The sequence below is a fragment of the Lotus japonicus genome, chromosome 4 (assembly GCF_012489685.1).
Source record: "Lotus japonicus ecotype B-129 chromosome 4, LjGifu_v1.2".
NCBI classification, from domain to species: domain Eukaryota; kingdom Viridiplantae; phylum Streptophyta; class Magnoliopsida; order Fabales; family Fabaceae; genus Lotus; species Lotus japonicus.
This window is the reverse complement of record NC_080044.1, coordinates 70,791,575-70,851,620: the sequence shown is the minus strand read 5'-3', so window position 1 is coordinate 70,851,620 and position 60,046 is coordinate 70,791,575. Positions and strand designations below refer to the sequence as shown.

At 37.3% G+C, this 60,046-nt stretch overlaps 5 protein-coding genes across 9 annotated transcripts; 1 reads left to right on the top strand and 4 right to left on the bottom strand.

Moving 5' to 3' along the window:
• Window positions 1-7,313: 7,313 nt before the first annotated feature.
• Window positions 7,314-8,531, bottom strand: LOC130713280 (uncharacterized). The gene has a single exon (XM_057563058.1). The coding sequence runs from the start codon at window positions 8,529-8,531 to the stop codon at window positions 7,314-7,316; it is 1,218 nt and encodes a 405-aa protein (XP_057419041.1).
• Window positions 8,532-20,568: 12,037 nt separating this feature from the next.
• Window positions 20,569-23,375, bottom strand: LOC130713279 (protein FAR1-RELATED SEQUENCE 5-like). Its single transcript, XM_057563057.1, has 3 exons — window positions 23,295-23,375; window positions 20,681-23,207; window positions 20,569-20,576 (listed from the first exon to the last, which is right to left on the bottom strand). Exons 1-3 carry the CDS (start codon window positions 23,373-23,375, stop codon window positions 20,569-20,571), a joined length of 2,616 nt encoding a protein of 871 aa, XP_057419040.1.
• Window positions 23,376-34,876: 11,501 nt separating this feature from the next.
• Window positions 34,877-39,060, top strand: LOC130710855 (uncharacterized). Of its 2 annotated transcripts, XM_057560236.1 has the most exons (5): window positions 34,879-35,072; window positions 35,344-35,853; window positions 36,531-36,962; window positions 37,144-37,456; window positions 38,372-39,060. In XM_057560236.1, the coding sequence occupies exons 2-5, from the start codon at window positions 35,377-35,379 to the stop codon at window positions 38,503-38,505; spliced, it is 1,356 nt and encodes a 451-aa protein (XP_057416219.1). In that variant the 5' UTR covers window positions 34,879-35,072; window positions 35,344-35,376; the 3' UTR covers window positions 38,506-39,060. The 2 variants fall into 2 exon arrangements, with proteins under 2 accessions (XP_057416220.1, XP_057416219.1); XM_057560237.1 differs by lacking the exon at window positions 38,372-39,060 and adding an exon at window positions 37,769-38,031 and having other exon boundaries at window positions 34,877-35,853.
• A 7,370-nt stretch (window positions 39,061-46,430) lies between these two features.
• Window positions 46,431-50,537, bottom strand: LOC130710854 (cyclin-dependent kinase G-2). Of its 4 annotated transcripts, none has more exons than XR_009010489.1 (7): window positions 48,451-50,535; window positions 47,847-47,982; window positions 47,625-47,713; window positions 47,328-47,439; window positions 47,136-47,242; window positions 46,774-46,944; window positions 46,431-46,702 (listed from the first exon to the last, which is right to left on the bottom strand). XR_009010489.1 is itself a non-coding variant. In XM_057560234.1 (7 exons), the coding sequence occupies exons 2-7, from the start codon at window positions 50,151-50,153 to the stop codon at window positions 46,845-46,847; spliced, it is 2,247 nt and encodes a 748-aa protein (XP_057416217.1). In that variant the 5' UTR covers window positions 50,154-50,201; window positions 50,326-50,534; the 3' UTR covers window positions 46,431-46,844. The 4 variants fall into 4 exon arrangements, 3 of the variants coding, with proteins under 3 accessions (XP_057416217.1, XP_057416216.1, XP_057416218.1); XM_057560234.1 differs by having other exon boundaries at window positions 46,431-46,944; window positions 48,451-50,201; window positions 50,326-50,534; XM_057560233.1 differs by having other exon boundaries at window positions 46,431-46,944; window positions 48,451-50,534.
• Window positions 50,538-54,769: 4,232 nt separating this feature from the next.
• LOC130715186 (remorin 1.4) lies at window positions 54,770-58,280 on the bottom strand. The gene is made up of 4 exons (XM_057565259.1): window positions 57,940-58,280; window positions 56,586-57,458; window positions 56,175-56,256; window positions 54,770-55,090 (listed from the first exon to the last, which is right to left on the bottom strand). Exons 2-4 carry the CDS (start codon window positions 57,332-57,334, stop codon window positions 54,875-54,877), a joined length of 1,047 nt encoding a protein of 348 aa, XP_057421242.1. The 5' UTR covers window positions 57,335-57,458; window positions 57,940-58,280; the 3' UTR covers window positions 54,770-54,874.
• Window positions 58,281-60,046: the final 1,766 nt, after the last annotated feature.

The following is a 60,046-nucleotide window of genomic DNA, read 5'->3' as shown; positions in this document are numbered from 1 at the left end:
GAGGGAGTAGACTTTTATCACGAATGCGTTTTTGCAAAATACGTACCTAAATTAAACAAATTGCAATTTTGGTCCAAAACAGGTAAAAGATGTTTTTAAGTTTCAGTTTTTAATTTTCAGATATAAGTTTTCTACACGTTCGAAAACATGTCATTCAAACTGTTTTCTTTTCTGAAAACTGTTTTTAAGAATTGTTCTGAAAACTATTTTTAAATAGGGAGCCAAAAATTCGATTCTTTTTTTGTTTAGGGATTCATTTTATACGAAACACATTTGTCGGGGACCAAAAATGCTTTTTACCCTTTTTCAATTTTTATACTCTATATAATCTTATCTCTCTTTTATTTAAAAAATCCTACTCACATTCACTCAGATGATTTTGGTGTATAAAATTGAATTGAACACCTTAACCCACTAAACTCGAATCCGAGTAATGATATATACACCCTCATTTTTAAAACACTTCATTTCCACCTCTTTTTGTTTCTATCTCTCTCCTCTTATCATCTATCACATCTCATACTTTCTCTTTCTTACTTTTTCTTTCTTCCTATCTCTCTCCTCATTCCACCTCTTACACCTTAAAAAGAGGTGTGTATGTAAATTATTCAATCCCCACTAAAGTAAATAATTAAGTTCAACAATTGGGTATCGAAATTTGTGCTTATTTGTGCTTACTTTTCAAAGTCTTTCCTTTCCCTTTCTTTTTCCTTTATTTTTTTTTTCGATAAGCAAAAATGATATAAATGGGAGTACAATGGGTACTCGAACCAAATACAAAGATAGAAGTTAGCAAAGTTGCCAACTACCACTACTAGAAAAAGACAGAGCCACGTAGGAGCTTTCTATCCACTAGCAGAAACTTGTCTGTGGCCATTACATAAAAAAGGACCCAACTTTGCTATTCCTTCAAAGCCATTCCTTTCCCTTTCTTTCTCCTTTAAATCAAACTGACCCTGTATTGGAGGAGGTTTACCACCAACTTTGCTAGCGAAGATCTCAATATGTAAGCATTTTCCATAGCATTTTAATGTATAATGAACATGGTGACATTTGCTGTTGAGCTGTTATCACACTAATGCCTTTGTTGTAGGTCAACCCCCGGATCTGATCCCGAATCTTCACGGGAGGACGTAGCTGTACTTTACACAGCACTAATGTCTGCAATTTCAGATTTGAAAAACGACCAATGGAATCGGTTGGAATTTCTACGAGTAAAAGTGGGTTCTCTCTCCAAAGATTTGGCCCACATGTCGGAACGTATCAAGGTTAATCCTGCCTATTTTTGTCTCTCTGATTTTCCACCCACCACAATCCAAACTAACTATATTTTATTCAGGAAACTGTTGATGGAGTAGAAAAACTCTCAACAAGGGTCGTTAATTTAGAATCGAAGATTGTAGCAACGTGCAAGAATTTTGATGGTTTGATGTCTGTTGTGTCCAGACAGAGATGTGCTCCGAAATCAGGCACCCCTTCGTCCACTACGACTCCAGGGACAACCGCAGCTCCGTCTGCGAAGCCAAATGGACCTCCGGCAAAAGTATTTCAAGCAGCTATAATTAATAAGCGAGTTAGAGGCAACTACGGATATTCTCACCTTAAACCGAATAGTTGCACTGAAATGCCTAACGGCGTTGACACTTTGAGGCCAACTCCATCTTCAGACGGCGATGTGGACAGTACTTCGGAAACTAGCCCCACGCCAAAAAAGATGTGCATCGAGCGGAGCAACACCGACGGTGTAAATATTGGTGCGGAAAATATTAAAACAACACTCACAGACCAGCCCACTGCTTTGCCGAATAAAATGAAAACCTGTGCGCGGCAAAGTGTGAAAGCTGCAACCGTCTCCCACCCGGACTCTGAAGTTACTCGTACGCAAACAACCAGTCCACGTAAAGTTCCACTAAATCATGGTGGGGTCCAAACAAGGGCTGACAAAAGAAAAAAAAACTCATGGAAAACGAAGAGGCCCTAATTCGTGGCCGGATAGATGTGTATGTTATGCCAAATGTAAGTGTAGCATCATAATCTCATTTATCCCTCATTTCGAGCACAACCTTGTGCAAATGTGTGATGTTCAGGTTTCGTTTTCAGTCAATCAAGTCTAAATTTAGACCAACATTTGACATGGGTGTTATGATGGCGGACTCGGCTTGTGTTGCTTACCTTTTTCATAGCGACCTATCAGATAGGTAAGTTATTATAACACAATAGATTGATGAGCTTCTATAATTTACATCACGTAAATTATCTCCACAGGTTAACATAACATTGTTTACAGCGAAGATTTGCTGAGGATGGGAGAACTTGTTGCCAATAGAAAAGACTTTGAATGCTTCGTCCCATTCAACAAGATTACTGCGGATGTAGGTCTCGCGTGAAATGTTTGTCTTTTACTGAAATAGTCATCCGAACATGAAGTGGTTATTTGCCTGTTACAGATTATTGAATGGAGCGCCATGAAGGCAACACGAATGCAACAACTAGCGTCTGAAAAAACCATTTGGTCCCTGCCACCTTCTTTTACGGTTCAGTATCTCATATTAGCTTTCATTTAGTATTTCATCGGCATCAAGGTTTAATTAACATTCGACCAATGTTTTTCAAACAGATTGATATAAATGAAAAGATGACTATTTTGAATCTGAAGGCCAAATACAAATCTTGGATGCCTGCTTCCCCCGCCATCAAATATGTAAGATTTAACACAAATATAACCTGAATATATTATTTGTGAAACGATGATTCTTAGAATTGATTCGTTATGTAGATATACGTTCCGATACCGGATGTGTCAACAAATCACTGGTACTTAATGGTTGTATCAATTACTGACCGAGTCATTCATCATTTGGATTCCAATATTCAAGAACACAAGATAGAGGCGCAGAGGGAAACAATGACAATCTTGGTAGAAGCAACATTAAAACAATTGGTAAAATTATCAAAATATTGAATGGGCAGTGATTAACGTCTGTATTTAAATTATTGTAGTGTAATGTAATTCGCCAACTTCTTACCCCGCCCGATTATCCCTCGGATTTTCTAGACAATGTATTTGACCAGGAGAAGTGGGAAATTACTGATGCTGCAGAGATTCCCGTTACTCGAAACAGGTTTCATTTTTTTTTCGCAGGTCTTGAAATGTTTTGTTTACCTGTTCCATTATATAAATTTCGACTGAATTCATTTTTTTATTTTCCAGGAACGACTCCGCCCTTCGCGTGTTGGATTGGATGGGTATGGAACATAAGTTTACTGTCAATATCCCTCCAAAGGTTAGTAACTATAGATGAAGCTTACCGTTATTAAATTTGTAATAGTTCACTTATGGTGGTGACTAATTTTCAATATTGTATACCTAGATAAATGAACGGGCAGTTAGGATGCGACTCGCAACTGAAATGTTCAGAGGTAAGCACAACGAGCTTTGGACTGCACAATTGATGAATGATACAAAAATATTCTTTGCTCAACTACACAAGGTCTAACAAAGTTGTCTTCGTATACGATGATCCGTATGTTACGTGGATCTGTGGCAAATGTGGTCATTTTGATTTTTCGTATACTTAAATTACTCTGACATGCTTAATGTAATGAATGGGGACCGTTTGTGCGCTATGGTATTAATAGAAGTCCTATACGGATTCCTTACCTTATTTTATATCTAAATCTCTGTTGTGCTTCAAATTATGGGGACCCAATTTATATCCAAATTTTTTTCCTATAAAAAATCTTATGTGCATATCGGAAAAAAATTTGACTTGGATTTTAGAATCAACTATGGCAGCTGAGATGTCTACATCTTGATAATTGAACCTTTTTTGTAAGAAAAACCGGGACAAATTACACAAACGAATAAAACTTATATTTCTTAGAAAAAAATAAGTTCCCACAAAATAAATTATACAAATTATATAAACGAATAAAACTAATACTCGCTCCGTTCCAATTTGATTGTTGTTTTAGCTTTTCCTAGAAATTCCAAAATGATTGTTGTTTTATATATTCAATGCATTTTTTCCCATTTTCTTCCCTCTATACCCTTGTTGAATAATTAATTCAAAGTTTCTCAATAAACCAACCTACCACCTAAATTAACTATCCCCACTATCTCTATTAATTACTCTCCCTATTTACGAAAATGTAAGCCATTATTCTGGTCAAGTTTCTCTCTTGTAGTAGTAACTCAAATTTTGAATTCACATTCTCTCTCTTATATTTTCAATGGAGAAAATGTGAAATTAGTAGTGAGTGTGGAAAATGAGGAAGAAATGATTGACATTAATGAAAATAAATAGGGGTATTTTTGTGAAAATATTAATCTAATAATTAGCTCTTAAACTGTATGCAAATGCTAAAACAACAATCAAATTGGAACGGAGGGAGTATTTCTTACGCCCTCCGGTCCTATTTATAAGCAATAAAAAAAATTTCACAGAGTTTAATAAATATAGTAAAACTAGATAAAATGCATTAAATTTGTCTTGAATCAAAATAAACTTCCAAAATTACCCTTTGTTATTCGTGTTGGAAAGTGGGAAAGAGAGGGAATCATTAATGAGACACATTCTACAAGTTAGAATTAATAAGGGCATCATTGGAAAAAAAATAATTAATATAGCTCAAACTTTCATTTGGTTCTTATAAAAAGAACCAAGGTTTTTCTTCTCTTTCATGCTTATAAATAGAGGACCGGAGGGAGTAGTATAAAATAAGGTCGCATTAAATAAACTTTTTTTTTGGTACACGATAAAATAAAATATGTTTAATTTAAATAATTTTTTTCTTTTTATTAGAACAATCATCTTAATTCCTATGGAATGTGATCACGCAATTGTTGCTTGTAATTTTCCAATATATTTCTGCATTGGAAGTATATATCTTTGCATTAGAGATTGTTATTTGACTCAATTTTAAAATTTTGTTTCTTTCTTAAAAAAATGACCAAACTAAATTGATAAATGGTTTCTAAAAAAACAACAGAGGAGTACAAAGTACAAACTGTCGATTAGAAGTTATTTTTGATAAGAACGTTACAAAAAATAAAAACTATTAATCACACTTGCGGTGCCCATTATAAACCCACACCCCGTTCATTGATCACGCACGGGGCCCGATGTGTCCTTATCTATTTGCCCATTTACCTTTCTTTTCTGATCACATTTTGAGTTTCTAGAATGAGATGTGACAATAGGTAAGTAATGTGTAGTCAGATCAACTCTATCACACCTATTTTATGTCTTTCAAACGTCGAGATCTTCAATATCTAATAAGATTATGCGAATATTGTATGTACACAAATTGCTTATCTAAAGCCTTTACGCACTTCGGAAAGCGGTGTTGCACATGGGTCGACAAGACCTTTACGGCACCCATCACACTTATGGATCACGTCCTTATTTACCTTTATGTCACCTTGAAATGGAAATTTTCTATATTTTTAAAATAGGGTACGTATGTTGCATACTTGCATATGATATTTTTGTAAGGTTTTGTCTAAACCACTCTAGGTAAATATTGGATAAAATTACAATAGTTTAAGTCATTGAAAAATAAAATGGAAATTTAGGTTTATAACACGTGTTTAAATATTATTGGATCACCTAAAACTAGAATTCCCTATCTTGTTTGAATTACGTACCTAAATTCCAATGCCTAAGACAACATATATTTTTTTTTTTGTAAATCAGGAAGATATATTGCAAAAGTCAAGAATCGATTCATGGACTTCTCCGTTCACGTCATTATGTCCTCAGCTCTTACCACTTTAGGTATAATTTGGGGACAACCTAGCTAAGAGATCATATTAATATCAATGTAATTTTTTTCCTCTTCTTTAATTTTAGTTTTGTACGAATAAGTTAAAGTTTTTGGCCAAAGTTTTGTTAGTGTGTTCAAGTTGCTCTCTCAATTTTAACCCACGTGTGATAAACACCAACGATTTCCCAAGATTGATCAGCACATGTTGGTGATTGAACCCAGAAAATGTAGAAGTATTATTGATGAAGAACCCTAATCCCAAATTGGGAATTAGGGGAAAGATACATGAGGGAGATGCCAAACACCCTCTCTAACCCTTAAATAAGCAACTTATTGAGTTTGATAAAGTCATTGACAATTTACAATTCAGGTATTGAGTTTGGTTTCGTGGAAAATTCAAAGATTTTGGATGCTCCTTCTATGAATGGCAAATTCATCCTTCTTTATATCTGTCTTTGTTATAATTCCTTGGATACATTCTTGGCTGTTTGTTGATCACAGGGAGCTCTCGATTGATCTTTATATTGCTTCTGGACCTTGCACATACATTACTTTTGAGACCTGGTTTAGGACTGCTTTGTAGATACTTTGATAGTTCTTACTAGGATTAGGATTGCTTAGTAACTGTTTTTCTTTCCTGTTTCCCGTTTTTGTGTTCCTCTTGTTTCTCCTGGTTTGAAGTATACATAGTACTTCCCTTAATAATATTGTTTGGCTGATAAAAAAAAATCTAATGATGTTCTACATTTCGTCATTACATTACATCAAAAGACTTCATAATAGACTTAGCCTACATAACGTAAAGAAAAGACCCAACACTTACATAACTTACCTATTTTGTTTGAATCCTTTTGGAATCAAACTTTCAACTTAGGAAGATGAAAAAACAACTTTTTTCATCTTAAATCAACACCCGTAGGTTTCAAGTTATTTATTTCAACAAGTAAATATAAAATGTAGAAGTATAAAGTATTATTCATGAAGAACCCTAATCCAAAATTGGGAATTAGGGGAAAGATACATGAGAGAGATGCCAAACACCCTCTCTAATGATGTTCTGCATTTCGTCATTACATTACATCAAAAGACTTCATAATAGACTTAGCCTACATAACGTAAGGAAAAGACTCAACACTTACATTTACATAACATATCTATTTTGTTTGAATCCTTTAGGAATCAAACTTTCAACTTACGAATTCAAAAAACAACTTTTTTCATCTTAAATCGACACCCGTAGGTTTTGTTAGGTTTGTTAGGTTTACTGGTAGTCATATTTGTACTCATAAATCGTATTTGTCGTGGTACCTTGGCATCAAATGGTACAATAAACATCATTCGGCAATACTAACAAGAAGATAAACATGAGTTCAAAATTGAAGCAAACATTTGGTACATCAATCCTCTTCCTCAAACAAACGTAAAAGATAAACAAGGGCTGAGATGTTTTCATGGATAGGATTTAACGCATTAAAGAGAGGAATAAAAACAAAAACAAGCAATAATAATGCAACAATGTCAAAATATATTCATATGTTATAAGGTTATCTTCTAATCAAGTTGTTTGCAAGAAACTCTTTAAAGGAAGACGAATGACCACGATGGACAATCCGAAATGTACTGGAGTACGGAACCAAGATCACATTTGTCCTGGATTCATTTATCCCAACTTGACAAAATTTCCACGGATAAGGGCCGTTTATGTTGTAAGCATAAATTTTATCTCTGGTGGCAAAGATTAAGCAGTCTCCATTGACAACAGTGTAGTGATTTCTTATGGGTTCCACGTACATAGAGAAGAGAGAAAAACTTTCACCAGACAGCCCTAGTTCATCCTTGGTAATATGAAGAATTTGAACCCAAGTAGCAATTACAGAAGTCGAGTCTGCACAAGTCCACACAGAGAACGAAGAGTTGATAAACCTTACGAGACATAGACACTCTCTCGAAGTCCATCTAGATCCCCATGTGTAAACCCCAAACTTCCCGTCGAAGGGTTCCTGGAGAACCTCAATTGGAAGGTCCAACAGGACAGATGTATGATCATGGAGTGAGTAGGCCACTACGTATGGCAAATAGAAGCGATCGGATCCGAAGAAGTTGTATTCATAATTATCAGACATAAAATATAGCCAATTATTAACAATTGCTGGTTGACCAAGAATGACATTACGGTCGCCCAAACCCATGTTTGGGTTAATTACTTGCCAGTAGTCCCCTACAGGGTTGTACTCCTTTAAGACATAATAGTGTTTGAAAATCGAAGGGCCTCGGATCATTGAAAGCAAGCGGTAGTCATTGGCAGTCGGAGTCGAAGATGGGATGATAATTATATTGAGAGTACCTTCAACATAGTAATTAGGGCACGGTGAGGTGAGGGGAGTCCACGAACTGGTTACAGGATTACAGATGAAATAACTGAATGGGTTTTTCCGCCTACAACGAACCACAACTAATCCATTCCACGATGAAATGATCTGGCCAGACTGTTCAATGAAATCCAAAAAGTCCTTTGGAACGCCATCAGAAGGCCCGTTGTGTAATAAATGAAGTAGGTGGATCCCTGAATCATATATTATGTGAGAGCCCGGAGACGTGAAGATATGCTGATCCCCAAGTGACAGCATATGACTTGCTTGTTCTGCACAAAATTTGGGGTTCGTGGTGTAGTCGAATAGTTTCCCTACACACTTAAACCTACATACAATGAAGGCCGGTAAAAGCTTGAACATGTTGGCCAGTTCATCAACCCAGGAGGTCATGCCTGGACTGAGCGGAACACAAAAGCAATACGATTTCAACAGGAGACGAAAATAAGAGGGATGAAGAACTATAGAAACGAGAGCAGAGTAGCAAAATTTTGATTGTCACAGGAATGTTTCAATAGGTGGTATGAACCAAAAACGAATAGCAAACGAACTAGATATAAACGCATGGGATAAATGTGCTAGTGTGATATGATCCGCAACATGCAACATTTATCATAAGGAAATATTACTCTTATCATAAAATACTTTGTACCTTTTTTTATTACAAGAATAAAGTTTGGCCGACTAAGCATAGTAGTGGTGGAAAGGGGTGGAAGAAAAGATAGATAGGAAGAAAATAGGGAAAAAACTAAAATCTGATAAATGATTTTACTATTAAAGAATAGATAAATAAATAGAAAATAAGGATGAAAAAAGTGTGATGTGTTGGTGTATCATAAATCTTAATACAAGAAAGTAATGTTTTGACTCGTGCCTTGTTTGCTCGTAGCTTCTTGTTTTACCTGTGTGTCTGTTGTCCCCTTTTTGCCCTAAATCTTGTTATTCTCTTTGTATTATGGTGGCACACCTTGTGGCTTTCAATAATATAATTGCTTATCAAATTAAAAATACAAGTATTGGCTTACAAAAAATGCCAGAACTGTTTAGTTGGACGTGAACGACCATTTTCTCCAAACGTATGTGTAATTTAGTTGGCAGGATTGCACGAGCTGAGTGTTATAACGCATGTTGTTGTTCACACATACTAGTGTTATGGACTTTTATATTAAATTCAATTATGGTTACTTGAGAGCAGGATTGCTTGAGTGTGTTATAATGCATGTTGTTGTTCACTCATACTAGTGTTATTTACTCTCATATTAAATTCAATTAAGGTTACTTGAGCATGAGTGTACGATAATGTGATCATATGTGAAGACTTTGAACATTACTATGACCTTAGGAAACGTGTATTTATAATAGATTTCAGTAACCACAATTACCTTTATTAAATTGGATAGTCAACATTTCATCTTTGACTATTCATGATACTAATGGTAATTATTTACTCTAATGTTTAGGGTTTAGGGATATATTACTTATATGACACATCTCATGTTGTTGAATTATAAGTTTTTATATGTCATTCAAATACAAACATTGTTCATTCCCAAAACCGGATACCAATACATTCGATAGTTTACTGTGGTATATTAAAGAATAACTAGGTTATGAGATTTTTCACTTACAATAAGAGGCTAACTTTACAGTCATTTGTTTTCAAACTTAGCCAAATGGGTTAAGATTAATTATGCATGTGATTAGACAAAAAATAATCTTGACCCTAAAATTTATTACACATTAGTTTATCCTTCCTATGATTTTAACCCAAATCGTAAACTCAACCTACTTATTTTATCTTTTCATCCTTTTATTATTACCGGAACACTGTAGCCCTGCCGCAAAGGAATAGTAGCTGTGCCGTTGAAATACCGTTACCATGGCTACGATCTAAAGCGTTAAAATTTAAATTATTATATTTACTAACTGCACCACCAAAAAAGTCAGTTCAAAAGTGAAACACTGCAGATGAAACTACAATAATGCAAACGTGCATCATGACCACACGTGCAGCGCTTGCTGTTGTGTATTTCGAAGGGTGCCGGGAAAGGTTATGTATGTCTTAGTAAGCGCGTGACCATATAGATGTAACTCGCTCACAGTGCCTGACGCAAGTTGACCTCGATAACTGCGTCTGACGTACCGCAAGAATTTAATTACCGTGAAGAACAATACGTGACTACGTGTGATACGATTAGCTCGCCCCCGTCGGCTGAAGTAAATCTGAATTGGATTAGCTTGAAAAGGATAAAGTTGATTTTGACCCATGAAGGAGATGGGTGCCGTGAAGTGTAAAGCTGTTTTGTTGACATAAAGGAGATTGGTTGAAAGCTTCGTCTGACATAAAGCAAAAGATCATGATTAGTTACGGCTACCTATGTCACTTGATCATCAACTAGCCTCGGGTTTCATTCTATTCAAGCTATATAAAAAAAAAATCAGATGTTAAAATATAATTATTTTTCAACCAATCAGATGTTAACTTTTAGTGGTCTAATTTTAGAGCACCTTTTTTAACCTGCTATAATTGGTAAATACATTTTTTTTGAATAAATTTAATATATGACAAATTTTTAAACATATTTTTTTTTTAAAGAATGTGTTGACCTACTATACCCGGTTAAAGTATGAGGTATAAAATTACACTACCTAAAAATGGTGAATATTAGAAAAAAAAGTTTTGTATGGAGGATATGTTTCCCACGTTATACTGAAAGTGCATGAGTTTTTCAATTAATGTCATAATTTAAGTTAAACACAATTATTATAAATGAGTTATATGAAGAAAAAAAATATAAGTCATTGGTCAGCTATTTGAATACAATATGAAATGAGGCATATATGAGAAATAATGAGAAAAAAATGTTTAGAATGTATTAAAAACAATAAATAGGGAACCAAAAAAAACTAGATGTGCTTTGAAACGGATGTAGCAGGTGTTTACCTTGTCAAAGAATAATTATTCTTTCACACCTCATTTTTTAGGTGGAAAGAGGTGGAGGAGGAGAGAGATAGGAAGAAAAGAAAAAGTATGAGAGAGAAAGTATAAGATGTGATAGATCATAAGAGGAGAGAGATAGAAATACAAATAAAAATAGGTGAAAATGAATTGGAGAAAAAATGAGGTGTGTACATATCATTGTTGCCTTGTCAAAACATAAACTTGTTTCAAGTAGTCGCATAGATATGGCACAGGAAAGTAATGTTAACCCATTAGGAGTCCCTTTTCCGATCCGGTTTTATAGCTATTGGATAAATCAAATCTTATGAGGTGACAAATTGGTAGAGCTGCAAGTCAATCACGTTCATGTCATTGGCTCCTTCTGTTCATGCAGTGGGTAAATTATTACTCACTCTGTTTAAAGAGTTGATTAATTAACAAATATTTGATTGAAATACCAGGCAATTCCTCTAGTACAAGCAAAAAGTTCTTGGGTCAAATACAGGAGTGACATGTACCAGTAGAAAAATTACATTTGAATTATTTATTAATAATATTGTAGACTTGTTGAAATTCTGAATCAACCCTTTAAGTTTATTGTAATCATAAACTAACCCCATGTACCTTCTTTCACCTTCTTTACATTTTTCCTGTAGTTTAGGGTTCTTTCGCTTCTTCCAAATTCACCTCAGCTTCTGGGTTCGTTCTGTTCTTCGGTTTTCGAATCTGTATCAATCGTGGATTGGGGCTCCATATATAGAAAGGTTCAGCGTCTGGGTTCGTTATGTTCTTCGTCTCTGATTTTCGAATTGATCACTATACATGCTGAATCTGCATCAACCGTGGATTGGGCTCCGCTCCATAGGAAGGTTCTAGCTAGGGTTCGGATTGTTGTTTCCTTTGTGTATGCCGTGAAGCTTCATTCTTCAATCTGAGCTTCGTTTGTTTTCTCTGGTGTTTGTGGGTTGTTGGGGTTGTCCTATGTTGTGTCAATTTCCTTTCATTGTAAGTTGTTTTTTCTGTCTTCTTGTGATTGTGACTGTTCTCTTGTATTGTATTTGGGATTTGAGTACCACTTATTTGGGCTGCTGGTTACTTGTATAGGGAGGGGAGGCAAAGTTCTTGAGTTTACACCACGCGGTTTCACAAAGGATTCTCTTTTTCACTGATGAGGAGATTTTTTGAAGTTTGCTGCTTCAGATTGCTGACGAGGATTCTAATATGTTATCAGAAAACCCAGTTCAGGATCTTTGGAATTGGACAAGTAACACAAGGAAGAACATAGCTTCACTACTTGCACACAGGGAAGAATGAACACAAGCCACAAATTTGATGGAAGTTCAAGGCAAGAACAATGAATCTCACTAATTATTAAAAAGGGCAAGAACAATGAACACAGGGAAGAACGAACACAACCACCCTATTCTCAATACATTAAAAAGTTATATTAATAGTGGTAAAACATAGTTTCACATACATAATTATAAAAAAGGTGAGGGTATATTTATATTTAGTAAGCTACAATTTAGCTGGGCTCATATCCTGAATAGTATAAAAAAGATCTAGTCAGCACTTATTATATTAAGTGTTCGAATATTACTGGTCCACCTCACTCCTGTAGCCTACACTCACATGAATTTATGGGCACCCAAGCATGCACCGAAATACCAACTCTCACTACCTTCTTTGTATAAGAAGTTTATACAAAGAAGAAAAGAAGTTTTTTTATTGGTTAAGTAGATAGTGAGAGTTGGATAGACTTTGTTAATAAGAGTGATAAATACAACTTTAAATTATTATTAAGGACCGAGGAAATATGATATTAAATAATAATATATAATCATGAAACAGAGAAAATAATCATTGTTTTTACAAACCAAGTTACTTTTTGAAATATAGTATTATCTACTTATAGTATGAAACTGAGTATTTTGGTATTATGACATTAGGCAGAGAATTGGAAGTCACCAAGAACGATAACAAGAGCAAAGTGTCCTTTATGGAAGGCAAAAGAAGCTCCTCCTCCATCATAGACAACGAGGATATCACAATGTAAGCACATTCACTACCATTTATTACTTTCACATGAGAAAAATGGGTTTGTGTATATGAAATGTTAGTATGTTGTCTGTGGTGGGGGACGGGTAAGACAAATTGCTTTGATGCAGGTCAGTACCTCAATCTGAGCCCGAATCTTCTGGCGGGGATGTAGCTCTGATTTACTCGGCACTAATGTCTGCATTTTCGGACTTCAAAAGGGACCAATGGAATCGGTTGGAATTCCTAAGGTTAAAAGTGTCGTCTCTATCTAACGATGTGGTCCACATGTCTGGGCGCATAAAAGTAATATAACCGTATTATTTAATATATTTATTTATTACTTAGGTCTTTCCATTTACTAATTTCCAAATGGATTCCTTTTCAATCAGGAAACTGCTGATGGAGTAGAAAATCTCTCAACACGGTTTGCTAGGTTAGAGGCTAAGATTGAAGCCACGTGCAAGAATTTTGATGCTATGATAACTTCAGCGTCCAGACAGCGAAGTGGTTCCATATCTGGCAACCCTTCGTCATCTACCTCTCCAGCGTCTACGGCTACTCCGTCTGCGAGACCACCCAGACCACATTCGAAAGTTTCTCATGCAGCTATTATGCATAATAAGCGACTTAGAGGTTACTACGGTAGTTCTCCCCTTGCACCTATAGGTGCCACTCAAATGTTTGGCCGATATGACTCTTTTAGGACAACTCAACCTTCAGACGATGGCGCCGCCGTGGAGAGTACTCCCCGAACTAGCCACACGCCCAAAAAGAGTTGCATTGAAATTGTTACTCCCACCAAGACGGTCGGTGTACGTATTGGTCCGGGAATGAAGATGAAAAAAATTCGCACAGACCACCCCATAGCTTTGACGAATAAAATGAATAGCTTCCCGCATAGTGTGACAACTTCAACCCTGTCCAACACAGAATTTATATCAACGGCTAGGCCAAAAACCGGTCCACCAAAAGTTCCATCAAATCATGGTGGTGTCCAAACGCGTGCTGGGAAAAAAACATTACAACTAAGGGAAAACGAAGAGGCGCTCCGATGTGGACCACTATCTATGGTTGTTATGTCAAATGTGAGTGCAGCATCGCTATCCCATTTTTCCTGATATTATCCACAATATTGTGCAAATGTTTTACGTTCACTGTTCGTTTTCAGTCCATCAAATATAAATTTAGACCTCCAAGTGATGTGGGTGTCTCGATCGCAGATGCACCCTTTGTTGCTTACCTTTTTCACACCAATCTAACTGATAGGTAAGTTTGTAATACACAATAGATGTAGTTTTTATATTGTTGGTGACGTAAATGCTGTACCACCGAATCATCTGACATTTTTCACCGACTTCCGCAGCGAGGAGCTCCTGAGGATGAGAAATCTTGTTGCCACCCAAAAAGATTTTGAATGTTTTATCCCGTTCAACAGAATTTCTTCCAATGTACGTCTTGTTGTTACGTGTCTCATTACATTGTTCGTATTGTTGTTAAAATTATAGGTGTATTTGTTGTTTTCTCTGTTACAGGTAATTGAATGGAGTTCTACAAAGGCAACACTTAATCAACAACTAGCCTCGGAACAAACCATTTGGTCATTGCCACCGCCGTTTGCAGTTTAGTCTCGGTCTCGACTATTTGATATCACATATATAGTACTATGGTCGGCAAATTATTATTTTAAAATTTCATTTGTTGTTCAAACAGATAGACGTAAACGAAAGCATGACATTGTCAAACCTGAAGGACAAATACAAATCTTGGATGCCTACTACCCCCTCTATCAAATATGTTAGATGCAAATACTTAATTAACATCTTTACAAAAGTCCTTTATAATGTGTTAAAAGTTGATGCTTAGTTTTGCTTCCTGCTGTAGATATACATTCCAATAGAGGAACGGTCGACGGATCACTGGTACTTAATGATTGTATCCGTTACTGATCGAGTCATTCACCATTTCGATTCAAATCTTCAAAAGAACAAGATAGAGCCCAGAAATGAGATGATGAGGAACTTGGTATCCTTTACGACTATTTCAGTGAAAATTTACACAATAACGTCTGTATTTACATCTTGTTTGCACTTTGCAGTGTTTGGTCGTTGGCCAACTTCTTCCCGCGCAGGATTCTGCAGTGGTCACTGGTTTAGAAAACGCATTTCAAAATGACGATTGGAAAGTTATTTGTGGTAGTCCGATTCCCCCATCCGGAGAAAGGTTTTTTTTTTTTTGACTTGTTTTGTTTACCTGACCTTGTCACCTGACCTTGTCAGTGTTCATCTAATTATCGTTTGAATTTATGCTCATATTTCCAGTTATGACTCCGCGCTTCGCGTGTTGGATTGGATGGGTATGGAACATAACTTTAGATCCAATATCCCTGCCGAGGTTAGCAACATCATACATGATTGGTTGCTTGCCAATCAAAATAGCTATTTTGCTTTAACTTCTCCTGACCTCTTTGTTTTGCATTAGTAGATTAATGAAAGTGCTATGCGGATGGAAATCGCAATTGAAATGTTTCGGGGTAATCACAACGAGCTTTGGACTACAAAGATGAAAGAAAAAGCTAATATATTCTGGGCGACACAATCTGCTTTGGACTACAAAGATGATACACAAAGCTAATATATTCTAGGCGAAACAATCTGCCCCTTAACTAAATTTCCTTCAACCACAATATTGGGTTGCTGCGTGCATCTCTTGGCAAATGTGGTCATTTTCATTTCGTATACAATATTTAGATTACTTAGACATGGATGTCTTACTTAAGTGGTCATTTTCATTTTCTGGGATAGAGATTATGTCGCATAAAGATACCTGGACATTTTATGGCTGAAGTGGAAATTTTTGGTGTCTTTCACATATTTAGGGCAGCTTATACTATCGCCGATAGTCTTGCAGAACAGGGCTATGAACGCACTCTGCTTCAGCCTATGTCAGAAGTTCTCCCTCCCCCTTCCTTGAAGGGTCTCATCTTATTATCCTCCTGCAAATACGGTTCTGGTGCATGGGCGGACCCATGTTGAGGCAAGGTGTGGCTTTAGCCACACCAGTTTTTCTTTCTTTTTTTTTTTTTTAATATTTATATGCTTCTATTTTATATGTTCTCACTTCTCACAATTGTGTGTTGCTTTCAATATACTCTCTTCCTGAATGTATTTGATACTGTGTGTCTGTTGTTCATATCTATCATGAAATTAATGTTCACTCAAATTATTGTGCTCATCATGTCATCCAATACAATACATATATAAAGAAGAATATACTCAAACAATATAAATTATAATAAACGATAAAACCTTCACTCAGTACTTTGCAAGCTACTCAAAAAAATTCATTAGAAGAAATTTTGTTGTAACCTGCTATGTGCTACTGTGGATTTCTCATGCACCTCCTATTTTTCGGCCTCTACTATTAGTGTAGTATAGATTGTTGTCTTCCTATTGTATTTTTCCTGTTTTATTGTCCTTGTTTCTTTACTGTTGTTTTCACTTTGTTTCTTTTGTTATATTTCGTTGTAAGCTTAGTCCTTCTTGAACTGTAAACTCTTTTATTTCCATGAGAAACTTTATCTCATGGTTTTATCTATAATATTTCTCTTTTTCAAAAAAATAAAAAATTCAATATATTTTAGTCTATAATTTCTTTTATGTTTAGCCTTACTGATATATAAGGTCTAGATCCGCCCCTGTTCTGGTGTATTAGTAGTGGAATCAAGATGCTGGCGTTGTTTTCCCTCTGAGTAGGGGTGCACATGGGTTGGGTTGGATGGATTTTGGTAAAAAAAAAATCCGAACCGATCAAAATTGTATGGGTTGGGTTGGGTTGGATTTCACGAATTTCTTCTTCGGACCCGATCCGAACCAACCCGACGAAGTTTGGATTGGGTTGGATGGATTTATTGGGTCCATATATTAAAATAATAATATATCTGAAATATTAAAAAATCTTGCAAAAATTATTATAAATTCAGAAAAAGTTATAAAAAATACTAAATATGTTATTATACTAAATAGCATGAAAAAGACACAAAAAGTTATAGAAATAATACCACATAAATGACATATAGCCAAATATCATGAAAACATAAAACTTAATTACTAAATGACATGAAACAATCTAATATAAATAGTATCTAAAAAGTAAAAAACAACACTAAATGTCATGCCATGACACTTAGAACTTAGATGTCTCCAACATGCCAAATAACTATATATAAACATGTAACAAATAACTACGAACAAATACTCTAAGTTCAAATATGACAAATAACTACAAATACTTAAGTCTCAAAGTTTCAAAAAGTCATCACTCCGACACTAGCACTCCAAGTATGAGTAAAATTATAAAAATTATTATTATATGTATGGATTCTGGGTTGGGTTGAATGGATTTGAACTGAATCCGAAATCCGATCCGAACTTGGTTGGGTTGTAGTAAAATCCATCCGACTAACCCGATTGCCCGATCCAACCCGCATTTTTTCTATTGGATCAGATTGGGTTGGGCGGGTTCATTGGATTTACCCGGCCCATGTTCACCCCTACCTCTGAGTGCGCTCTTAAAGCTGTTGTGTTACTTTTGTATTTTCCTATGCTCTAAGCGTGATGTATATCTGTAGTTGTAGTTTCTGTTTTTCTTTCCCTTATGTCTTCTATATTTTTATCCTTTATGCATTGGATTTTATCATGTTAGTCCCTTTGCCTGTTTTTCTTTCCCTGTATTTGTATCTTCTTTTTCAGGTGGACTAGAATTCACCTTTCTTAAAAAAAAGGGACTTTGACATGGTGCCCGTTTGGCATCCCGTTAGAAACGTGGTGCTTGAATTAACATGATTTTGTTAAAATGATTTTGAGTAAAATTGTGTTTGAGTAAACGTGATTTATGTTTGGATGATTTGTAACAAACGTGATACTAAAAAAATGAATATTGTTTGGATCCAATTTATCAAATTCACGTTTGGGACTATAATTAAAAAAAAATCGTTAAAATTAAAGACACCAATGTTTTTGTTTTGTTTTTGAAAATACCATGAAAAGGTTGAATTAAATGGATAATCTTCCTTGTGTTACTACGACTTTTTTTTTTTATAATATTGAGGGCCGAAGCCCACGTTCACCACCACATTGGTTTGCTTCCAAGTTCCAATGTAAAAGATATTTAACGTCAAAAAAAATGTAAAAGATATTAATAATAGTGACAAAAAAAAGATATTAATAATAATAACTTATCCTAAGAAATATCTAGAAGATTGAAAGAAAAACTGAACTACAGAGGAAGAAGACCCTGCAACGCTCACAAAGAAACAGAAAACAGGGGAAGGAGAAGAGAGGACAAAGCCAGATCGAGAGAGTGAGAGGGGTTGACACAGCGATCTGACCAATTTTACAGTGAATATTGCATTTTGATGATTCAATCTTCCTCTCCAATTTATTAACAGAGAAACAAACGAATAAACAGAGCAAGAAATAAATAAAGAATGAAAGTAGATCTGAGTTGGTGAGACAAACGGGAGAACGCTGACGCAGAAGCTCAAATTTCTGGCTTCCAATTAAACGTTGTTTTGGGGTGGATTAGCGTTCATGCGTTTCCAAAAACGCATATCCAAACAATTAAAGGAAACTTTAGAATCACGTCTACATAAACTCAACGCGCGTTTGAGGCTCAAAACGCTATCCCAAACAGGCCTGATCCTCTCAACTGTAATGTGACAATTAAAAAAAATTAACGCAACTGGTTTAGCTTTGTCTGTTACTCTTCTTCCTTTATTTTTTAAGTGTCATCCATTCATCCTAGATAGTGGGTTATTGGAGTCTTTTTTCCAATTCTATCCTCTCAATGAAGTTATAAAGCTTTCTAAACAAGATAGTGGATAATTAACTTTTTTTCTATTCTCTCATATGAAAAAAACATTTATCATTCTTCCCTCCATATTAGAATAAAAAAATTATAAACTCCCGCCAATTCCATCTATTTCTTCTGACATAATTTAATATTAACACCTTTTTCTATATAACTTTGGAATATCTTATCGGTACTTTCATGAAATTTAATTTACAGTTACTACCCAAGACTTTGAATTGATGTAATGAGAATTTAATTTTCATTTACTAGTAAGGATATAATAGATAAAAAAGGATCAAAACATCCACATCTAAGGGTACAGTTAAAAAAGCAAAGCCATTATTCTTTTTTTGGCCATCATCACATTTTTAACCATAAACGGTTAGTAGTAAATTTAATGTGATATTGGCTTACCTAGTTTTTAATATCTTAAGGAAATATAAGACGTTTTACTTTAAACTATTAAAACAATATACACAATACCCTCAAATTAGTTGTATCAATTCTATAAATTTGTTCACTCCATCATTAATTATACTTCCGCTGTATAAAATAATATCATTAATTATAAAGAGAAAATGTTAAAACTTAAATATAATGGAAAGTATGCTATTTTCGTAATGTAATACATTAATCATATTTTTTACTTCCAAAAACAACTAATCATAGTTATTGTTTTCTAAATATGCGATCTTTGTTGTAAGGAATGGTAGTAAGTAAGCCACGATTATTTACAGTATTTGGGCATGAAAGCCGGGTTGTCTTATTAGGATAAAGACGGATTCCATGAAGCTTCCTTATGGAATGGAAGAACGTGCCTGACATCATAAGGTGACCTAGATAATTGTGAGACATAAAGCTAATGAAGGACCAACAGTTGAGAACATCTCAGAGTGTGTGCTATCGCGCCGAAGGACACAATGAAGCGTGACATAAAGCTGAAACATCTCGTAAGTGTGTGACACCAATCTGAAACCTGTCGATGATAATTGCGTGACATAAAGTTGGCACCTCGATTTTTTCAAGACAACTCCTTTTAGCTGGCACGCCGAGTTTCAAGAACTACACGGGAGCGAATTTGAGACGACAGCGAATTCATAGTCGAATACTCCCTCCGTCCTCGTTTATAAGTCACTTTTACGTAATTCTCTAGGATTAAGAAAATAAGTTACTAGTATTGAATTTGTAAAATGTTTTATTGAGTTTCCTAGATTACACATCAACTTCTCTCTTGAAATTAATTTTTTTTTCAAGATTACATTATGTCTTTCATATTAAATATAAGGGTAAGTTTGGAAAAATGCATTAAATACTACATTGGTAATATAAATTAACTTATATTTTGGGATTAAAAAAATCTCAAAAAGTGACTTATATATGGGGACGGAGGGGAGTAATATCCATAAGTTATGATGCGATATTCGGTAAAGAATTTGTGCTAATGCAACTGAAACTCCTTAATAATGCATTACAATAATACAAAGGCAACAAATAATGGATTAAAACATTACATCACGTTAAACAGTTTCCATAGCACTTAGTCTCAGACATCCAACGATACCGAATGCTCAGCATATGGCCCTACCCGTCCGTGGCGTCCTAGTAGGCTGCAACATGAAACAAATTAAGTAAGATTTATACGGTTTTTTTTTGTTTTTTTGTTAATCATGGAAATGATCACTAAAAATCATAGGTATTAAAAAAATAACACCTTCAAAGTCATCAAATTCATGATCCCCTCCCATGGAGGATCCATCGGTCGACGTTCCTTTAACCAATGGGCAAGTTAAGCGATTGTGGCCAATCACTTTGCATTCGCTACACTTCAAGGGTCGCTTTGCCCTCAATCGAGAAGTTGACGGTCCACGGGGACGACCCCTGCGCCGGTGAGTCGTTAGACCTGCGTTAGCAGATGGAGTTCCAGTGACACCTTCTGGAACTGAGGGATTGTTTTTATTCTCCAAGTGTTGAGTGTGACCTCCAACAATCTCCCATGTCTGGCGAAAGTCATCAATAAGCGGACAAGCAAGTGTACACATTTTCCTACAGGCTTCGAGCATACAAACATACCTGGCAAGGACCGCGGAATCTCGGAAAAGCGACGGGGATGACCCCGGCGTTTCACATAAATGATCCTTTGCACCTTGACTCCACCTTTCAAGCACAAGTGACTTGGGAATGTTATGTATATTGAGATCAACCAACACAGCAATGATGTGGGCACAAGCTAAACCAATGCTTTCCATTCTCATGCATGAGCATCGGAATTCAAATGTAGCCGTATAGTATGAAACAAGCCACTCCCTACTAGATTCCTGGGACCGCTTAACCGTGTACATGGACATGCCAAGGGTATCTTCGCAATTAGAAATTATCATGTCAGCGGCAGATACAATGGTGGGACGGAATCGGAAGAATAATTGGCGGGTCAAAATACGTGAGGCTGAAAGCTCAATACTTTGAAAAAGGGGTGGAGCTTTCAAACCCGGGTCTCCATAGCCTGAACGAAAATCAGCTTCAACTTCTCTATGTCGCATGTATTCGAGACAACGATGAAAGTGCTGTAGAAACTCTTTCAAGTTGTATCTTCTCTTGACAAACTTCCCAAGTTGGGCGTTGAACCCTTCACACCGAGATGTAGTCCTAAACCCGGCAAAAAACTTACCACGAAAGTAGGCCGCAGCCCAAGTATGTCTTCTGGCATACATGTCAATAATCCACGGATGTTCATGTAAATTAAATTCTTCAACCAATGATTCCCACTTTCTTTTAAAATCACCTATTTGAAAATCACCGAACATACAAGTCTTGAACTTAGGGAGGAAGTCAGGAATTTTGATATTATCGGTTGCATTACACATCAAGTGCCACGCACAGAGTCGGTGAGTGGCATTGGGAAAGACCCTCCGAATGGCATTCTTCATTGCCTTATCTCCATCTGTGATAACTGCTGTTGGACTCTTCTTGTCCATTGCCTCCAACAACTGCTCTAGCAACCACACATATGTTTCTTCATTCTCGTTGCCAATTACAGCACCACCAACAACGGTTGTTTGATTATGGTGATTGACACATGAAAATATGACGAGGGGACGCCGATATTTGTTTTTTTTATATGTGGCATCGAATGCTAAAACATCCCCAAACACGCTGTAGTTCATCCGACCTATCCCGTCACACCAAAACAAATGTTCCAGATTTTTATCAACGTCCTCCGTGTGCCGCACAAACATAGATGGGTCTTTGATACCTAACGAGGCTAGATAATCTAATGCCCTGCGTCCATCTGAAACATGTGCTCGTCGTTGCTTCCCAACTTGGTTCTGCAGATCTTTCAAGCTGTATTGCGTGTTGTTATACCCCTCAACCTGTGCAGCATGTGAATTGTAGACGTCGGCTGTTGTTAGACCCGAACTCAAATGAGTTTTCAAACTCAAGATATCCGCTTCGTGCATTTGCCGGTGTGCAGCCAACATTGCTGCATGGCTTCTTTGGAGCACGTCGTGGTTATGAGCGTGTACAAACAAGCTGATGTACCACCGTTTTGAGTAACCCTGAATATGGACCCGTAATTTAGCTTTGCATCCACACCTATAATTACTCCTAGCCTCAGCTGTCCGCTTCACATCACTGTTCTTGCGAAAGCCTTCCCTATGACACACAAAAGTTTGTTGGCGTACCTCTCCTTTCTTGGTCCAGCGTTTGGTGTCTTTACGAATAGAGAATCCGGACAATCTTCCAAACCAACAGTAGAACTCGAACGCCAGCTCCAAGCTCAAAAATGAAAACCTCATGATTTCCTCCAGTCTCATGGTCATTAGATCCAGAAGGAGAAAGTCATCCTTTGAATCAATTCTGACAGGATTGACGGGTATTTTGCCATGCATTTCGTTATAATTTACCCCCGCTACATCATCTGTATTGTTAGCTGGGTTAGCTGTGTCAGGCGAACCTTCGTCCTCATCACAAATAGAGCTGTTTTCTTCGCCATCGAGATCGCTTGTCGACCTTTCACCGGAGTCAAGCTCAGTCTCATGAAGATCATAATCGTCGTGGTCACCAAGGCCCTCACCCTCAAATTGATAAGCTGAATTGCTGTTTTGTCCATCAGCGTAGTCATTGTCGTCTTCATTCATAGATTGACCGTCCTCGTAGTCATTGTCGTCTTCATTCATAGATTGACTGTCATCACCGTTAAAATAATTTTCAAGGGCCCCAAAATCATATTCATATATGTTCTACAAACAATCAAGAAGGAGATTCTTAGAGTGCGCAGCCATGGTTAAAGTATGTTACAAGTACATAATACACCGGTCAATGCATACCTCCTCATTTGCTGACCACGAGTCATTAGATGGTGAACTCTGCGAGTCCTCATCCAGGCCAAAATTCGAGTCAACCTCCATGTTGTCGCTCATTGGATCAACTCAGACCTACACAAGAGATATATATATATATATATATATATCAAATTTATTACTTACTTAGAGGACCTTTGACAGAGTAGAAACTCCGGCCGCATCACTATAGTTTTTAACTTCCATAAAATTAAATTAAATGCATGAAACCAAAGATAACAATAACGCACACAACTCAAAGGAGATGAAGTCGATCTCAAGGAGTATACTCACAAACAAATTTCTTCACAAATCCGTTAACAGCACACGGGTAGCCAGATAAATCAATATAACCGCGCCAACAATAGTAAACCGTAACAGATTTGAAGGCCTCACAATGCAACAGGGATGATCTTATTCGATTGTGGAAGACAAGATAGGGTTTGGATCTGCTCGACAAGGAATACACCTAGTTTTCGTGCTTTAGCTATGCAAGGGAAACGCTAAAAAATAAACATTGAACTGGTCTACAAGACTGTTACAACTCTTCTTGTTGCTTATCAATGGTGTGTGGAGATGAAGCACAGATATAGATGAAATGACTATTTATGAACGGAATTGTGCTTGTATCCTTTCTTTTTTTTTTATGAAGCACAGATATAGATGAAATGACTATAAAGACGGAATTGTGCTTGTATCCTTTCTTTTTTTTTTTTGGTCAATATTCTTGTAGCTTTGCTTAAACCACTAAAGAACCCCTCCCTTTATTTTCTGGACTAATTCTTCATTGCGTTTCTGGTGGGCCTTACCTTTAAAATGTTAATTTTTTTTATCCTGTAGGCCTTTATTGACAGAAAAACATATAGGCCGTTTTTTGTTAACGTGGTCGACGGCCCAGTAGTTACCTAATGTTTTTTTTACTTTTTTATTTTGCTGATTTGATCTTAAAACATAATCTTCTGTAGCCGATAATATAGTTGAGTTAACCCTAGCTTAAGATCATATACAATTGTAATTGGTTACCTTATTTTGTACAGTACTGTATTTTGTTCAACCTCGAGCATAGACAACTGAGAGTTTAACTAAGATAGTATTCACGTTACATTGTCATTAAGTCAACTAATGTTAGTTTAGTTGATAATTTTAACAACAAACTTGGTTATGCAATTGGGAGTATTTTATATGTAGTCATCAAGTTACGTTGTCAACAAATAACTAATGTTAGGTTAGGTAGATCATTCGTACAACTAACCCTATTATATGAAAGGCTAGAGCATGGCTAAGTAACATTTAGTTAGAAGGGTCATTAGAATAACTAACTCTCCTCCATCGTAGACTAAATTTCATCTACCTTTAATTGTCCATCAAATAACTAATGTTAGGTTAAGTGGATCATTGGAACAACTAACCCTACTATATGATTTGCTAGAGCATGACTAAGCAACATTTAGTTAGCAGGATCATTAGAATAACAAACTCTCATCTAATAAAGACTAAATTTTAACTACCTTTAATGTCATCTTCTTCGTTTTAACAACTAATAATGGGTTAACATGTCATTGAATTAGATGGTTGTGGTTTAACCTAGATGTTCAATAGTCCCTCCACCAAGGGTAGTACTTCCGACATCTGTCGACAACCAACACTCGTTTAATCGAACCATATATTAACTAACCCCAGTTTGATTCAAGATTATATAAGTAGTAACATTATGTTAGGTAGGCCATTATAATAATAGATAACATCAGTTTATACGAGATATTAGAATCACCAACGTTTGGTTAAGATGTTCATCAACATAATTTAACTCACTATATAATAACTAATGGATAGGGCAACCTAATAATAATTCCTTCAAAAGGAGATAATAAAAGATGACTATCGCAACTATTGTACTCCTAACAGTTAGTTAATAGGATCAGATGAAAAACTAAACTATTCATCATTACGTTGATTTAAGTGTACCGTAATTGTCATTTACTCAAATGGAAGACCTCAGTTATCACTGAGGTCATGGTAAAAGTCTCAAAAGAAAGGTGGTATTAATCTTTATCCATCTTTAACGAATTATGCAGGTAAAACTAAGACAACAATTTTGGGAAAAATGTCAAAATCTGGGAAATATCCAGATCTGGAAAATTTCCAGATTTATTAGCCGGAGAAGACGAATGTGTGGCGGCACCACGCCGGAGTTCCGCCGGAGATGAATGGACCACCCACGATGATGTGGGATTTTTATAGAGGAACAAAGGTGATGCATCCGATCAAAGGTGGTGGATCCGCCGGCGTGGCAATCTGAGACCAGACCGCGGAAAAGAACACGTTTTCAGATTGTGAATGTCGCCGGAAAAATGAAGTTCGCGGGCCTCCAAGCAACAACTACTGGTGCAGCTGTATGGGCTTCCCGCATGAAAATTGATGATGGAGATAGTGAAAATGATGGTTCTGGCAGATGAGGAAGTATTGATGATGATGATGATGAAGAACACGGTGATGAAGCCCAGATCTATTTTAGAGGACTAGCTATTGAAATATACCATATTTTAGGCGCTGGATATGAAATTAAAGAGGAAAAGGGACTGAAAGTGGAAACAAATCTTGAAGTTTGACCTAGGCCCCTGGCGCATTTACACTAATGGCGCCGAAAAAAAAATAATTGTAGTTTCAGTCCTTTTTTTTTTGGTGGACCGGTACCTCCTCAGAGAGATGCCGTATGGAAGATTTCCCCTTTATTATATGAAGAAATTCGTTAAATTCAATTTTTTAGGAATTCGTAACTTATTCCTTGGGCATTCAGCTTAAAAACTCAAGAATTTCGAACAAAAATTGAAAATATTCACCAACACTCTAACATTTGCACAAATTTAGCATGAGAAAGTTTGGTTAAAGTTCTCCTTCATCATATTTTGAATCGTAGGGAATTTAATTTTTTTTTAATTTTGTCACTCATTCTGCGGGCTAACACCTTTAAAACGCAGGAATTACGGCTAAAAACAAGAAAACTACACCGATACTCAAAAAATTCAAAATATTAATCCTAAGTAAAATTTGGTTAAAACCTCCTATCTTTATACGGTGATACTCAAACAAATTATTTTTTTAAGACTTCGCAGCTAAATCGATGGGCTAACATATTTAAAACTCACAAATTTCGATAAAATATTGAAAGTTTGCACCAACACTGAAACCTTTGCCCATATTTTATGTACATAAAGTTTGGTTAAGGCTCCCCGTAATCATACGATGAAACTCGGAAAAATTAATTTTTTTGAATTTTGTCACCCATTCTAAGAGTTAATACATATAAAATTCAAGAATTTCGACAAAAAAATGAAAATTTCAACCAACACTAAAAAATTTGAACAAATTTTGGCTTGAGAAATTTTGGTTAAATCTCCCCTTCATCTTATAATGAAACACGGAAAAATTAATTTTTTTGACTTTCGTCACCTATTCCAAAATACCTTTAAAATTCATGAATTTCGATTAAAAATTGGTAATTTTCACCAAGACTCAGATATTTGCAAAAATTTTAGCTTGAGAAAATTTGGTTAAAGAACCCCTTTATTATATGATGAAACTCGTTAAATTCAATTTTTTTGGAATTCGACGCTTATTCCATAGGCATTTAGCTTTAAAATTCAAGAATTTCGAAAAAAAATTGAAAATTTTCACCAACACTCTAACATTTGCACAAATGTAGCATGGGAAAGTTTGGTTAAATTTCTTCTTCATCTTATTGTAAGATCAAGATTTGGTCATGTGGTACAACTCTATGTTTTGATGATAACAAGTATTTATTTGTGGATGAACAATTATGATACTCTAACGTTTGTCTTGAGTGTTTTGACAAACAGGTTCTGATTCTGACACCAGAAAATATATTCATCAGAAGATCAGAAGATCTGAAGATCAGAAGATCTGAAGATCAGAAGTTCTGAAGATCAGAAGATCTGAAGATCAGAAGTTCTGAAGATCAGAAGATCTGAAGACCAGAAGATCAGAAGCTCTGAGGATCAGAAGCTCTGAAGATCAGAGGATCTGAAGACCAGAAGATCTGAGGATCAGAAGATCTGAAGACCAGAAGCTCTGAAGGTCCAGAGGTACTGAAGGACCAGAAGCTCTGAAGGACCAGAGGCTCTGAAGGTCCAGAAGATCTGAAGGTCCAGAAGCTCTGAAGCGTCGTCAGATCAGAAGTCAATGGTTAAAGGCAAATGTCACTATCAAGAAGTACAAGAGCAGTGTACTATTCTCAAAAGCCTACCTACCAAGGTTCAGCCACAGCAGGTTCTGGAAGTTCCAGAAATGCCCTCCAACGGTCATATTCTCTCAACAGAAATATCCTTTGCACCTTGGACTATTTAAGGCTGAAGAAGAGAAGAAAGAGTGTGGAGAGAGAAACCAAGAGCTGCAATACAAGAAAAGATTCAAGCCTCCACTTTCTTCATTTGTTCTTATTTAGTTTACACTCAGCTTATTTAGAAGCAAACCTTTGTAAACACTAACCTCAAACAGTTGTTTGATTTTCCTTAAGGGACCGGGTAGGTCTGTATCCTTAAGAAGACTAGGATCTGTGTATCTTAGTGGTGATTCCTTTAGGAGATCAAGGTTGATCGGATCCTAGAGAAGACTAAGAGAATGAATCTTAGTGTGAGCTAAGTCAGTGTATTGTTAGTCACTTGTAGGTCTCAAGTGCAGTTGTAACAATTATCTGATTAGTGGATTGCCTTCATTCTAAGAAGGAAGAAATCACCTTAACGGGTGGACTGGATTAGCTTGAGTGATTCATCAAGTGAACCAGGATAAAATACTTGTGTGCTTCTCTCTTCTCTCTATCTTTATCCGCTGCACCATCTATCTCAGACAAACCGAAAAGATTTACTTTAAATCTTAAGGGGAAAGTTTTTATATTCAAAACTCTATTCAACCCCCCCCCCCCCCTTCTAGTCGTTTTTCACACCTTCAATTGATATCAGAGCGCAAGTTCTGATTACCACACTTAACAGTGTTCAGTAGATCCGGGCCAGTGTGAAAAACTCATGGATTCCACCACTACTACAAGCAAATATCAATACAGTGCAAGACCACCTATCTTTGATGGTCAGAGATTTGATTTCTGGAAAGACAGAATCAAGAGCTTCTTTCTTGACTTTGATCCTGATCTCTGGGATTTTGTTGTTGATGGTTACACCCCTCCTGTTGATAAACATGGTGTAAAGATCCCAAGGGAGAAGATGAGTGAAGATCAAAAGAAGGAGTTCAGAGATCATCACAGATCAAGAGCTATTCTGCAAAGTGCCATTTCATATGAAGAATATGAGAAAATTACTGATCGTGATTCCGCTAAGTGTATCCTTGATTCCTTAAAGATGACACATGAAGGAAACAAAAAGGTGAAAGAGACAAAGACGCTGTCCTTGATCCAGAAATATGAATCCTTCATCATGGAACCTAACAAATCCATTGAGGATATGTTTTCCAGATTTCAGTTGCTTGTGGCTGGAATAAGACATCTCAACAAAAGCTACACTACAAAAGATCATGTCATAAGGGTCATTCGAAGTCTTCCTGAAAGCTGGATGCCTTTAGTGACTTCAATAGAGCTTACAAGAGATGTTGAGAATATGAGTTTAGAAGAACTCATCAGCATACTGAAATGCCATGAACTGAAGCGCTCAGAAATGCAGGATCTGAGGAAGAAGTCTATAGCTTTGAAATCCAAATCTGAGAAGTCAAAAGCTCTCCAAGCTGAAGCAGAAGAATCTGAAAAAGCATCAGAATATTCTGATGAAGATGAGCTGACTCTGATATCCAGAAAGCTCAACTGCATTTGGAAGCACAGGCAGAGTAAATACAAAGGCTCATCAAAGGACAAAAAGTCAAAGAAGCACTTCAAAACAAAGAAAAGTCTGATGGTGACTTTTGATGAATCAGAGTTAGAGGATGTTGACTCTGATGGTGAAGTTCAAGGACTCATGGCTATTGTCAAAGACAAAGGAGCAGAGTCAAAGGATGCAGTTGACTCTGACTCAGAATCAGAAGGAGATCCTAACTCAGACGATGAAAATGAGGTATTCGCTTCTTTCTCAACCTCTGAACTGAAACATGCTTTGTCTGATATCATGGATAAGTATAACTCTTTATTGTCTAAGCATAAAAATCTGAAAAAGGACTTATCTGCTGCTTCTAAGACTCCTTCTGAACATGAGAAAATTATTTCTGATTTAAATGTGAGTAATCATGCTTTAGTTAACTCTAACTCTGTGCTCAAAAATCAAATTGCTAAGTTAGAAGAAGTTATTACTTATGATGCCTCTGTTAGTAAGAATGAATCTAAATATGAAAAATCTTTTCAAAGATTCCTGGCTGAAAGCGTAGACAGAAGCTTAATGGCTTCAATGATCTATGACGTAAGCAGAAATGGAATATATGGCATTGTCTATTCTAAACCTTCTGAAGTTGCTGCATCATCTCTTAAGAAAGGAACTTTCTCTATGTCAAAATATCATGCTCAAATTCCTTTCTATTATCCTGCTGAAAGACCCAAAGTTGTCAGAACTTCTGGGCTAACTAACAAGAAAGGACCCAGAAAGTGGGTACCTAGGGATAAGATTATATATGTTGCAGATATCTTCAATAGGTCCATCGAAACTCCAACCATGGAACCTGGACAGTGGATGCAGGCAACACATGACGGGAGAAAGGCATATGTCCCAAGATCCAAAACTTGAACCTGAAGGTGAAGTTGATCTTGGAGGCATCAGTAGAGTAAGATTTGGTCAAGGAATCATTGGTTTTTGATAAGAACCCCTCTGTTGATATTCTGAACGCTATTCATGTTAGAATTAATGATAAGCTTGACTCTGACAAGTCAAAGCTAGCTGAAAAAGCTTGGAGAGATGAGCATGACCGTTTCAGAAAGAAACAAAGATTCAAAACCTGTCAAACCAGAAGCAACAACATCAGAAGATGCTACTACAACTTCTGACTTGCATCATCAGAAGAAGAGTAGGTTCATAGCTTCTCATTCTGAAGTATCTGAAGATGAAATTTTGTCCAGAATGGAGATGTCACCAGAACCACACTTCTGCTCTCATCAGAAGATATGCTAATCAGAAGCCAAGTATCCCTTGGTATTCCTTCTGAGGGGGAGTATTTCGTCTTATGCTCTTACTATTTTTTTCCTCCATCATTCTTTTTGCTTATGACAAAAAGGGGAAGAACTAATAGTATATTGACAACTCCCTTATGTGATCAATTTCTATGCTCTAACGATACATTCTGATTGATGTCATCTCTCTCAATGTTATGATACATCTTATGACTCAATTAACTCTGATCACATACTTCAATATAGCTCAGAATCTAGATACTTCTAACGTGGTTGATATTAAGTATTAGATTCAGGGGGAGCTTAGCTCAGAATCAAGCTCGAGTCTTGAATTCAGAAGGAGCAAGATAAACTATACACATCAGGATAAGTTTTAACTCTGATACCTTATACTCTGAGTGTATTCAGTTTATTTGTTTAGAGTTGTTCATCAAAATACATGGTTTTGTCATCATCAAAAAGGGGGAGATTGTAAGATCAAGATTTGGTCATGTGGTACAACTCTATGTTTTGATGATAACAAGTATTTATTTGTGGATGAACAATTATGATACTCTAACGTTTGTCTTGAGTGTTTTGACAAACAGGTTCTGATTCTGACACCAGAAGATATATTTATCAGAAGATCTGAAGATCAGAAGATCTGAAGATCAGAAGTTCTGAAGATCAGAAGATCTGAAGATCAGAAGCTCTGAAGATCAGAAGATCTGAAGATCAGAAGCTCTGAAGATCAGAGGATCTGAAGACCAGAAGATCTGAGGATCAGAAGATCTGAAGACCAGAAGCTCTGAAGGTCCAGAGGTTCTGAAGGACCAGAAGCTCTGAAGGACCAGAGGCTCTGAAGGTCCAGAAGATCTGAAGGTCCAGAAGCTTTGAAGCGTCGTCAGATCAGAAGTCAATGGTTAAAGGCAAATGTCACTATCAAGAAGTACAAGAGCAGTGTACTATTCTCAAAAGCCTACCTACCAAGGTTCAGCCACAGCAGGTTCTGGAAGTTCCAGAAATGCCCTCCAACGGTCATATTCTCTCAACAGAAATATCCTTTGCACCTTGGACTATTTAAGGTTGAAGAAGAGAAGAAAGAGTGTGGAGAGAGAAACCAAGAGCTGCAATACAAGAAAAGATTCAAGCCTCCACTTTCTTCATCTGTTCTTATTTAGTTTACACTCAGCTTATTTAGAAGCAAACCTTTGTAAACACCAACCTCAAACAGTTGTTTCATTTTCCTTAAGGGACCGAGTAGGTATGTATCCTTAAGAAGACTAGGATCTGTGTATCTTAGTGGTGATTCCTTTAGGAGATCAAGGTTGATCGGATCCTAGAGAAGACTAAGAGAGTGAGTTTTAGTGTGAGCTAAGTCAGTGTATTGTTAGTCACTTGTAGGTCTCAAGTGCAGTTGTAACAATTATCTGATTAGTGGATTGCCTTCATTCTAAGAAGGAAGAAATCACCTTAACGGGTGGACTGGATTAGCTTGAGTGATTCATCAAGTGAACCAGGATAAAATACTTGTGTGCTTCTCTCTTCTCTCTATCTTTATCCGCTGCACCATCTATCTCAGATAAACCGAAAAGATTCACTTTAAATCTTAAGGGGAAAGTTTTTTTATTCAAAACTCTATTCAACCCCCCCCCCCCCTTCTAGTCGTTTCACACCTTCACTTATTTTCAAACGTGGGAAATTTAATTTAATTTTTTTAAATTTCGTTACTCATTCCATGGGCTAACATCTTTAAAACGCAGGAATTACAGCTAAAAACAAAAAAACTACACTGATACTCAAAAAATTCATAATATTAATCCTGAGTAAAACTTGGTTAAAGTCTACCTTCTTTATACGATGAAACTCAAACAATTAATTTTTAAAGACTTTGCAACTAAATCGATGGGCTAACATCTTTAAAACTCACGAATTTCGACAAAATATTGAAAATCTGCACTAACACGAAAAAACTTGCCCATATTTTACGTTGAGAAAGTTTGGATAAGGCACCTCTTAATCATACGATGAAACTCGAAATAATTAAATTTTTTAAATTATGTCAACCATTCCAAGGGTTAATGCATTTAAAATTAAAAAATTTCGACAAAAAACTGAAAATTTCAACTAACACTAAAAAATTTGAATAAATTTTGGCTTGAAAATTTTGGTTATATCTACCCTTCATCCTATAATGAAACACGGTAAAATTATTTTTTTTGAATTTTGTAACCTATTCCATGGGTTAATACTTTAAAATTCAGGAATTTCGATTACAAATTGGAAATTTTCACCGACACTCAGAAATTTGCATAAATTTAAGCTTGAGAAAATTTGGTTAAAGCACCCCTTTATTATATGATGAAACTCTTAAAATTCAATTTTTTTGAATTAGTTACTTATTACATGGGCATTTTAGCTTTAAAACTCAAGAATTTCGAACAAAAATTGAAAATTTCCACCAACACTCTCACATTTTCACAAATTTAGCATGAGAAAGTTTGATTAAAGTTCTCTTTCATCATATTTTGAAACGTGGGAAATTTAAATATTTTTGAATTTCGTCACCAATTTCATGGGCTAACACCTTTAATATGCAGGAATTACGGCTAAAATCAAAAAAACTGCACTAATACTAAAAAAACTTCATAATATTAATCCTGAGTAAAACTTGGTTAAATCCTCCCTTCTTTATACCATGAAACTCAAAAAAATTAATTTTTTTAGACTTCGCAACTAAATCGATGGGCTAACATCTTTAAAACTCACGAATTTTGAAAAAATATTGAAAATCTGCACCAACACTAAAAAACTTGCCCATATTTTACGTTGAGAAAGTTTGGTTAAGGCTGACCTTAATCACATGATGAAACTCATAAAAATTAATTTTTTTTGAATTCTGTCACCCATTCCAAGGGATAATACCTTTAAAATTCAGGAATTTCGACTAAAAATTGAAAAATTTCACTGTCACTCAGAAATTTGCACCGAAAATAATTTATGACGAAAAACAAAAAAAATCCACCAATACTCAAAAAATCATAATATTAATCATGAGTAAAACTTGGATAAAGTTTCCCTTGTTTATACCATGAAACTCAAAAAAATTAATTTTTTAGACTTCGAAACTAAATCTATGGGCTAACATCTTTAAAGTCTCCTTTCTTTATACCATGAAACTCGGAAAAATTAATTTTTTTGAATTCCGTCACTTATTACAAGGGCTAATACTTTAATATTCAGGAATTTCGACAAAAAATTGGAAATTTCCACCGACACTTAGAAATTTAAACAAATTTTAGCTTGAGAAAATTTGGTTAAAGCACCCCTTTATTATATGATGAAACTCGTTAAATTCAATTTTTTTTGGAATTCGTCACTTATTTCTTGGACATTTAGCTTTAAAACTCAAGAATTTCAAACAATAATTGAAAATTTTCACCAACACTCTAACATTTACACAAATTTAGCATGAGAAAGTTTGGTTAAAGTTCTCCTTCATCATATTTTGAAACGTGTGTGTGGAATTTAATTTTTTTCGAATTTCGTCACTCATTTCATGGGCTAACTCATTTCATGGGCTAACTCCTTCTGATCCATAATATAAGCAAAAAAATCAAACATCTCACATAACAAGAAATAACATAGAAACATGTTTTTTCAATTAATAAATTTGAAACATAATTTTATTTCCAAAACCACCCTTATCTACACAACCTTTAATCATTAATGACACGATTTAATTAAGTATATGCTCAACTCCTTCTTCTCTCTTCTCCAAGTAAATAACCATTGCAAAATGTTTCTCATACATGGAAAAGTAGAGAGATTAAATGTTTCTTGTACATGAAAAAGTGGAGTACTTTCTAAACAAATATGGGTACAATTGGAAACGGATATTTAACACACTCTAAAATCAATGCTTATTTCTTATATAGTGACCATCAAAACACCAATTTTTTTCTTATATTGTGGACCGGATGAATTATCAACAACGATAATCAAACACACGATTTTTTATAGAAAGTATATGTCGTTACTAATTCAGTTATTATGTGTTTTGGTACGTCCATCAACATGTCATTAACCCCTAGTGGTTTAGCATCCCCTGGGTCACTTTTTTAAATAACCAATATTAAACATTAACATCTTAGTCACGAGGATTGTAGTATACTAGTATTGGTTAGTATCAAGTTCATCTCCATCTATTTGTTTGATGTACTAACTTTTAAGTGCCCATTTGCCGCTCAAGTGACATTTATTTAACTATTTAATGTCCATTTGAAGAAAAACAAAATCAGATTTTTTCTTGTTTGAGTTTAGATTCACAAAATATAATTATTTGTGTCGGAAGCAAATCAAAATAGCCTTTTTTATGGGTATTGTCAGTTGCATGTGGCATTAAAAAAATAAAAGCGACATGAGATAAGAGTATAAGACAACCGCATTCCCAACAAGTAGTGCAGAGCAGAGCCATTCCATTTCAATTTCCCACGTCACCAACTCTCAAAGCTACCACCACTCACCACTACTTAACAATTCAGCAAACACCAAAACCAACCCTTGCTCCGCCGTATATCCACCGTCCACCTTCACCGGCTCACTCTCCCTTATCCAACGGCCCGGAGACGACGCAGATCACAGCGGGTCCCGCCATTTCCACCTTTGCTTGTTCAGTGAGTATTCCAAAAAAAAAAGTACATATAGATATAGCAGCATAAAGTAGAAACAACCAAAACCTCTATTACTCTATTCATTCGCGCTTCATTTTCTCTTTCATTTCATTTTTTTTTCTCTTATTTCTTCATTTTCAATCGCGCATCGCATCTTTTACTTCTCTCTCATTTCTTCCTTTATCTCTCCGGTCGAGGTGTGAATATAACTTTTTCCCATTTTCTAGTGTCCTAACCTTGCTTCCTTTATACTTCAATCATATAAATACCACAGTGATATCAATTTCAATAAATCCCCAAGCAAAAGATGACAAATCTGGAAATAAAAACAGAGGAACCTGGTCAATCAAACAGTCAAACCCCTCTTCTCACACCAAATTCCAATCACGATAATCACACCAACAATCACGATAACAAGAATCACGAAGAATGTGATTGCTCTGAAGTGGATCACAGCCTGGTGCGATTGGAGAAATTTCTCAATGCTCTGGGCTTCGACCAGGGCTCCGTGTTGGCTTCCGTGATCTGGTGGACCGTTTTCCTGGCGGTTGGTGTGGCGGTTCCGCTGGTGGCTCTGTGGTTATGTGACTGCTCCGAGTGCGAGATGTACGAGCTCCGCGGCTGTGAGATGGTGATTGTGACGTTTCAGGCCACGCTCGCCGCCGCCTCCTTGCTCTGCCTTTCACATAACCTCCGCAAGTATGGTATCCGCAGGTTCCTATTCGTTGACCGCTACACTGGACACGACTCTTCCTTTCACCGTGATTACGTCAAACAGATTTCGGTAAATTTCTGTCAGATTTTTTCTTGTTTTATCAGAAATTTTATTTTCTTCATATTGCTATGTTTAGATTTAGCTCAAATGTTTAATGCTTAATTACTTGGATGCTCAGAATTTTTCTTGCTTTATCTGAATTTCTTTTCTTCTATTTGTGTTCTTGGTGACTAATTTTTTAACTTATTATAATTTTTATTATAAGTGAATGTTGAACTTATTTGAGCCCTCTTCAACATGAGACTAGTCAAGTGGAAGATTAAAAATGTGATGTTTTCAGATTTTATTTTTTCCTCAAATTTTAAATGAAAAAAATTGTGGTAAGAAAACTTTGATCATATTTGCTTAGGTGATTGTGATTAGTGAGAGTAGGTAGTTAACAATTTTTACAAGCAATCTATTTTAGAAAAAAATATCATTCGCAAATCTCTCCGACATAGGAATTGAAGGGAGATAAGGGCGAGATATGATGAGTGATGTGATTAGAAAAAATAGGAAGATAGGAAGAAAGAGGAATGGAAGCCAGTAAGCCACTATGGATAGTTATGTGTTTCCTCTGTTCATATTCACCATTCCTGCTAAATAACATTGCTGCCATCTAAATATACTCTAGGGAGCAGCTTCTCATGGACTAGCGGTGCTAATTTTATTTTGTTCTGTTTTGTTTCCCTATTCCTACTTCTTAGGGATCACTGCGGTTGCTCATTCTGTGGATGTTTCCGTGTTTCATTCTGAAGACGGCACGAGAAATCATTCGCATTTCATATGTACAGCATGGGTCATGGTGGCTCTCACTTGGTATATTTTCAGCTCTGATTATATCTTGGACTTATGTGAGTGCAATCTCTCTGTCCGCCTGCGTTTTGTTTCACATGGTCTGCAATTTGCAAGTCATCCACTTTGTTGATTATGGAAAGCTATTGGAAAGGGAAGGTGATGTGTTGGTTTTATTGGAGGAGCACATTCGGTTGCGTTATCATCTTTCCAAGATAAGTCATAGGTTCAGGATCTATCTTCTTCTGTCGTTCTTGGTTGTCACTGTCAGCCAAGTGGTGACTTTGTTACAGGTCACCGGATATCGTAACATGATTACCATAGTAAATGGTGGAGATTTCGCTGTAAGTTGAGCTCTTTTTGTTCAAAGTGTTTGTGCATTTAGACTGAAAAGATTAGTTCCTTTTATTGAGTTCAGGGTTACAATAGTCAAGGAGTGTCTCGGTTCACCGGGAGCTGCTCATTGTTGTTTCTTGCTTTTGTCAGCATCTAAAGCTATCAAGTTTGTGCTGCCCATTCTTTCAGGTATCCACACTTGTTCAGGTGGTTGGTATCGTTATTTGTCTGCACGCAGCAACAAGAATTTCTCATAGAGCTCAAGGTGTTGTTTCACTTGCAAGCAGGTGGCATGCAATGGTCACATGCACATCTTCTGACTCGTCTCATTCAAGAAGCTCTGCTAGTATGGGGAATCTCTTGGAGGCTTCAAACAATTTAAACTCAATACATATAGACTATTCTGAAAGTGATTTAGAGTCATTGGATTACCCCGGAATGTCTATTAGTAATACCCAATTGGTTTCCCAGATGTCCTCTAATCACAAGAGACAATCTTTTGGTAAGTAATTTTCAACCACCACCTGTCTGAAAACTGATTATATTTACAAGCTCTACTAGTTAGTGATGAAAATAAAACATTTAAAGAAATATCATCCAGTTTGTCCTTTTATTGCGTGTTCTGAAATTATTTTATACAATCTTTTCGCTTACTTACTGTTGATGGAGAGAAGTGAAAAAAAAATTGCACAATTTCAAGCTACTTAAAATGCTCCAAAACATCCTATATGCTTCACCATGCAAGATTATAATTTCATTTTGGTAAGAACCTAAATAATCTCATCATGTTGCATCAATTCTGTTCTTGGTGTAGGTATGGCAGGATAATAGTTAGAAAGTAGTTTCTGGATTCATTAACTTGCAATCCCTATATTGTAGAATCTAGCTTGATGTTTCACATTCAAGGCAGACTGTAAACATTTATTCCGTTTAAAGAGATGTTTAATTTGTCTTACAGAAGGGAAACATTTGTCTGGTATTGAAATGGATATATCAATCTGATATTCATCTGTATAATTCATCCCTCATTTTGATGGGACAAAATAGCTGTATGTGGTAATTTAGTCCATTTGAATACAGTAGGCCATACTAAAATTTATTTATGATACCCTTAGATTAAATTAGCAAATTAGCTTCTTTGAACCATCTTTCATATGTGTAATGTGCAACAAATTAGTCATCTCTTTAGCAAATATGAATGCCTAAGTTTCATTTCACATATTTGGATTAATAGACTATTCTATTGGACTAACAATGACAAAACATAATTCAGCATTTTGCTAAAGCTAAAATTCTCATTGTTATAGTTTGAGTTAAGCTCTTTGATTTTTCCTTGTTTATGTATGACTTTATTTTATTGTTAGCATGTTTGTGCATACAGGGATCTCATGCTTATCGATTTCTTTTGAATATGCAGTAATGTATTTGCAGACAAATCCTGGAGGAATCACCATATTTGGATGGACAGTTGATCGGTCTCTTGTCAACACAATATTCTTCCTTGAATTAAGTCTGGTTACCTTTGTTCTAGGTCAGACGCTCATCTCATGATCAAATTATACCAAAAAACCCTTTAGTTTTGGGTCTTCTGGATTACCATTATCATTTTGGGTGAAAACCCTCCACCATAGCCATAATTCTTTGTAGGTTACTAAATTTACTAGCCATGCCAGCATTTTTGTTACATCTTGTCAGCCACATGGACCTTAAGATTTGTGGGATTGCTGCTAAACGCCCTTAGCTCCTTTGCGGGCAACACATATATCTCCCAAACTCCGTCGACTTTCATTCCTCTCACGTTGTACTCATCAGTTTTCTTCTATCTACCTGGGTTCCAATTTTTCAAAGCAGACACGCCAAAATTGCTCTGAAATAGAAAGACCAGAGCTGGACTGGGCGAGCCCCTAGAGGGGCAACGCCCAGGGTTCACACCGCCCCGTGGCGGGTCCCCAAGCCAGTAGGGTTGGGCCTCGTTCAGCCAGGCCCACACGGCCCATTAAGGACACTAGCATATGGGGGTCCAACACTACCTCTATAAATAGGTAGCAGATACCAATTGTAAAGGACCTTGGCTCATTTTATGAATACACACATGAAATTCAATTATTCTCTGGCTAGATTTCTCTCTTGAGTGCAATCACTTCTCTCTCTAGGGGTTATACCCTTTCTCAATGTTCTTACCCGGAACATTTGGCGCCGTCTGTGGGGATCGATAAACTTTTGATTCCCGGATCACGTGGATTGATTGCACCACTGATTTTGCTTGAGATTTTCGTTGTTTTTCGTGGATTTCGTGGGACGGATTTTGATGACGGAAATGGATCTTGGATGATCTTTTTGGGCTCTGGATTGGAAAAGGAATACAATGCACCTTGACCTTCAAGAATTCGTGTCGCCATAGGTCTCCCGGCAGCATCTTCTTCCACAAGGTTCGCCAACGATGGCGGCGAAAGTTCGGGAATAAAAGCATCGAAGACAAGCCACGCATTCTGAGGCAGAACCGCCTGTGCTACTGGGAGGAGGGGATTTGCGGTTTAGAGTGGACGGATCTGTTGATTATTGCGGCATCACAGGCGGATCGTGGCAGAAGCTTGATCGCTGTTGTCAATCGACGGAGCAGGAGCTAATTCGAGACTGAGAAAGGAATCGATGAAACTCAGTGGCTATAGTGGACGGGAGAATGACGGATCAAGAAAGCTGATCAGGTTTCGAAACGGGAGAAAAAGCAGCGATAAAAGGAGGAGTTTCAGATCGGTGGCAATGCGGAGGGGAAGGAACAGGGTGCGTTCACGAGAGAATGACAGATCGAGATTCAGCGTGTAGAAGGGTGTTAGTTCTTCAAGGCGCATCCAGCGATGGCAGATCGGAGCAACACGGTTCAGACCGACAATGAAGAGCGTCAACAGAGGTGAAGCTTCAGATCGAGGAAGCATGTAGGCAAGGGAGAGCAGATCGGTAATGACGAAGAAAAGAACGAAGGCGAGGAATCTGTCCAGAGCACAATACATGAGGAGCAGAGCCAATCCCGAGACGTTTTTTGATGAGGCGTTGGAATTCTGGCGGGCACGCTTTTGCTTTAGCGGTTGAAGTTCGGCGAGCAAGTGTCGGCGGCGTTGAAGTTCGGCGGTGAGCAAATTCTTGCGAGCACGTTTGCTTTGGCGAGCACGTTTGCTTTGGCGAGCACGTGTTGGCTTTGGCGAGCACGTTTTGAAGCTAGGCGGCGAGCAAGTGTTGTTGGCGATGGAGTTCGGCGGCGAGAGAATGTTGCTGGCGTTGGAATCTGGCAAGCACGTTTTACTCCGGCGGCGGAATTCTGGCCGGCACGTTTTGTTTTGGCCATGGAAGTTTGGCGAGTAAAGCGTTGCTATGGTTAAGATCGCTGGCAAACAAATTTTCCAATTCCTTCAAACTTTTCCTCCATCTTTCATTTGATTCCCTTCTCAGTTGTTGTATTTCCTAATTTTCTTATTTTGAAGTTGATATTAGAAGTTATATTGTCTTCATTAGTTTTGATTCAGACAGAAAGGAGCAAATCGGATCAAAGAGAAGGAGTGGGTGAGTTGAGACACACCAACTGCTCGATGAAATGTCACAGAGGAACATTGTCCTTTCCAACACCATGAGGGATGACCTTTTCCCTGCTGCTGGTGATAGCACGTCCAGTGTCGGCGTTGCGGCAAGTGACTGCCGAGCAAAATGGCAGATTACTGATTTTGGTTGAGTAAACTGAGGCAATGGAGGCTAGTTGAACTGAACAATAGTGGTGTTCGAACAAGGCTCAGAAGCTGGAGTTGGAATGATACGCCGAAATTTCACATGTTCAATAAGGGTTTCTTTAGCACCATGGATGATTGTTATGATTATGAAGTTGCTGCATGAGCTGAGTTAATTTATTCTATTATCAACTTTCTGATTCTGAGTGCAATATTCATCTACGGTCAGATTTAATTTGACATTTCTAGAGAATGATATTAATGATATCTGTTGATTACATTAGAGTATAAAGTTCTCTCATTTCACCAAAATGCCCTTTACACCTTCTGTTATACAAGTATGAAATTCAGGAAAGGCATGTGCACATGGTCAATTTGCTAGGAGAAGGAGTAACAGTGCAGAGGATGATAACAACATGAGATGCAGCACATTGGATTATGGTTTAGCTTGGAAGACTCTTCCATAAGCGGTTTGTTATTGGGTGGGACAAGCTCCTGATGGCGCGATTTAGTTACAAAGTGAAACAAGTTTCACGATGAACTAAATTAGCCCCGGAAAAGCCCACGTAACAACCGGATTCATTGGCGATGTGTGGGGTACAAATTGCCCATTCTACTGAGCACCGCTTTGGTAATCCAACTGGCCATTGGAACCCAAAGCACTTTGAGTCCTGAAATGGGACGATCACACCAAGGGTGGCGACCTACCGCTAGGGTGGTGACCACATGCCAAAGGGTGGCGACTAAACGCTATGGGTGGCGACCTGTAAGACTCAGTTTTTAGACACACAAAAGTCGCCGAAAGGGTGGCGACCTGACGCTAAGGGTGGCGACCTACCGCAAGAGGGTCGCGACCTACCGCAAGAGGATGGCGACCTACCGCTAAAGGGTCGCGACCTACCGCCAAAAATGAGGGTAGCGACCTACCGCAAAATGGTGGCAACCTACCGCAAGAGGGTCGCGACCTACCGCAAGAGGGTCGCGACCTACCGCCAAAAATGAGGGTAGCGACCTACCGCAAAATGGTGGCGGCCTTACGCTGAGAGTGGCGAGCAAGCCAAACTAATTTCTTATAAGGCACAAAATTCTTTGACAAAATTGGTTTTAACTTAGATTTATAAGAGCACATCTTTGGTGGTTGATTTTTCTTTGATGATTAGGAAACAGGCTAAAGCAAGATGGTGATGGCGATGCGGCGAGTGAGGACACTCCTACTCCTCATGACTTGGACGGAGTCTGGTGGACTTGTGGACTCTGGCGAGAGAAGGAGCATGCGTGCTGGGCGGACCTTCTCCTAAGGACGATGCGGCGGCGACTTCGGCTTGAAGACACATTATGCTCTCATGTTTCGAGCTCGGTGTCTCGTGGACTGGTTGAGTCCTTTCACCATATTAAGGGACTCGCCCCGGAAGCAACTTGATCCGTGAAGATGCTACGAGGGGCGGATGCGAGAGAGATTGGCGGGAGACCATGTCACCGGGCGAGCCGGCTTCTATTCAGCGAGTCACGTCATATGTGGCGGGCCACCACGACTCCTTAATCTTGTAGGCGTTTGTACACCATCTTTCTAGGTCCCGCGTCAATGGGTGATTCATGTATTTGTGTATTTCCTTGCGCCTATTAGCGGTTTGTGTTTCATTCGCGCCATGTCGGCGACCTACACGCTTTATATATTCTTTGTTGATCCCGCCAAGTAGCGTGGTTAGGTGATCTTCTAGGCGGGGAAGCTATTGCAGCTAGAAGCTTGGGAATAGTTCCTGCGCGTTGGTCGGAACCGCCAGCCGAGGAACACCGTACCAAGTGGAAAGTGGCAACGGGCGACCTGCTAGGGGAATCACAAGGGGAAAGAGATTGGCGGTCACATTTTGAAGACACACTTCGCTCTCCTGCTTCGAGCTTGTGGACTTGCGGACCAAGGGCGCTCGCCCTTCATCTTTTCACGACATGTTGGCGACTTGGATTTTTTGCATACACGATGGATAAGCATTAGGCAGTTATAGTTTTCTTAAAGACACACTTAGCTCTCATGCTTCGAGCTCGGTGTCTTGTGGACTTGTGGACTGGGCGAGCCCCTAGAGGGGCAACGCCCAGGGTTCACACCGCCCCGTGGCGGGTCCCCAAGCCAGTAGGGTTGGGCCTCGTTCAGCCAGGCCCACACGGCCCATTAAGGACACTAGCATATGGGGGCCCAACACTACCTCTATAAATAGGTAGCAGATACCAATTGTAAAGGACCTTGGCTCATTTTATGAATACACACATGAAATTCAATTATTCTCTGGCTAGATTTCTCTCTTGAGTGCAATCACTTCTCTCTCTAGGGGTTATACCATTTCTCAATGTTCTTACCCGGAACAAGAGCTAGGAATATGGGAGAGTAGAACCCAATTTTTTTCCCTAGAGAACTTCTGCTTGCAAGTTGTGATATAGCTGAGTTGATTTTTGTTTTTTTAAACGTAGTTAAGGTGGTTATTTGTTTATATCATGTAAAGACTACTCTCTCCGTCTTCATTTATAAGTCATTTTTAAGATTTTTTTGAAACGTAGTTTTTTTTTGAAACGTATATCAATAAAGCATTTAATATTATTTTTCAAAATTACCCTCACATTTAATATAAGAAAAATAGTGAATTTTGAAAACAAAATCAACTTAGAAAGAGGAATTCATAAATAGTCTAGGAAAATTAATTTTTTTTACAAATAATTACTTTTCTTAAGAGTTAGGTAAAAGTGACTTATAAATTGATACAAATAAAGTACTATTTAACTGTTGACCGTGTAGCAATTATTACCTACAATATGAGTAAATCATCAATTTTGCTCTCAAAGTTTAATATAACCCTCAAAATATTGCCCTCAAAATATTGTAGTTTTGGATCTTATTTGAATCTGGATCTTCTCCGGACACAACCTCCAGCACCTCCATCACATTTTCATCCGTTGATTTAATTATCTAAAGGCTGAAACTAGTCTAACTAAAAAGTAAGTGTTAAATTACATTTAGCTCCTTTCATTTATACTTGCTATACCATCCAGCAGCCATTCAAGAGATCCAAATTATAACAGTTGATATGATTTTCCCATCAATCTATTTTGTAAAATCATTAATTAATTTCCCTAGTCCAAAAAATAAATAAACCTCGTTATTCCTCCTTTATCACTCTCATCGCTTTCATCCTCAATTATCAAGCAAGTTAATTTCCTTTAAATGAAGACTGATTTTTATGAAAGCACAAGTTTCACATCCAATTTCCTTTTAATGAAGACTTTTGTTGCTAAGCACATAAGTTTCACTCCAACTTTATTCGAGTCATAAAGATTACTAGAACCTTACCCATTTTACGGTGACTTGGGTTGAAATTTAGCTTCACATACAAGTCAGGTTGAAAATTTGAGCTGTGTTTTAAATACACTCTTCTGGTGCCGTTTACATGGGAATAGTTTGCTATTTTTGGAAAACCATATAAATAGTTGAAAATGTATGGTCCGTGCGAATGTTATGTTCTCCAGTGGGTTAGTCAACGTGTCTGGACCTTAAGGATGCAGTTGTTTTTCCAACGCAAAAATCAACTCCCCTGAAAAGTCAGAGTCGTTGAGTCAGCACATGGGAAATTAATCCACAAGAGCCTACTACCGTGTTGCATAAAGGTTCAATTCATCTCACTCATCCCGACCATAATAGTTTGTTAGCGAGTTCCATTGCCTTGGAAGTTTGTCACGCGAAATACAACAATGGTTACCTCAGAAATAAAAGATGAAAATGATGAGTCTCAGAATTAAAAAATATGTGGAAGAAAAACATAACGTAATAATGCTTCAACCTCTATCAACTATAAGCATTATCCATGTTCAGCACCACCATTCGAATGAGTAGTCATGCATTGAAGATGCACCACCATTTGGGTCAAGGAGTGCCTCTTGCATCACATACTGCTCAAATTCTGATAGGTGAAACCTACAAATTTCCTGACCCTAAGGTTTAAAATCAGTAAGCACCATAAAGCAATCTACGCAAATTTGACAGCCTTTACCATAACTATTTTAACTATCAAACTTCCCAATTCCTAAAATATTATCAGTGAACTAGCACATTTTTATCATCTTCCAGAACCCTTCAACATATTTTAACTACTGATTTAACAAAAAAATGTCATCGCATACTACAATCACATTGCTACAACCTTGCACAAAGTGTTCACACATTCTAGCACAGCATATAGTCGCAACCTGTGGAATAAGATATTTGCATTAAGCCTGATCAGTTTTAACTTTTAATTCAACAAGAGAACAGGTAGTTTCATAACTATGACTCTAGGGGAGGGGATAAGTTTCTCAATAAGCAATGTTCAGGATTAGCTCTGAGTTGCTCTGTGATGCATTATACTTTGAAATTAATAGAGCACTAAAACAACCTACAATGTCATAATCCATCACATATCCCATTCTTGAAGAAAAATAAAAGGGGATATAAAAGGAATTACAACAGCCTGAATAAGAAGAAGAAAAAGAGAAGCAAATAATTCTTATCTTATATTCCATGGATATGAAAGAAGTGCAAAAACACATTATAACAAACTAAGGTTTACACTTTACCTCTAGAGAGCCTGAAGGAACAACTAATTGAAGGTCTATACTTTAGAATACCCTGGGAACCTCCTCAACCTGCTTTCTTTGATACTGCAGTGACATTTGCAGACAAATGTCATAAAAGAATTCTTTTACTTGTTCCAAACTTCAATCTTCACACGAGACTATATATGATAAGAGAATTGTAGTTTCAATTTCACTTCTTGCATTAAATAATTCTGTTATTACACTTTAGTTCTACGCTACACTAGAGGGATATCAAGCTGAAAATTAGTTGTATTTTGTCAGGGCGAAGAGGAATGGAAGGCAAAAAAGGCAAGAAGCTACAAATTCATGGAGCATCATAAATTTGGTTGACAGTTTGGCCTTAACATAACAAGATCAGCATTTAAAAACCTTTGTGCTTAATACAGACTGCACCATAAAATAGTGTCTATGCCACCCATGAGTGAAGGTTTTTCAAACAATGCTGCCACACATTATCAATTATCAGGGCAGGATTTTTTCCCAGCCGGTATAAAAGGAGAAAGGAAGACTCTTTCCAAACATCCATTGATGCTTCAGTGTTGAAAATTTAAAGTCGAAATCAAAAATCTAATAGCTCATTGACAAGACACCATGGGAAAAAAAGCATGATCCAAGATTATTATTATAAACACCAATGAAATACTTCTTGGCAATTCACTACTTATATAAAAGAACCTTGAACATTAACCTATGACATCAAACTTCAAACAAAATTGTCACATCTACTAAATTGGCCCAATGCAAATCATACGTTCCACAAAATTATATTCATGCAAGTACTTTAAACTTGAAAGTAGACCAATAATATGTGGAAGTAGCAATTAATGACAAACAAGACATGCAACCAAGGATTTTTAAACCCTACCTTTAATAATAATAATAATAATAATAATAATAAAGAGTAGCCCATGCTAGCAGGACAACTTTGGCTTCTGGACATCATCTTGCAGAAATAAACATAACTTATATCCTTATTCCTCAATATCCAAGATATCAAAGGAATGCATTACCTTTAAATGCATAAAGTCACTGTCATTTTCTTCAATGAAATGCACAGAAGGCCCTCCTTCCACTTCACACCAACAGTCTCTTGCAAACACAACATGAATATTAAAAAAGAAAGAAAAGAAGAAAGAAAGAACTGATAGCTGCTAGAAAACCCATACTGTTTTAAGTACTCAAAACCAGATAAAATTTGTTTACAATATGCCAATGAAATATGTTACATACACAAGTTTCAATGTAGACACTTGACTATCCCTAATTTCAGAAGGCAATTACAGCCCGCATCTTTGGCAGCAAGCAGTGTCCCAGTTGTATTTCTATATAAGACCAAGCATGAAGAATGTTAACCTGAAATTATTCTGGTTCCATGAGGTATTGAGGTAAAAGAATACATCTCCGCTCAAACCAATAAACCCCTGATAAAAAACAGCATGGGTGATCGTCTAATAAAGAATGCTGGCAACTTCCGTTGAGTGCATACTCTCACCTCATGAATGTTAACATTCAGCATAGCATGTTAGAATGATTATAGAGACACAGGTTTAGATAGCACCAATCTCAGCCAAAAATCCCACCAGTCCCCGATTCACCCTGTTGCAACTCCTTTCGGCGCTGCTCCTCTAAAGGATCCGGACTCTTCAAAATTCTCCTCATCCGCCTGTTTACATCATGATGAAACTTGTCAAACAAACATTGCCAATTAATGTAATAAAGACTAAACAATATTTATATTGGCTACCAACAGTCTACCCAGCTGTCTTCTTTTTTCAATACTAGGGACAGTATATTTAAACTTCAAGGTTAATCTTAAGAACATTGCTCGAGCAGTTTCCTATTAGATCAAATTACCTGTCCTGGGCATGTTGGGCAGGAAATGTAGGCATGAATTCTTTACTCTTGGGAAGAGGAACTTCACGGAACCATTCATGATTGAGAGCATCTCCAGCTGTGATTCGCTGCATATGATAGGAGGTCTTGCTCTTAATGCTCAGAAAAAAAAATTACGAGAAAATTAATGCATGTAAATCTTGTAATAGTTACCTTTTCAGGGTCATAAGTCAGAAGCTTGTTCAACAAATCAAATCCAGAATCAGAAAGAACTGGAGATCCAGTGAATGACGTGGCAGGAAACTTTTTACGCAGAAGATTATACCTGAAAGGAACATTCTGGTTGTTAATACAATGTAGAAAAGCTGTGTAAAGTACAAGTCACCAAGGAAGGCCAGATAGCCAGACCAGAACCACCCAAAGTTGGAAGCCTGGGAAAACAGTGGCAGAACATAAGAACAGCGTAATGAGCAGTCAATGTCTTACATAAAGGAAATCATGAGTACTTACTGGTGCTTGACAAAATTAACCTTGACTCCAGGTAACTTTGAGAACCCAGGCCAAATTGATTCATTAGGTGTGCCAAGAATCCTAAAAATCTGCAAGTATAACAAGAGATGTCAATACTCAATACAGTAGCAACCACCAAGACCGAGTGGTTAAACAAAAGAACCAAAACATCAAAAGGAAAGAGAACATATGTTCTACAAATAAATGACATTTAACATATACCTTGTCAAGTTGATCAAATTCTGTTCTCCCATTGAATAGTGGTTCCTTGGACAATAGTTCAGCCATTATACAACCCAGAGACCACATGTCAATAGCTGTTGAATACTGTTTTGCCCCCAGAAGAAGTTCAGGTGCCCTGAGAAACAGATAGACAACCATGAGGTAAATGATCTCTAATCTCTGCAACAGAATGCAGCCAAAGATGTGTTAAAACACAAGTTGAAGGTAAAAACAACTAATTAAACCATCACCACAGTGCGATGATAAAGTAACTGGGGAGCTGATAGGTATGTTCATTGAAAGCACTGCCGCCACTTAAAAAGGAAGGATAAATATGTATATATTGACCTAAATGTCAAAACGTAAGGTAAGTAGCAGCTAGTTCAGAATGTTTACAAGTAAATTATAATTGCAGAACAACTTCAAATGAAAAAATAAGTTTCAATCATTAAACAAGAACATGGTTTTCAAATTCTCAAACAAAACAATTAAACTACACTAGTTAATGTAATACCAATGCGCCAATGATGTAAATATAAATAGATAGATACAAAGATACATAGACAGCTAGATAGAATTGTGTATAGAGGAAAATATGACTCACCTGTACCAAAGAGTAACCACCAGGTGTGTATACGGTTTCAAAGGACTCCCATATTGACGAGCCAACCCAAAATCACAAATTTTTAGCTCACCCCTATTATTTAGAAGCAGGTTTGAAGTCTTTAAATCCCTATGAAGCACCCAGTTGTCATGAAGATACTTCACGCCTTCTAAAAGCTGGATCATTAAGCACTTCACTTCACTCTGGCTAAATGGTTGCTTCATTGACTCCATTAATCCTTTCAGGTCATGTTCCATATATTCCATAACCATGAAAATACTATCAAGACTACTTCCTACCACTACTTCCTTAACATCAACAATGTATGGGTGATGAAAAGAAAGCAGAATGTTTATTTCCCTAAGAGAAGTCAGTGGGAAGCCTTCTTTTTCCTTCTCCATTTTGACTTTCTTCAATGCTACAATTTCCCCAGTCTTCTTGTCTTTAGCTCTATATACAACACCATATGTTCCTTCATCTATCTTATTAAGCCTCTCAAACTCATCAACACTTCTACAACCCTGCAGCATGTTGACAGTTCTTTGAGGTGCAGCTGGAGGTTCTGGAGTCTCCTGCCTATCATCCTTATCTTCAGATTCAGTATCTGAGTGACTAACACTGGAATCACTTCTCATACCTCGAGCATCAATCTCCATATAGTCATCCTTCTCTGATTCAATACCAGGATGATCATCGCCACTGGATGTTCTCCCATTGACATTACCTCTTTCTTCAGATCCAGACGATTTGACCCTAGCTCCTTCAGAACTTTCTAGTTTAGATTCCTCAGGGCTCAACAGCTTGTTCCTCACTCTAGTCTCCAACAATTCAGGAGACACCCTCCTCCTCCTTTTAGGCATTTCCTCATCATTGAGGATTTCACCCTCATCAACAGGAGAGTCTTCTCCAGCTGCCCATCTCGAAGACGATATATGACGAGTCGGGACATAATCTTCACCTTCTTGCTGCTCAGCCTCCTCCTGGTCATTACCCCAATTCTGCTTTGGTGACAAGGACTGCCTAATTTTATCTCCCGCCGGCAACTCAAGAACATTCTCAGCTTCTCTGTTGCTGACAGGATGTATTTCAACCCCACCATAAGAAACATTCGGAGATTGAACAAACGCTTTTGGCAGCACCGGTGGGGGAGGAAGAGCAGCAGTCCCTGATTTCACAGAAACCCTAACTTTAGATGACTGCTTCGCTTCCTTATCATCCTGATCCCACACTATGGGGGAGAATTTCCTTTTCCTCTCCGGCGGAGGCGGTGTCATAGTCTTGTTATCCTCAGACACCGCGACAACCTCACTGTCCTTCACCCCAGGCTCCGATTGAACAGCACCATCAGACCCACCACTCTCACTGGAAAGCTCACCAGGCTCTCTATCAATTCCCTTAACAGAGAAATCACACCGGCGAGGACCAAGGCTGCCACCACTGCTTCCACCAGAGTTACTCCGACTCGACGACCGGTAACCGCCATTACTAACCGCATCTCTCTCCGTAACATCCTTCTGCCTCACCCTAATCCTATCTCTGGAATCCCTACTCCCGCCCCTGTCATCATCGCGACCACCATTCCTAACCCGATCGTAGTCTTCCTTCGAATTCGCTAACCCACCACCGCGCCTCGGAGCATCCATACTGGACTCGCGGTCACGAAATTCGTTATCGCGATAACCACCATGTCTCCCAGCTGCCATAAATCTACCTATCTAGAACCCTAATCCCCCCTTTCCAACAAGAAAACCCTAAATTCGAAAATGAAGAACGCGGGTGAGATTTGAAGGTGAATAGGTAAAGAGGGGATTAGATCGAAACCCTAGAAATTGAGGAAGTGGGAGAGAGGGAACATTAGGGTTTGATAAGGCTTACCGATTGTGATGGTGATGGTGATGGTGATGATTGTGGAAAATTGAAGAGGGAAAGAGTGAGTGAGAATTGAGAAAGGGAACGCAATCGATGAATCGAATCGAATCGAAGCGATGCGACTGCGAAGAGGAAGAAGAGCGAAAAGGGGAAAGAAAACGATGATATATATATCGTGGAGAAGAGAAAGAATAAGGAGCACAAGTTTGTGACTAGAGAAGGCAATAATAAGGAACACAAATTACGAATATCCACTTCACTATGTATGTCAAGGGGAAATTTAATATTTCGTAAGTTTAAATGGGGATATAATATATATTTGTCGATTTTGTCAGAAATTTATGAGATTTTTTAGACATTATTGAGATATGGTGTATATATTCATGATAATTTTGTGATTTTTTTCAATAAATAAAGTTTAAGGAGAGGTTCCAGTCACATTACGGATTAGGGCATACTTTAAGGGCTCGTTTGGCACGTCGTATTAGGCATGATAGTATAAGCTTATACAATACATTATGAGTTTATCAATTGTTTGGTGATGACCTTGTATTGTATAAACTTATTCATCAAAGTCCCCTTATACGTTAAAATGACGTATTATTTAATCTATCATGTGAGTGATGGATAAGGCATGATAAGGTTGTGACGTATAAGTCACTATCACCACCGTCCTCCATTGTAGCCAAACACCACCATTGGCCCCACCACAGCCACCGGTGTTGCCGCCACCACCCTATCACCACCGCCGCCCTACCGTCACCACTGGTGTTGCCGCCACCACAACCACCACCCTATCGCCACCACCACCATAATCGCTGCCACCACTCTATTGCCACCACAACCACCACCTTATCGCCACCACCACCACCATTCCCTCTACCCTCCACCGCCTTACCACCACCACCACCGCCTTACCACCACCACCACCACCATATCGTCGCCAACACCACAACCACCATCGCCGCCACCACCCGATCACCACCACCACCACCAGTGTTGCCGCCACCGCCCTACCGCCACCATCGACACCACAACCACCACCCTATCGCCACCACCACCACCACTGCCTCCACCCTCTACTGTAGCCGCCACCGCCACCGCCTTACCACCACCACCACCACCCTATCATCGCCACCACCACAACCATCATCGCTGCCACCACCACCACCAACCTATCTCCACCACCACCACCAACACCAACCTACCACCACTTCCATCACCACCGCCACCACCGTTATAATCACCTCCATATTTGATTTTTATTATATATCATTATTCAATACTTCAGTAAATATAAAATTGCATTAATTTAAACGATATGGTAAATTATACAGAGTATGGCCAAACGCTGGATAGTATAAGAAAGTTATCAAGAGTTATACTATCAGGTCTAATACTATCTTCAATTATCCTACCGATATAAGGGGTGTATAGGTGGACTTACTGTAAGCAACATACGATTCTTAGAGCCTGTTTGGTGCGATGTATACTATCAGGTCTGATACTATCAGGTCTTATACTATCAGACCTTATAGTATACATCGCACCAAACAGGCTCTAAGAATCGTATGTTGCTTACAGTAAGTCCACCTATACACCCCTTATATCGGTAGGATAATTGAACATGAAAATTTATGAGGGAAAATGATACTATGTACTTAAGAGTTGAGTCAATGTAATTTGTTAATTTTGTGACATATTATTGAGATATTTTGCCGTTGTAAATTATTTGATATTGTATATATCAAACATGATGTTATCTCACAATATTAGGATGCTGAGATATTATGCATTACATAGATATTTATACAAAATGCCAGAATATTTGAAATGATGCATGAAATACATGTGAATATTTTAGGAGTATTTGTAGTTACTAGTAAGTGGTGAATAGAATTTGATATATATATATATATATATATATCGAAAGATAAATTGCAGTGATTGATCCCTGAACCTTCCCCACCTAACCTATATGTCATCTAGGTTAGGTGACATATACAGTGATTGATCCCTGAACCTTCCCCACCTAACCTATATATATATAGGTTAGGTGGGGAAGGTTCAGGGATCAATCACTGCAATTTATCTTTCGAATGTACCAAAAATAAATTTGATATCATATAAGAGCTTCACATGTTTTGATGCGAGAACCCAAAATAGTTGAGAATTTTTTTAGTGTGAATAAAAAAATAAAATAATGAAGTCATAAGGGGTAAAAAGAAGATAAAAAGTTTGATGCACAGACGGTGTAAAGTTTTTTTACACCGTCAACCAATCAGATTTCAAGGATGTGCCACGTCAATTAATGAAATTAAATGAAAAGAGAGATTTTCGCACATCCTTGAAATCTGATTGGTTGACGGTGTAAAAAAACTTTACACCGTCGGTGCATCAAAATTAAACTCTAAAAAGAAAGATGCTTAATAGTTTATCATCATATCATATTCATCCTTATTAGCGGGTTTTTGTCACTTATTAAAGTCATAACCATCAGCTTTGATTTTTTGAAATCAACTGCAAAATATATTAAGCAATAGAAGACAAAGAAACCAGTACATCAATTTCAACTAAATGAGCTGCTGTCGGTGGAACCTCTTCTACCCACACCTGATCAGAGAATAAAGAAGCGTTCATGGCTAGGAAATCAGCGACTGAATTACCTAAACGACTAACAAACATGAAATCAAAAGAAACAAAAACAGGTCAAAGAACTAGAACATTCCCTCATAATAAAGTCTAAATAAGAGCATCATGTGAGCCCCTCTTCTACCACAGAAACAAAGATAAACAGTCAGTCTCAAAACAAACTCGTTAAAAGCCCAGCTCCACCGCCAAGAGAAGGGACCACTTGATCGTCACTGCCAAGATTACATTTAATAACGCCATGCACATGTTGCCTCCACAAAGAACCACCAGCCGCCTAACGAGAAGGCCCAACAGGAGGAGATGCTTCAACGAACCAGGTAGACAAAACAGCAAACCGCAGCAAGGCCCTGTTGCAATCAAATCGCCTCCCATGAAAAACCACTGAGTTCTGCTCCTCCGAGATTGTGATACGCCGGTCCCGACATTTTGGAGGCCCTGGGCAAATAATAAAAATGGACCCCTAATAAGTTTAACGTTCGAAATTTCATTGGAACCATTATGTTGGTTCGTTTGGCAACTGGTCTCTTGCAACCCGCTAGGGGTCGTGTGTTTGAATCGAAGCAACGTGACCTTTTGCTTTAATTTTTTCAAATTAATTAACAAATAACATGTCAAAAGCCAAAAGATGAGATTCAAACCCGGTACATAAAAGTAATATACACAGTTACTAACCATTAGACAAGCTCAAGTCATTAATAACAACTTGAACATTAATTATTATAACTAAATTTTAGTTTAGGAGAAAATTTGATGAGAATTTTTTTTGGGCCCTTCTTTTTGGAGGCCCTGAGCTGTGGGCCTTCTTGCACAGGCTCAGGGCCGGCCCGGGCCGGGCCAGTACCAGCCCTGCTAGTTATTATTATATGAGGACATATACCTCATGAGTCATGACTATAACATGGGAGAGGCATGGTCATGGTCTCATGGATACATTTTTATTGTATCTAGGATTTTTTTATGGTGGCCGAAATAAATAATAAAAAAACTTAGTCAGTGAATTTGAGATTTACTTCAAATAAGAAAAAATATTTTAATACAAATTTTCATTCTTTCATAGAATCATAGTATTAAATTTATTTATCATTGTATCAACACTAAATTTTTCAATTATTTCCCTCTTAATACATATAATTAATAAATTGGTTAAACCGAGGAAGCTGAGACTAATCTTGTTGATTTCGTTTTGCAATCAGTTGATATTGGTAAATTGTCTTCCTCAAACTGTTCTAGATGAGATTCATAGCATATTTCCGCATTTTGAATTCTTTTTCACACATTGGGAGTATACACTACTTCTTGCCTTTTAGCTATTGTCCTACTTTGAAACACTTAATCTTCAAGCTCAGTGGAGCGGAACTAGAAATGAGAGATAACGTGTCCCTACTCTCATTTGTCGTCATGGCCCTGGAATAATCTATTGCCTCGGCCTTAAACCTGACCCAGATGGAACCTGCTGTTTAATTATTTGTTTTATCAGTGTGTACCCTCCTACTCAGGACTACTTTGCTGTAAATGTTAATTGCAAACAGGGGCTTAACTACCTATAGGGAGAACGGTGAATGCGTGATGATACCAGTTGAGTGCAACGTAATTGGATTTTCATCCAAAAAGTCTAAGAAAAGTAGCTTCTATCCACCGTGGTTTTTCACATTGTATCCAAATATGTGTTTAAACAAATGTTTGTTGCGTATCCAAACGAGCTCTACTACAAATGCTAACAATGAGTACAACTATTAACAGTTGAAGCTATTATGAAAAACATTAATGGTTTTCTCAGGGCATACTAAAGAGAGCAAGAGAAAGCATAATGTAATTCAATTATTTTAGAAGTAGCATAAATATTAGATTCCCAAGGTTTTACATTTCATACAAGATAATGATATTACATATAAGTTGGTACTTGCTACCAGCAGATGGAAGGCAACTTGAAGTTGAAAGAGAATGAAGAAGGCACATGCCCTGTCCTTCTTATATACTCTACCCTTTCAGTAGTCTTCAAAGCTTGGTCCTTCAGCTCCACTTGTGCATTAGCTCTCTTCTCTTCAGCTATTCTCTTAGTTGTAGCCAGTTTATTTGTGAACCTTTCTTGTGCCAAAGCTTTCATCCTCTCAGCTTTCACCTAGTAATTAAATTCAATCCATTTCTTAAACGGCCAAATTAATGTACTGAATACTAAAATTTAGCAGTGGTGTAAAGCAAATTTGAAAAACTTTGCTCACAAATTATTTGGAGGCACACAATACACATGTGCAACTTTTTTGTTTTGGTCAGATAATCCCAATTCACAATAATCAACATATTTGGATTCACATCTAGGTATTCCAGAATCATTTCTTACACAACAAAGTGCATATTTGAATACACTATGAAAAATCACAGTAACGGTACATAATCACAAAAGTTAAAGAAATTTGTTTCTATTCACCGTGATTTTAATTTTACTATGATTTTACACTGTGTTTCTAAACATGCCCAAAAGCTACTAAGTGAATGCTTGATTTTACAATGTGCACAACACTTGAAGCACATTTATTTAGAAGCTTGTGCATATTTGGATATACGTTTCAAAATCAAGGTGATACCAAAATTACAGAGGACAACCTCAAAAGTTAAGAAAAATCGTTTTTGTATCCCATAATTTTAGCTCACTGATTGATTTTTTTACAGTGTATCCAAATATGCTCTTTCAGTTGTAAGTTGTAACTTCTTCCCAAGAGAGATTGTAACTCATGACCCTGTCATGCATTGTCCCTTTCCGAGAATAATTCTCTTTGTCAGTGTGTCCTATAGAACTTTCAACACTATACTTATGAACTTTGCCACAGCATTGTTCACAGGAATGGAGTGCATGAAAAGTCGAGCCATCATCTACAGTTTTGGAAAAGGTTAAAATCATGGACAACAGTTCGAGGGAAACCATTGATTGTACTGCAAAGCCAAAATACACCCCTATTTTACAGTTATGGAGAGATTTGCTTAACCATGTTTTTTTAGTATGTTTAGATTGAAGGTAAGCACCGAACACAAAGCACCACAATATCACTGCGTGATTAACATTCTTTCTATTCTTTCTGCAAAAGCAAAAATTATAGGACATACAGCTGCATAATAAAAGATTATACTTCATAGTTCTTTTATAGAAGTGATAGGACATACAACTGCATAATCAATGTAAGAACAACTACACTCAGTCAAGAAGGTACCTCCATTTTCTTCATTTCCATCTCAGCTTTTCTTATCTGATGATTTTCCCAGGCTTGAATCTTCACCTCTTCACGCTTGAACCTACAATCAAGTTTTTTTTAACAAACTAGCTTTGTCAACAATTCAGATCTATGCAACATACCCTGCCAGGAACCATTTATTAAACACATATGAGTACTACTTACATTAAGTGTTTGCTTAAAAATAAAATAAACTAACAATAGTATTTGGAAATTCATCTAAAATTCCTTCTAAAATCAAAATCAATTTTGAGGAGAAGCTTCAGTCAATAGCTTTCGAATATCAGATTGTGCATGTTTGGATGCATGTAGAAAATCACAATGAAACTAAAATTACTATGGACAGTCCAAATGCTAAGGGAAGTTATGCAAATTATCATGTTAATTTACCTGGCCATAAATTTGGCACGTTCTGCCTCATCCCAAGCAATTGCTCTGCTTTCAAGAGGACTTAACTTTTTAGCTTGATCTTCAATCTTCTTCTCAGACCCTTCTCCACCACAACACTGCCTAGTAATTGTGCCATTGTTGCCTCTGCTTGAAACACTTCCACCCTCAGCAGCACCTTTATTATCCAACCCATTTTGACCCTTCATTGGAGTTGAAGTCCCTGAATGAATTGGGCTTCTAGTTGCAGGAGTTGTTGCTCTAATGGGGGTAGCAGTTCTTGAAGGCTCTTGGCTTGCAATTGGTGTCATCTCAGTCCCCATATCTCTGAAACAAAGTGATTGAACTGGGACCAAAGTGTGTTCTGAAACATATTTATTGGTTTCTGCATCATCACTAGTAGTAGTTGTTATGAAATCATGGCACACATCATGTTCTTGATCCTCTTCTTCCTTCTCACTGCTTGAGTAATCTTGCTCCTTCTGTGGTACAGGAGCTATCAATCTCAAATCATCAGCATTTGAGTTTCTTGGCTTGCTGCTTTTGGACTGGCTTTTCTCTCCTCCCCCTCCTCCTTTTGACAACCCCACAAGCCATTTTTGTGCATCGTCCCACTTAGATGGGGTTGGTTTTCCATTAGTTATTCGATGACGATGATTCGAAACTCGAGCAGCATTTTTTCCATTCTGAAACTCTGAATGATGCATGACGGCACTGCTATTTGAGATCTCCTTGTCTTCCACGTATTTCATAATAAAGATGTCTCTCGACCCAAAATCCTGAGCAGTAACCGGCGCACAGACTATCACACTCGTATGTCAAGTCTGTTTCATGCGTTTCAAAGCTAAAGCTGAGGGAGGAGAGAAAGAACAAAACCTGTCCAAACTCAGCAAAGTGAAAATTTGAGAGTCTACAACTTTTGTTCCAGATCCTATATATTGAAAATCAGTTTTATCTTGAAATAATTGTTAACATATATCTGTAAGAAAAACAAATCTGGGGGGGAAAATATGAGCTATTACTCAGCTTGAGATCCTTGCAAGTATATTTAGTGTGTTTTTACAAAAATGAAAAACAGAAGGTATATATATCTAAGGACTAAGGAGGAACAATAAACAGAACCAAGGTAGAACAAGGAAAACCCCTTAAACTCAGAAAAATAAACTAGTCTCAACTCTTAATGAAGCAAGCTAAACAAAGAGCTAAATAAAGCTTAATGTACATTACATTACACACATTAAGTTCCATTTTTGAATCTCAAGTTGTCAATAATTTGGTCATTATTAGACCCAATAAAGCACATTGAGTAACTTAAGTTTTCAAAACTGAGTTATATGCTAATTTAAGAGAATAATACCTTAATACTTCAAACCATGAAATTCTGAGAGTTGCAGAGCAGAGAGGTGAATTTCAGATCCGTTGAACATTATAATACTAACAAAATACTATTCTTGGTTCAGAAGAAAAGGGATCAACTTACAACAACAGTTGATAAAAAAGAAGCTCAGAAAGAAAAGAAGAAACACAGATAGAATAACTATTTTACATTGGGAATTGTTGGAGTTTTATTATTACTGAGCCATGCAGGTGCCATGTCGGTTGGAATCCAGAGTTCATCTTCACTCTCAATTTGGCAGAGGAATCATGGAGGGTGTTTCTTGGTTTATGTGTCAGTGACATGTCCACTAGATAGCAAAAACTAATATTGTACTGTTCTCAAGAGAAATGTTGGGGGTTAAAAGGAAAATGTTCCTTCCAGATTTATTTCTATGGTGCAAACATCTAATAAGCATCTAGAATAACAATGAAAGAGAAGAGAAATAAGTAATTTATGTAATATATAACAATATGATAATAAAAGAGTCAGAGAAAAATGAGTATATGAAAGATGTCTGCACTATTTAAATGTCTAAGTACAATAATCATGATTAAAATTACATAAATGATAGGTGTACTTCCAAATAGTACATACGTCTTGAGACACCTCTATTTTTCTCTCAATCTCTTATTCGATCATATCACATTTCTCTCTAATGATCTACATTAAAAGGTGTATGCAAATCATTATTGTTAAATTTCTGGTTGTGCTTTTAACGGCTAGTCGATGTAGATAAATGGTGGACACGTGGACGGTAGAGGATTGGTGTGAGCATAGATGATCTGTGATGCTCCTGGACTAAGGTAGTATGATAATGGAGGTTTCTGACTCTTTCACGTGCTCATCTGAGGTTCTCCAAGGTAAGGTTCTTAAATCTTGATGCTAAGGACAATTTTTCATAAATTTCATTGTTTTGTTAGGGCCCCATCTTGACCAGGAAATGAATTAGCTCATACCATTGGACATTGATAAATTTTAGGAGTATAATGAATGTGTGTTTAAATATTCATTGATCCAAGTGTAAATCAACATTAACACGTACTTTTAACATAAAAAAGTTAATGAAATCCAAACAGAAAAAAACAATACATGAATAGGTAAACAAAAAACACAAACTCCATAAGTTTTAAGTCACATGGTGCAATGTCAATTAAGAGTTAGAATAGCATGGGACCAATGGACCATAACCAACCTTGGCATCTGCCATCCTGGGCCAAATGACTACTGTCAGAACTGGCATACATACAAGGAAATTAGTTTCCTCTGTGAGAATAGGAAATTAAAACCGTTTGTTTTTACCTTTGCTTGATAACTTTTACTCCTTTGGAAAAAGTTGGAAAAAGAATTATAAGCCCTAAACTCTTTTGGTCTAACCACATGGCTTTCAGCCTTCAATGATTGGAATAGGCGAATTTTTGTTTTTTAGAGAATAGAATAATGGAAATCACTGTAAGAAAATTATGCTTAACTAGGATAACCAATTTTGGTTTATATCTCAAAAGAGGTTTAATTTTCTAGGAGAGCAATGTAGTACTTGCTGAGTTTGATAGAGAGGCAATGGAGATGGGAAATAAATGTACATAAGTTTTTTACTTGCATAGGAAGGACCTAGCAAGGTGATGGATCTACAACCACAACGTGTGGCGTTGTCTCTTAACTATGAAGTTGAGAGTTCGATTTTCACCTAGAGGAATATAATGTATTTTGTTGTCATTCATTTACTTACTGTTCATTATGATTGACAGTGGCTGCACTCATCACCAAAAAGTTATAGGTAGTAAGTATCGGCCGATACACCGATATGATACGCGATACGATACATTATTTTAGGTAAATGATACGTATCGTACCTGTGTATCGAATTGTCCTTGTATCGCGTCTGTATCGTATCATGTATCGTTGTATCACGATACGAAGTTGTATCGCACGATACAGAAACTGGGCAAACAGGGTCGGATATTTGTTTTTCTAGCGTTTTTTTACGGGTTTTTTTAATCTGGGCCAAAGTGGGTCGACCCACCTGACCTAATCTATTTAGGGTTTGAAATTACCCTAAATCCCCACTTTCAACTCTTGACAAGGGTTC

Bases quoted from the DNA above. Each gene is read 5' to 3' on its own strand.
- LOC130710854 (XM_057560233.1), bottom strand. From the start codon at position 50,153: ATGGCAGCTGGGAGACATGGTGGTTATCGCGATAACGAATTTCGTGAC. The intron at 47,983-48,450 runs GTGAGTCATATT...TCTGTTTCTCAG, and splicing joins GTGGTTACTCTTTGGTACAG to GGCACCTGAACTTCTTCTGG. The intron at 47,714-47,846 runs GTATATGTTAAA...TTATACTTGCAG, and splicing joins AATTTGATCAACTTGACAAG to ATTTTTAGGATTCTTGGCAC.
- LOC130715186 (XM_057565259.1), bottom strand. From the start codon at position 57,334: ATGAAATACGTGGAAGACAAGGAGATCTCAAATAGCAGTGCCGTCATG. The intron at 56,257-56,585 runs GTAAATTAACAT...ACTTGATTGTAG, and splicing joins CGTGCCAAATTTATGGCCAG to GTTCAAGCGTGAAGAGGTGA. The intron at 55,091-56,174 runs GTACCTTCTTGA...TTTAATTACTAG, and splicing joins TGGAAATGAAGAAAATGGAG to GTGAAAGCTGAGAGGATGAA.
- LOC130713280 (XM_057563058.1), bottom strand. From the start codon at position 8,531: ATGACCTCCTGGGTTGATGAACTGGCCAACATGTTCAAGCTTTTACCG.
- LOC130710855 (XM_057560236.1), top strand. From the start codon at position 35,377: ATGACAAATCTGGAAATAAAAACAGAGGAACCTGGTCAATCAAACAGT. The intron at 35,854-36,530 runs GTAAATTTCTGT...CCTACTTCTTAG, and splicing joins ATTACGTCAAACAGATTTCG to GGATCACTGCGGTTGCTCAT. The intron at 37,457-38,371 runs GTAAGTAATTTT...TTGAATATGCAG, and splicing joins TCACAAGAGACAATCTTTTG to TAATGTATTTGCAGACAAAT.
- LOC130713279 (XM_057563057.1), bottom strand. From the start codon at position 23,375: ATGGAGGTTGACTCGAATTTTGGCCTGGATGAGGACTCGCAGAGTTCA. The intron at 23,208-23,294 runs GTATGCATTGAC...GATTGTTTGTAG, and splicing joins CGTGGTCAGCAAATGAGGAG to AACATATATGAATATGATTT.